The 72,089-nt window shown below is 41.0% G+C and overlaps 2 protein-coding genes across 2 annotated transcripts; both read right to left on the bottom strand.

Annotated features, from left to right (window-relative positions):
* Positions 1-19,869: 19,869 nt before the first annotated feature.
* LOC138379015 (testis-specific Y-encoded-like protein 1) lies at positions 19,870-21,340 on the bottom strand. The gene has a single exon (XM_069464295.1). The coding sequence runs from the start codon at positions 21,338-21,340 to the stop codon at positions 19,928-19,930; it is 1,413 nt and encodes a 470-aa protein (XP_069320396.1). The 3' UTR covers positions 19,870-19,927.
* A 19,927-nt stretch (positions 21,341-41,267) lies between these two features.
* Positions 41,268-66,213, bottom strand: NDP (norrin cystine knot growth factor NDP). Its single transcript, XM_069464080.1, has 3 exons — positions 66,126-66,213; positions 50,934-51,314; positions 41,268-42,495 (listed from the first exon to the last, which is right to left on the bottom strand). Exons 2-3 carry the CDS (start codon positions 51,105-51,107, stop codon positions 42,268-42,270), a joined length of 402 nt encoding a protein of 133 aa, XP_069320181.1. The 5' UTR covers positions 51,108-51,314; positions 66,126-66,213; the 3' UTR covers positions 41,268-42,267.
* Between the last annotated feature and the right edge of the window lie 5,876 nt (positions 66,214-72,089).

The following is a 72,089-nucleotide window of genomic DNA, read 5'->3' as shown; positions in this document are numbered from 1 at the left end:
TTGATATCAACGCATCATCCATTGGGTAAAACCGTCCAAATAGCTACTAATCCAACAATTTTGTTACAAAGATGTAACAGAATGTTTTGCCAAGTATCTTGCTGGATTTAAAATTCACTAGGCCTACGAAATCCCTTACCTACTGGTTTCATTAACACTATTAACAAAGGAAACAAAGTTTGGCTTGTTTTTTGGCGAACTTGTGAACTAAAATGAAATCTTAAGGCTCCCCGCCCCCCCCCCCCCCCACACAGGCGGACGGAAGGGACCCTCTCCTGGCCAAGGGGATACCCTAAAACTGATTTGCTGGCCATAAGAAGGGAGATCAAACAAGCCTCATCATGCCCCCTCCCTCCTAGTAGATATTCTTAGTAACTCATTAATAGGCCTAAGGCTATGCAAGACTAACTTGCAAGTCCTCAATTTACACAACAAATTTAAGGCCTGGTAGCCTGTCTCTAATTAACTGACTTCCTTATCTTAACTTAAAACTTTCCAAGCCTTCAGACAAAGCCACTTCATTTCTTTAACCAATTATAAGTCAAAGAGTCTTTAAACCCACCAGTAAGCTTCCCCCCTTTGAGATGTCCCATCTTTTCGGGCCAAACCAATGTATGCCTTCCATGTATTGATTTATGACTTTACCTGTGATTCCTGTCTCCCTAAAATGCATAAAACCAAACTGTAACCCAGCCACAGTGAGTCCACTCACTCAAGGCTACTTGGTTGTGGGTCCGGGCCATGGGCCTCAAATTTAGCTCAGAATAAACCTCTTTAAATTATTTGACAGAGTTTGGCTTCTTTTCCATTGACAAACTCATTCTATCACTCGATGGCCATGACTTCCTCTGCTATCTGTTTTAGAATTTTGCTGAGCAATTCCATCAAGTACATTCTTTCCTGGTTTCCAGAACTTACTTTTCTTCCCTTTTGGAAAATGGGAACATTAATCCAACTCCAAAATAGATTCATTTAGTTTAGTTTTGTTTTTTATCAGGATATTAAGGGGGTACGAACATTTTGGTTACATGTTATGACTTTGCCACACCAAAACCATGAATTGAGGTGTGCCTTTTCCCCCCTACAACGCTCACCACGTCCTTATATTTTGTTCCCACAGTGTCTGGTAAAGTGCATTGTTCAATTGACTTTTGTGGATTGTTTGATTTGGTGTTGAATTCTTATAATGTCTTTGGAATCAACTAGAATGTAATGAGAACTTTCGTGTTCAAATGATCCATTTGCCTGATAATATAACTAATATTTTTGTGTGCCAAGGAATGGATGAGCCCATTATAAGCATAATTTCCTTTACAATATTATTTTGGGTTTGTTATAGCAAGTGTTACAGCGGGTGGTCCCTAGGACAAACCGAGAGGCACACGGAGAGTCGGAGAATCAAGGTTTATTTGCCGGTGGGCTCAGAGGGGTTTCGCTACCAAATTCTGAGCCCCGTCTACCGGGTTTTCCCACTTTTATTAGGTTGGGGTGGTCCAAGAGGTGGGGTCTCAGGTGGCTGTTGCAATTGCAGAAGCCAAGTAATAGGTTAGTATTAGGTTGACAAGGGTCTTCCTTACCAGGTTGATTACTATTCTTATCCCATTTTATACCTGAAAGAGGATATTTCATGCTCCATGGTGACCAAAAAACAAACGAAGAAACAAACAAAAAGAGTGGTTGACAAAGAGGAAATAGGATAGATACAAAATAAGAAGTGTGAAGCTACCTGGATTCCTAGACACATTGCTGTTTTTTTCGTTCCTGTTTTCAGTCCCTTTCTGGACTTGTAAAAAACCTTTTTCCTTTCTCCCTTCCCCTAGCTCTACATAGTATCTATTACTTGAAAATTAAGCCCTAACTAGGAAGGCATTCTTGAAGATGTTACAAAGAAAAATTCATTTTGAGGAAGTAGGAGTTTAAGAGATGAGTAAAGAACTCAGCATCACATGAGAAGGGTATAGCAGCTCCTTGCAGCACGACATCCAGGATGTCTCAATGTCCCAGGTCCTGATAGGAAGTGAACCTGAAGAGTGTGATGGAGGGTGAGGTGGAGAAACAGAACATAATCATGTTGTGCCTTGCATATCAAGGGTAAAGAATTTTAAATGTATCCTGAAAAGGAAATAATTTTAATGTTTAGTAATAATAAGTATAATAATAAATATAAAATTAATGCAATGATTTAAATATTTAATAGCAATTAAGCTGAATAATTTCAAGCTGGAGAGAGAATTTGTATTTCAGACAGATCAGGCTGGCTGCAGCAACCTAGGGGGATTTGGGGGGACTCTCAACTGTCAAAAGACCATGGATTTCAGTAATCCGGGAAAAGGGTAGAGGGGGTCTGAACCAAGACAGGCACAGTCACACCATTAGCTACCTAAAAGGGGGAGGGTTGAAGACTATTTTCCTAGAGCAGATTTAGGTACACAGCAATATTGATGTGGTGTAGGGGAAAGTACGGATTTCCCCTATACCCCTGCCTCCCACACATGCACAGCTTCCCTCATTATCAATATCCCCCACCAGAGCAGTATATTTGTTACAATTGATGAACCTATATTGACACATCATAATCATTCAAAGTCCATAGTTTACATTACAGGTCACTTTTGGTGGTATACATTCTATGGGTTTGGACAAACGTATAATGACATGTATCCACCATTATAGTATCATACAGAGTAGTTGCACTGCCCCAACAATCCTCTGTGCTCAGCCTATTTATCCTTCCCTTCCATCTTAACCCCTGGCAATGACTGACCTTTTCATGTCTCCATAGCTTTGCTGTTTTCAGAATATCATACTGTTACAGCAAGTGTTACAGCGGGTGGTCCTTGGGTCTCTGACGCAGAGTCAGAGAATCAAGGTTTATTTGCCGGTGGGCTCAGCAGAGGGGTCTCAACACCAAATTCTGATCCCTTGTCTACCCTATTTTTCCCACTTTTATTAAGTTGGGGTGGTCCAAGGGATGGGGTCTCAGATGGCTAAGGAGCCAGGTAATCAGTTAGTTGATGTGTCAGGTAATAGGTTAGTGTTATGCTGATGTGCCAGGTAATAGGTTAGTTGATGGGCCAGGTAATAGGTTAGTATTATGCTGATCCAGGTCTTGCGCATGTTGAGGGGTGGGGGTCTCAGGTGGCTGCTGTGCCAAGTAATAGATGGGGTTTTCCTTATCGATATAGTTGGAATCATTAAAAGCGGAGTTTTAAATATCAGTTTGTTCATCCAGCTAAAATTTACTTAACATCTACTGTTTGGGATGGTCTAGAAACTATTAAAAGAAGCATACTAGAGAATTACATAAACAAAAAGGTAGATATGTTACCTGGGATGCCCAAAACTTGGGGTGGTTCAAATCATTGAAGAATTAGCTTTCAACTGTACATTTCAGACAAAAGCTAGTCTTTGGTCTCAAGTGTACGCATCTTTTTTCAGACCCTCAGTGCACGTGTTAGGTATAAAGACAAACCTAAATATCCCAGAAGGAAGCAGGTATATGTAGTTCCAAGTTCATCTGTGCACACAATCCAGATACACTGAAGTTTTATCTTAAAGACAAAGTCACATAATTAATATTTTGGGTTGTAAAGTCCCACATAGTTTGATTCTGCAGGCAAGCTATCCACTGCAGTACATTCAGAATTCAGAACAGAGAAATATAAACAATAAAGCTTGAGGTTAACTTTCTATGAAACTCTCATTGGTGAGATTCAAATATTATATGTTAGTTTCAAATACCAATAGATTTCCAAAGTTGTTCAATTAAAAAAATTGCCTGAATTGTATTTGTATCTTTCTTAGTCATGCTTTCCTCTCATTTCCACATGAAAATAATGGCAAATAGTCGCTCCATTTCTTTAACCACCCCAGAGAATATTGACCCTCCTGAACAAGACTTCTGGTTTTGTTTATTTATTCATTAGGGTTTTAGGGGTAAGGAGCAGCAGCTATGTACGTTGTTCCTGTGTGCTTCAGACTTACATAGCTCCTGTAATTTTCCTATGCTACTGAGCCAGCCTGTTGATTGTTGATTCAAGACACTGCCTTTCATTTAGGGTCTTGTGCCCTTTAAGTCATTCTGAATTACATCAGTGCCCAAGGTGCTTCATATCTAGGACGTCTTTATATTAAATAGCATATGATAGAACTTGTTCCAACTGTCCTGAGAAAAAGTAGGTGTTATTTAAATTCTAGGGGAAAAACATAACTTGTTTATTTGTTTTTTTCAAAGTAATTGCTCAAATCCAAACCATCCAAAGCAATGAATAATTTTATCTAAGTCAAATCTCATTATATTATCTTCTAGTTGCTTCAGTACCAACTGTAGAGTATCTAATTCTGATCATAACAACAACAAACATTTTTAAATAAGTTGGCCAGATGTCTATGCCTGAGACAAGGCAATGGAGAGAGGGTGTGTGTATGTGAACATAAAACAAAGGATGGATTTCATAGATTGAGGTTCTGATATTTTCTTGGCAATAAGATTAGAATTTATGAACTACATGATCCTGAAATCCTTCCTAGAGGAAAACAATGTTTCCTTTGTTTAGCTTGAGTCTCTCAAAACAAAAGGACATCTGTAAGAGTCAACTTTAAATTCCAAAGGTGCTTTACATATGGACATGAAGCATACAAAACTTTGTTAGTTATAAAATTGTTTAAAAATTTTTTTTAAGTTTTATGTGATTCGTATATGTCTTCATGTACATGTATTTTTAAAATGCAAACTTTTTGTTCTGTTTTCCATTTTTTGCTTGGCTCTTCCATCCACCTCATCACTCTACTGTCACCCACGATCACCCCTCCAACACACAGGTACACACACGTGCAATGCGCTCACACACACACCAGGCTGATTACTGTTGGGGCTCAGAGAACAATACCCCCAGTGAAGGCCTCAGAAGCAGCCTCAGAAACAAAAGTTTTTCTCTCACTTTCTTCTCTCTTCCTGCCTCTCAGCCCCATTCTTTCCTGAGGCTAGCCATAGAAACTAGAATCCGTCTTCCACAAGATGGGTCATAAAAGCTAGAACCCCTTTTCCTGAAAGCCAGCCATAACACCTAAAATTAGTCTGTAAAAAAAAGTGGCCATAAGGAAATTATCTGACCTACCTTGTTTGACTGTAGATCATAAGCCCCCCATTTCCCAGAGAGGGCCCTGCCCCACACCCAGAAGGAAGGAGTGCATGCTCAGAGTGGCCAAGAACAATCTAGACAGACAGGACTTTCTGGGTTTCCCCAATCAGTCTTTTAGCATTAGATCATATCCTTTTAGTCCAGTCATATTTCTTCTACACAGCTGTCTATACTTTATTGGACCTAAGCATAAAAATGGACACTTTCCCCTGTATTTTTGGGTCTTTTGATAAGGAAAAGCCCCATCTATTACTTGGCACAGCAGCCACCTGAGACCCCACCCCTCGGACCACCCCAACTTAATAAAAGTGGGAAAAATCGGGTAGACGGGGCTCCGAATTTGGTGGCGAGACCCCTCTGGGCCCACCGGCGAATTAACTTTGTTCTCCGACTCCGTGTGCCGCTTGGTTTGTCCTCGGGACCACCCGCTGTAACACTTGCTGTGACATTTATAACACTTTGTTCTGGGGGCTCTCATGTATACAAGTTAAAATAAATTTGTGTGCCTTTTCTCCTATTAATCACGTCAGCAATTTTTCAGTGAACCTTTAGAGGACCAAAGGCCTTGGTCCCTACACTACCTAGTGTGTATCCTTCCATATTTCTTACCAAGCTTATGTAATCATATATACACATACACACATATGAGTGTTTGTCATAGTTTATTCCATAAAAATGAATCATATTACACATTCATTTTGCATGGTCTTTTTCCTTAACATTCCTATAAAAATCCCTCCAAATCAAGTGGTACCTTATAAAATAGACAGAGAGAACAGAGATAACATTGTAATAAAATATGTGGAAATTACCATTATTGGGAGACTCCATATTTTCCTTAAAATTTCAAGGAAATCAATTGGAAAATTACTATAATTAACAAATAAATTTATTGCAAGGGCTCAATAAAAAACATACAAAGCATTGTCTTTTTTGTATACCTGTCATAGTAAGTGAACTTCATAATTCATTTCATTTTCTGCTTATTTGAATTTTCAGACTTTTATGCAATTACTTTTTATTACTTCAGTAATATAAAAAGAATAGCTGATGATGAGCAAAATGAAAAACATTTCAAACAATTTTATTATGTTGTAAATTCGTATAGTTTTGTTTCTTATGTTTGAAGTTCATTGAGTTTCTTTAATTTTTTTTTTTCTTTTTTTTTTTTGAGACGGGGTCTTGCTCTGTTACCCGGGCTAGAGTGCCATGGCGTCAGCCTAGCTCACAGCAACCTCAAACTCCTGGGCTCAAGCGATTCTCCTGCCTCAGTCTCCCGAGTAGCTGGGACTACAGGCATGCGCCACCATGCCCGGCTAATTTTTTCTATATAGATTTTTAGTTGTCCAGCTAATTTCTTTCTATTCTTTTTGGTAGAGATGGGGTCTCACTCTTACTCAGGCTGGTCTTGAACTCTTGAGCTCATATGATCCGCCTGCCTCGGCCTCCCAGAGTGCTAGGATTACAGGCGTGAGCCACCATGTCCGGCCTCTTTTTGAGTTTATAGTTTTCATCAAAATTATACTTTCTTTACTTCTAATTCTTTTTCCTGTCCCCTTCTCTCTCTTCTCCTTTGAAGATCCCAATTACATATATGTTAGTAATATGTCACTTGATGTTGTCCCACATCTCACTAATGCTCTGTTTATAGTCATGTATTGCTTAACAATGGGGATATGTTCTGAAAAATGTATCATTAGGCAATTTCATCATTGTGCCCATATCCTAGAGTGTACTTACACAAACCTAGATGGCATCGCCTACTATACACCTAGGCTGTGTGATGTGGCCTATTGCTGCTAGTGTTACTGTACTGAATACTGTAGGCAATTGTAACACAGTGATAAATATTTGTGTATCTAAACATAGCAAAGGTACAGTAAAAATACAGTATTATAATGTTATGGAGCCACTGTCATATATATGGTCTATCGTTGACCAAAACATTATAGAGTGTATGATTTTATATATTTTTAGTTTTTTTATCACTCTTATTTCATTTTGAATAGTTACTATTGCTATGTCTTCGACTTCACCAATCTTTTCTTCTGTAAAGTCAAATGGGCCACTAATCCCATCCAGAGTATTTTTCATCTCAAATATTGCAGTGCTTTTTATCTCCGACATTCCATGGGGGTCTTTTCTATTTCTTTCATGTCTCTACTTAATATGCTTAATCATCTTCTACCATATATAATATGTGGAATATAACTATAACTGTTTTAATATCCTTGTCTACTAATTGTATCTTCTCTATGATTTGGGTCACAATTCAGTGTATCTGCATCTTTGGTGGTTGGATGTTTTTGCATTCCTTAAAAAAAAAACTCTCGAGCTTTGTTATAGGATGTAGTTAAGTTACTTGGAAATAGAGGAGATCTGAGTAGCCTTCTGGGTAGGTCTGATTTTGCCTCACGACTCAGTCAATACCCATGTGATTATTCTCCCCAATGTCCTGTACATTACGGGTTTTTCTCTCTGGCTACTGGGAGCTCAAACTATTCTTAACTCTGTGTGAGTTCTGGAGATTTTTCCCGATACTATTTTTGGGTTTTTCCTTTTCTCAGCCTCTGGTAGTTCCATTATACACATGCATAGATCATGTCTCAGGTGAAGAGTCAAGGGGGCCCTATACAGATCTCTGGAAAAATCTCCTGGGGCACTCTCTTCTTTGGAACTCTGTCCTGCAAACTCAACACAAGGAGAGGACTAGGCTTTACCTGGGTTCCTCCTCCCTGCATTGCTGCCAGGAAATTGTCTCTGAGCAGCAAGCTGGAATAGTCATAGAGCTCACCTCATTTGTTTACCCTCTCTCAGGGATCACTATCCTATGCTGCTTATGTCCAGTGTTTGAAAATCACTGTTTCATATATTTTTTCCACTGAAAAAGTGGTTTCAGGTCCCTGTTATTCCATTTTGAATAGAAGCTGAAATCCAAAATAAATGTACTTTAATATGCATCATAAAGTTTCAATAACTAAAAGCTTTTTAAAACTGATGTAAGAATTCCTTGACAGATCATTAAATCTGTTAATATATATCATTGACAGTCATGTAATGTATCATAAAGGTGGCACCATAAATTAGTGGTCAAAAGGAGGAATTAATCAGTAAAATGAGTTGGAAAATTCTTTAGCTATTTGGGAATAAAATAATTTTATATCTTCACCACACACAATACTTGAAATACATTTTAATTGGAATAAAGAATGAACTGTGTAAAATGTGAATTAATCAAATCAGCGGAATTGGGGTATCCATTGCCTCTGGCATTTGGCATTTCTTTATGTTAAGAACATTCCAATTCCACTATTTTAGTTATTTTAAAGTATACCCTAACTTATTGTTACTTATAGTCACTTTGTTGTGCTATGAAATATTGTTCATTCTATCTATCTAACTATATTTTACCAAAAATGATCAAATACAAACAGTTGAAGAGTTATTTAATCCCTTCATCCACAGAGTTTCTAAGTTTAAATTTAAAACTATGTTAGAAAACACAGAATGAACAAATATGGTGGCTAGAAATAAAATGTTACATGTGAAGAATTATTAGTAAAATAAGTGAGAAAAGTTGAGAAAATATTTCAACAAGCATTTATAAACAAAGTGTTAACCTTTGTAAATTAAACAGACATAAAAATTAATACAAAAATGAATATGACCCCAAAGTATAAATGAACCCATGTTATGAGTATATACTCCTCAAAATTATAAATTAAATTACTAAATAAACTTGTGATAAGCTCCTGAATGTGTCAGTAATCAAATAACTGCAAACTAAAAGTAAGAGTGAAAATCTATTTTTATCTGTCAAATTAAAGAGTAAGAAAAGATAAAACCCAAAGTTGGCCAGGTAGGGGGAATGAAATGCGTGCTTATCTATATTGTCAGTGGAAATAAAAATAAGAATTCCTTTTCTGAAAGGAATTTGGCAATATTTATCAGCAGTCTTAAAAGTGCTCCTCTCTTCTGATTCTGTAATTCCACTTCGGGGAACATATCTTTTTTTTTTTTTTTTTTTTTTCCCATTTTGACACTCTGTTTAAAAGTTCTATAAGCTTTGAAAACATATATATATAATCTTGGAGCTTTGGTACATACAGTGGGACTGTGTGAGTTTTTTGTCATAGTATTTTCCCACCCACCTTAGAATTTTCAGTTAGGATATGCATTTATAGTCTACAAAACAAAACAAAATTTTCTAAAGTGGAAGTTTTCTAGGTAATTTGTAAGCCTGACTTTAAAAGGCACTGAGTTTTTACAGAAATAGAAGTTATACCTCATCTCCCCACGATAAGGGGCAATAGCATTTAAAGGCTGAACCAGAATTACTAACTCTGTTATTAAGAGGTTTGCTTTAAAAGGAAGAATCTAAGCCAGGGCGGGGGCTCACGCCTGTAATCCTAGAACTTGGGGAGGCCTAGGCAGGTGGATCACTCGAGGTCAGGAGTTCGAGACCAGCCTGAGCAAGAGCGAGACCCCGTCTCTACTAAAAATGGAAAGAAATTATCTGGCAAACTGAAAATATATATAGAAAAAATTAGCCGGGCATGGTGGCGCATGCCTGTAGTCCCAGCTACTCGGGAGGCTGAGGCAGGAGGATCGCTTGAGCCCAGGAGTTTGACGTTGCTGTGACCTAGGCTGACGCCACGGCACTCACTCTAGCCCGGCAACAAATCAAGACTCTGTCTCAAAAAAAAAAAAAAAAAAAAAGGAAGAATCTAAAGAAAGCTAAATGGAAAATGCTTTCTCTGATATAAATGACTCATATCTTAAGCAATAATAATTCTAAATGCAAATATTTATTTGTACATACACAAGTTCAAATTGTGAAAAGAATGGAAACATCTAATATTAATTAAATACATGATGATGTCTCTAAACAATGAAATAGTATACCACCATTAATAATGGTTACAAAGAATTTAGAGATAAAACATAGCTATTAATTTTATAAAACAGGAGCAAAATCGAATATATACTAAGTACTTAACCATGTTAAAATTTCATGGCAATAATGCCTACAACAATATTCCTGAGTACATCATTGCTTATTATCACTGGAAATAGAAATATAGAATACTAGATTCTTTTCCTCATACTTTCCTGTATTTTCCAAATTTTCAACAATGAACCCACATTATTTTTTACAATCGGAAAAAAGTTAACACTTTAAAAAATGCCAATCCCCAAGACAGAATTAAAATTTCTTATAACGTCTATTTTTAAAAATATCTCATGGTTGGAGCCCCCTGGATAGTCTCACAAATAAAGTATGAAGACCCCCTCCAACTTCTCTGGTCTAGGAATCATCATTATTGCTAAGGTTGTTAATGTTTTCATCATCTTCTGGAGCTGATAAAATCTCATTAGTGATAAAATGTCTGGGCAGTAATCTACTTCTAAGGAAGTAGATTTCTTCCCCAGGTTCCTTATCATGTCTTCATTTCTATTCTTGTACCGCATTTACTAAGTCTGCAGGGTCCCTAACAGTAAGATCTTTGTCAGAATCAGTTCTGAAGCGATACAGCATTAGAGATAGAAAAAGTGCTGCCAAGTAGACTAGTTCTACTTGGTCTACATCTGCAAAATCTAATAAATTCAGTCTCAGGATTTTTACCTGCAAAGATGGAGATAATAAAAGCCACTTCCTAGAACCGTTATGTGTTTCAAATAGTGGGTACAAATAAACCTATCACTTAGTAAGGATTCAGTAAATTGTAGCTGGTAGTGGTAGTAGTAATATTCCATGGAGTAAGTGCTAAATAGACATTTCTTGCTGGCTGATGGAAGGAATACACACTGAAATTATGTAGTCAGTGAAATTCTTCAGAAAAATAGCAAATCAATCTTGAGACACATTGTTGCATGTTATTATTTACATAGTTCTTCCTCCCCCAAGTAATATTTTTAACAAGATGCCTAGAAGAGCAATGTCTCCATCCAATGAATGAACTTCCAAGAGCACAACTGAGAGTGATTTGGGAGCAGCAGACATCTTTCAGGAATAACCTCCAATTTTCCTTATATTGCCTATGGGTAAGGTCATAAATATAATAACGGAATGGTAAAATTTCAGGCATAGATGAGATTTTGGATATCATCTTATCCACTAACACTTAATCAGCCACTTCACAGAGGAAGAAACCAAGACCCAATGAGCTGGAAGGAATGCCCCAAGATAGGCAATGTTGGAGGCAAGACTAGAAGCCAGATCAAGCCTCTTGGTTCCCAGTTTAACCTCCGTTGATGATATATTTCATGAAATAGAGATGAGGGAGGAGGAGGAGGAGGAGGAGGAGGAGGAAGAGGAGGAAGAGGAGGAAGAGGAGGAAGAGGAAGAGAAAAGGAGTGACAGTGGTGGTGATGCTGCTGCTTCAAAAGAAATGCTACCTGTATAAAGTCTTCTCTTCGCTCTGTTCTGGAGGGGGACACTGATTTACAGTAGCATGGTGGTGTGGGCTGAATTGTTTCCCCCACCTCAAATTCATATACAGAAATCCTAACCCCCAGGACCTCACAAGGTAACAGTATTTGGAGAGAAAGTCTTTAATGGGATAATTAAGTTCAAATGAGGTTTCTAGGGTGGGCCCTCATCCGATATGACTGGTGTCCTTATAAGAAGAGGAGGTTAGGACACATATACACACAGAGGGAATGACCATGTGAGGACACAGTGAGAAGATGGACTTCTGCGAGCCAAAGAGAGAGACCTCAGAAGAAACCAACCACGATGGACATTTTGATTTTGGACCTCCAGCCACCAGAATTGTGAAAAAGTGAATTCCTGTTGTTTAAGCCACCAAGTCTCTGGTATTTTGTTCTGGCAGTCTGAGCAGACTAATACACATGGCATTTAGTTCCTTTTATAAAAGCAATTAGCCAGTTATTTACACTGATCCTTCTTATTGGTCAAAACTGGTCCCAGCCACTCATGCCCTTCTCTTAGGGAGATTTTTTATGAGTAAAGAAATGGGAGGAAGGAAAGAAGTTGAAAGATGATTTAACAAAGGGATTAAACCCTCAAACAAGCAGAATAAAATAGGGAATAGAATGAAGTTGTTTAAAAAACGACAGAGAACATGGGGGAAATATCACCATTGTGAGCAAACTTTTTTTTGGGTTTTACAGAAATTTCCTTTTGTTCACTGAGATTTCGGTGCTGGGCTAAATGTTTTTCCCCCTCCCTTTAAGTTTTCCTGTCACCACCATCTTCTTAATCACTGTATTTAATTATGTAAGGATTATATGTTTTACGCTGATTTTGCAAGTAGAAGAAAAAGGCTGTCATGTCAATGAATATGAAATTACCAAAAATCCTCATTTTTTTACATAATATATCATGTCAACTGAAATATAGGGAGATATTAACATTTCTTTTGATCTAAAATGACATGCCATATCTAGAACAAAGAAGCCTGTGCTACCTTGGAACACATAGCTTTACCTTGCAAATAGGAGTGTGCAATTGTGAAAGCAGGCCGCCACGTGATGATTCCATTTCACTTTTGGCCAGCTTCCAATTAACTGGATGCTTGCCCATTTGTTATTTACCTAGAAAGGAAGATTTATCTCGCTGAATCAAATCAAGATATATTTGGTTTTAATATGTTGATGCACAGTTTAACTTATTTCTTTATTTAAAAGCAATTTTTTAGAGGTGGGCTCTTCCTCCGTCACCCAGGCTGGAGTGCAATGGTAAGATCATAGCTGACCGTAACCTTGAACTCCTGGGCTCAAGTGATCCTCCTGCCTCAGCCTCCCAAGTAGGTGGAACTACAGTCACATGCCACCACTCCCACCTGTTTTTTAATTTTTTTTTAGAGACAAGGTTTCACTATGTTACCCTGGCTGGACTTGAACTCCTGGGCTCACGTGATCCTCCTGTTTCAGCCTCCCAAAGTGCTAGGATTACAGGCGTGAGCCACCATGCCTGGCCTATTTCTTGCTTTATTGTTTGCTCTGTTTCACAAAGATAATTATAAACTGAGAAAGAAAGGGCAAATAGTTGTATACTCAAGTGGATATTTGTTTTGGCTTGAAAATATTTTACAAATAGGATTTTTTTTTTTTGAAAAATCGACCTGTGTCCAAACATATCTAAGACTCTGTAAAAATGCCTGTCCCTATCATTCTCTATTTATCAATATTCCAGTAAGAAACATCAGGGACCTATACAAGCAAGGTGGAACTGTGGGTGTTGTAGATAATTTTTTCATTTTTAAATTAGAATTACTAGTTTGTCAAAAATAATATCTTTCTAACTTTGGCACAATATATATCTCGTGGTAACTCTTCAGTGCCTGGTTATATAAGCCCTGATGGCAAATTTATAATTATGAAGGGTTGTTGTTTTTTTTCCTCTTTGCAGGCAAGAAGATACTTCTACGATAAGTCTCTTAAGGATAAGATGTTATATTTCTGGCTTTTTCTTGGAGATCATTTAAATTAAAATTGTGGCTGAAAAAAACAGTATGTGAAATATTGTCTTGTGATTTCAAATACCCTGAGTTCATTATAACAGCAAAACACTTGCTGATAATTTATCAGAAACTGAACAAGCTGGCACCTAGCAAATGAAGAAAAGTAAATTTAATCTGCAGTTTAATTAAAGTGTAGAAGGATGTGATGATCATATGAATCAAATATTTTCATGGGGAAAATGTCCATAGCAATCTAGGGCATAGTAACTGACAGCATAACATCTTTGCAATTTTAGCTTTTGGAATTTTCATGAGAGAGTGAAGACATAGTTCGAACAAGATCGAGGTGCCAGGAAATTGTGCACGCTGAGCTTAGATTTTATGGTGATCCATGAAATGCCTTTACGTAACTCTTGGCTTTAGATCCTTCATACATGGAGGTCATCACCATTCTTTATTTTCTCACATAACTCTTGATAAACATTGGTTTAATAAATCAATAGACCAACCAAAAATATTTAGTTATTTTGGGTCTTCTGGGCACATGTGGTCCACATGATTACATGGACATTTTCTAAACAGAAATAAATAATGATTAAGAATAAGCAACTTGCATGCAGACATGATGAAGTGGTCTTCTTGCCAAAAGGTATTCTATTTTCCAGAGTTTGGGGGTGTCTTAACCCATTTTATGTTGCTATACCAGAATATCTGAAACTGGGTAATTTATAAACAATAGTTTATTTGGCTCACAATGCTGGAAACTGGGAAGTCCAAGAGCATGGCACTGGCATCTGGTAAGGGCCTTCGTGCTGCATGATCCCATGGTGGAAGGAGGAAGGGCAAGAGAGCAAGAGAGGGCCAAATTTGCTTTTTAAACAACCCATTCTTCTGATAACAAAACCACTCCTGTGATAACTATGTTAATCCATTCATGAGGGCAAAACCCTCATGGCCAAATCACCTCTTAAGGATCCTGCCTCTTAATACCATCACAATGGCAATTAAATTTCAAAGTAAGTTTTGGAGTGGACATTCAAACCATAGTGAGGGGCTGGAATTATGGGACAGGAGAAGGACAGTTCTAATTGCTGAAATAGAATTAATGTATCTGCTCTTTGAGAGTTAAAAAATATCTTTCTTTTTCTTGCCTCACGAAGGATGTTTTCTTGACAGACTAAAAACACCAAATAGCTTTTACTTAATTATGGGCTAAGTGCATTCTGATGAGAGAGTGAGACAACTCGATAATACTATGTCAATATTCTCAGGTATCAAGAAAAGCAGGGTCTAACTGATTTTAACAAAAGTTTTGTCAAGATTTAATATCTGAGGGTCTTTATTTGCAAATTTTATTTGCTATCTCTTATGAATGTGCCATCCAGTTATTTAATGGGTCTAAAATCTCTACCAGCATATAAGACAGGAATAGACTGATAGATGTTGACAGATGGATAGCTGTGGAGCTGTATGTATGACTCTTGTGACAAGTTACTCTTTATTCAGTTCATAAATGTGTGCAGGAGGATTACTTGAGCCCAGGAGTTTCAGGGTGCTATGAGCTAGGCTGATGCTGCCACAGCACTCTAGCCTGGGCAACAGAATGAGACTCTGTCTCAAAAAAAAAAGAAGAATATAAAAAAAAAAAATAAAATCATACTTTAACCTGTTTGTTAAGTAGGTCATTGCCTATAACACTCTCTTTCAATAATCCCAAAAGTATGCAAGAGGGATCCTGAAGTCAGGGGTTATATGAGCAGAAGTCCAAAATCAAAGTAACAAGAGAATATGGCTAGTACTGTCTGTCCTGAGAAGCTATCTGGGTAGTGGGTCAGTATGACTCAATTCTCCAAGGCTCATTGTCTCTGTGCACTGAGAAAATTTATTTTGAGGCCCTATAAAGCTGTGGGTCAGATACTGCCACCCTTTCAGGAAGCAGGGTCTTATGAGGCTCCAGAAGTGGCCAAAACGTGGCCAGGCCAACAGGCAAATAGGATGTGGTAATCTCCCTGCTATATTCCATGGAAACAGGACTCATGACACCGAGAAGCCTATACCACTCTGAAAGCTTTATTTGAATAAATCCCCATTTGATAATAGCCTTTAACTTGGAAGAACTGAGGTCCTAACCTGGACTTTATGCTTCTGCTACTAGGCTGACAGAAGGCCAGTTCTCTCTGGGGCTGACTCAGCAGTTTAAAAAGCCAAACAATTATCAGAATGGCCCGCTCAGCAGAAAGGATGACAACTATGGGCTCTGAATAATAGGATTGAAAATCCATGCCAGAGTTTGTCAGCTCTATGTGCCTAGACACAGTTGTGGGAAAAAAAGTTTTTGGAGGAAAAGAGAAATAACAAACGGAGGAAAACAAATTAAAAAATTATACATACATATGTTTGTATTTGTGTATGTGTTAAAATGATAGCATTATTTTAACCAAGAATAAGATATTTTGTATTCAAAAGACTGTGGAGGAAGAGAGTGAACAAAAGAATATGACAAAGGAAGACAATCCAAGCTGGACCTAAGCAAAGACTCTAAATCTGCTGGTAATTGAGCAAGCCATTGAATGGATATCATAATGCCCATGGTGCACTCGAAAGGGTTTGGACTTGGGCAGATTTGGGTTTATACCACAACTCTACCACTTACCAGCCAAGTGCCAGGCAGTTATTTAACCTTTCCAATAATACTGCCTTGCGGAATTGTGAGCATTAAATGAAAAAATGTATAAAAGACACCCAGCTTAATTCTTTTTTTTAATTAATACATTTTATTTAACCCAATGTCATATTATCAACATGCAACGAGTAGGAAATAATTGAGATATTTTACATTCTTTTTTCCATAAGTCTTCAAAATCCAGTGTGAATTTTCCACTTACAGCAGATCTCAGTCTACACTGGCCACATTTCAAGATTTCAATAGCCACTGGTGGCTAAAGGCTACTGTATTGGACAGCACATGTCTAAAGTCTAACCCTATCTCCAACGTAATCATCACCTTAAAATATACAAAGTACATAAAAGGTTATCCTAAACTAAGTAATGCTCTGTTAAAACGGCAAGTGAAAGATTAAATGGTAAAGTATTTGGACCTTTTCTAATTACTAACTGAGAAACTTTGCTGTTACATAGAAATGGTTTTGCAAATCTTTTTGACATTTTTACAAATGCCTTGAAAACCATTTTCTTCTTTCTATTATCTCATTAAGATAATGAAATATCTTAATGAGCACTAGATTATTTGTTTTCCTCATCTGACTTGTTCATTCTGTCATTCAATAAATATTTATCTGCTAACTATGAGCAAAACTGTGCTACGCAACACTATGTGATGCAGTGAGGGATGTAAAGTACACTCCATCTCCACTTTCACTAAGTTTCCAAACTAGTTAAGAGAGGGAGTGAAAATGTGAAGAATATGTGAAAATATGCCTCTGTATTTTATTTTACTGTATCACTGTGTCAATTATTTGTTTGCATACCAGTCCTTCCCCAATTCTTTAACAATGAAGAGAGTGGACTTTATCATCTTCCCAAGGCCTAACAGAACACCTTAATAAACATTTATGGCGTTCACTATAATGAAAAATTATGTATCATTTTCTAGAACAGAGGACCCTACAAAGTACACAAAGAAACATCTTATCTTCCCTACGCTAGACTATAAAGCAGAGGAATTACCAAGGCAAGGCCTTGAAAGATTTGACAGAGGGTGATGAGAAGTTTGCAGAAAAGAATGACAAATTTTTACAGATGAAAAAGTATGGGAACAGAAGAGTACATCACATATGATAGGTATTCCCTGCATGTTTGCTTATTAAATGCACAAGTGACTAAAGGGAAGAGACTAAATGACTAAGAATATCACTTATAGAGATAGAAAAGGAGGATTTGAGGACGTGAAGGGGCGGTGATGCTACATAAGCTACGTGGGAAAAAGTGACATCTGAAGTAGGCAGCTGCAATTCTTAACATTGTAAAGCAAAATAACAGCAGTAACCACCTTCCCTACCTTGGAAGGTACAGTTCTGTATCCTATTTTCTTACCTTTGGGATAATGCCTATTGTGTCCATTTAACAACATTAATGATTCCATAACCTGTCATTAACTTGAACAATTTCATTCAAGCACATTTATGGGCAGGATGAGACATAAGAAATCTAGCAAAATTGCCATCATGCATATAAACGAAGACAAATATGTCAAGGGTACGCTTCCAGTATGTCAGAGCAAATTCATAGTAGTTATGCAATTTAGGAACAAAGACACATCAGTTAGTAAGTCATTATATTACCAGAGCAAATTACCAAGTAAGACAATCAAACCACACACTTTTCTGTTGCTTATTTTTCCACAATGACAAAATTTAACAAGCCTAACAAAGACGGAGTTATTCAAAATGTTTCTAAGAATATAGTTTAACAGAAAGAACAAGTTGAAAACTGGTATGAATATATATCTACATTCATGTCTCTATATTGTAAAGACTGTTATTCTTCTAAATGTTACCAACTGAAAGCAAGCTTGTACTGCTCAGGTTTTCCAATAAGCAGAAACAGAAAACAACAAGAGTTTCCTACATACTAGTGAAATAAGAGCACAGTATCAATCTTCCACATAAATTCGTTTACAGGTGTTCTCGAAGTCTGTCGCGATGGTCAGAGGAGGCAAGGGGTGAGTCTCAGCACCCTGAGCTGTGAGCCGTGAGTAGGGGTGGGAAGAATGTCCCGTGATGTCCGAACCTGTGAAGCCTGAGACAGCACCCTGCTGCCTGCCCTCCCCAGCCTGTGCGCACAGGATTCCTGCCCAGCCTCAGTAGAGCCCCCATCCCTTCCCCTGCAGGCACAGGAGGCTGGAGGATTCAGAGGCCAGGAGTACAACCGCCCAGGCTCCAACTGATACCTGCCATGTCACCACGGTCAGGCCAGCTCAGGAGGCTGAGCTGGGTCATCCCCACAGTTACTTCCTTTACTGAACCACGAGCTTGCGATTCCAGGCAACACGCACTAGACAATGCACCAAGGCTGGCTCAGTCGCTCTGTAGTTGTGATGACAACAATTGTAGTGACCATTTACTCAGCACCTACTAAACTCCCGGTGCTCTGCACATGTTATCTGCAGTCTGCATAACAAGAATTCTTACTTAGCCACATTTTACAGATGACAGTACTGAGGCTCAGAGAAGGTAAATGACAGCCCCTTCCAAAAAAAAAAAAAAAGAGAGAGAGAGAGAAAAAACACCCAAAGTTGCATTGTTTGCATTTCTTTTAAAGAACCCTTGTCTAGGTAATGTTTTTAATATTCAAACCCCCTTCAATTCTACAGCAATCCTGAGAAGTATTTCTCCTCCCATCACCATTGATGAGTAAGTACCCCTTTCTTGAAGATTCTCAGCCCAGTCTTCACTCTAGACCCAATGTTTACCTGGCTTATTTCTGCCTCTAGCCTTTAGTTTCCCCCCTCTTAGGGTACCCATCATAATCTCTTTAGTTCTTCCATCCATTATAAACTAGATCTCACCTTTTATTCCATCTAGATCTCTATCCCTTTAAACCCTCTAGGAGTTGCTAAAGAGGCTGGGGAGTTGGAAAGAGAGCAGAGGGGGACAAAAAGAGCTTTGAACAGTCTACCTTACAGGATAACCCCTCTGTCTCTGGAAATGATAGGGTCGAAATAAACCAAAAAGCTTGCTTTTGCAGATGTTACTAAGCTATCACTTTTTTTTTTTAAATGAGATAGGAGTAAAAGAGGATAAGAGGGAGAGAGGGACCTTGGCAGTAGCCAAGGAGGGTGGGCATAACCAGCAGCAGATAGCAAAAGGTGACCAGAGGTACAGGAACAGCAATGGAGTAACATACATCACGTAGAACAAGTGGCCCACTGCTGCTCTCCCTTGATGTCATTAATGCCTAGTAATGTCCACAGGCCACGTGCCTGTACTGCCAGAAGCCAGCAGAATGGATAGAATGGGCTCTTAGATAAAAGCCAGGCATCCAGGTGATAGTAACCAGAGCAGAGTCCCTGGGAACAAACAGAGTCCAAGCAGTGCAGTAAAGGCAGTACAATATACAGCATTATTTGCTTGACTTAGAAGTGTTGTGGACCCTGGCCACACGCATTGTGACAGTAATGCAGAACAGCATGAAGATCTTGTGAAGCGGAGAAGAATGTCCATGACTGTATATCTTGAGTTTGAGAGAACTGAAGATCCAGGAGAGAGGTTGCAGAAAGGTCAGCCAAAAAAAAAAAAAAAATCAAAAAGTAGAAGGCATACCCATTACTGTTGCCCAACACAAGTCCAGCAGGTGGTGACAGGGGACCTTGTGCAGGAGTATTCTCAAGGGCAGATGTTAACCAGACTGGAACCCAAAGGGCCGGGGGATCGCCACTGGCTCCCTTATTGGGCCACGTCTGGGTCTAGGGATTCCTTCACCCAACAGGTAGTATTGCAGTGGCATTTGCCACAGGTCCTCTTTGATAATCTCAGCAACTCTATCAAACTCGGGAAGGCTGTGGTCTGAAAACCAGGTGAAGAAGCTGTGGACGAGGTCTTGGTTTCTGCCAATGAAGAACTGGGGTTCATGTCCCCTGCGCCATATGATTGGGGTGGAAACACACACCACTCGGCCGGGGAATCTGACCTCATATTCTTTGACAATCAGGTTGTTTCTGAAGTAGGGGTTTCCTTGAAAGAAAAACTTGAACTTGCAGCCATTCCTAGGGCGTCTGAGTTCCTTCACCTCCAAATTGGTTAGGTACCTTAATATCTCTGCATCTTGGCCTGTAAACATGGGGGACAACTGGGGGTGGCTCCGAAGGGCAGTCCTCCAGAAGCCGGGGATATTCTGAATGATGCGGTTCCTCTGCTCCAGGTAGTGTCGACGCCTCTGCCCAAACCTGTCCCGCAGCTGTTGGAGGGCCCTTTCCCCCTCAGCATTCACAATGTCCATTTCCCGTTGGAGGGCCTGCAGAAACTGCATGGGGCGAGCCACATCCAGGCGCCGGGGCGCTGCCTCCTCCTGCACCTCTTCCACCACTCTATTCTCCTCCACCACCTCTATTTCTTCACCGACTGGATTCTCCTCCGCCACTTCTATTTCTTCACCGACTGGATTCTCCTCCGCCACTTCTATTTCTTCACCGACTGGATTCTCCTCCACCACCTCTATTTCTTCATCGACTGCTTTCTCCTCCACCTCCACTGGATCCTCCACCACCTCATTCTCCTTCACTCCTATCTCCACCACCTCGGCCCTCTCCTCGTCATCCATTGCTACCGAGAGGGTGGCGCACTTTTCAGACCTCACATCCTCCTCCTTCGCGCCCACCATCACCTCAGACCACAGCCTCTTTGCGCCACAGGTTTTTGGGGCCTTTCCTCCATCTTGAAAGCCATTTTTCATGCCGCTTTCAGCAGCCACCAACATAGAGGCTGCTTTCGGGCCCTTTGTGGGAGGCGGAGCCTGTTCCTGCCCAGCTCCTAGGGCTACACGACCGTGACCGCCACCGACTGGGATCTGAGGAGTATGGCCACTGTCTGCGGGATCCCGGGGTACGCCCCCCTCCCCTAAAAGCTGGGGCGGTGGGAGCGCGACGGTCTCCAAGCTTCCCTCACCCGCCTCCGCCATCACCTGTGTTGCCTCGGTTTCGTCGTGGAGGCTCAGGCACTGGTGTGGGTCCGGGTCTCCCGGGGCATGGTCAGAAACAGTGAGGCTGCGGGTTTGGGAGAGAGGGGGCTTCTCCGCCCCACCTAGGCCGCTCATGCTGGTACCTGGCCAACGGTGGGCAGGATAACGTGTCTTTTCCTCACAAAAGCCGCGCCCTGAGGTAATCGCCGCTCCTGCTGCTCACGCTGCTGGCGCTGGCGCCACCCACTTCCGCCCCTCGTGCTGCCCACTCTCCGCCCACTTCCGCTGCTGGCTCCGCCCACTTCCGCCCCTCGGGCGGCCCACTTCCGCCGCTGGCTCCACCCACTTCCGCCCCTCGGGCTGCCCGCTTACCGCCTCTCGCTCCGCCCACTTCTGCCGCTGGCTGCACCCACTTCCGCCCCACGGGCCGCCCAATCACCGCCTCTCGCTCCGCCCACTTCCACTGCTGGCAGGCTCTTGTTTTCTGCTTCCCCATATTTTCAGTTTGTATATGCTTTGGTATTTACTCTGTTTCCAGTACTGTATATGAAATTGCTTTGAAAATTCTCAAGCTGTGGTCTTCTTCTAGTCTACATTACCCCCACTCTAAAAATGATGGTTCACATGACAGGTGCTCTCCTATGCCATATCCATTCACCCATTTGTTCATTCTTTGAAAGTTCATTTGAATGTTTACTGAGTGCCTTCTCACACCAGAGATCAAGGGAAAATTGCCAAGGAATGGTAGATACTTCATTCACTGCAGTTGGCATTGGTGCTGGGCTAGGCTGGCATATCAGGAACTACAGACTGTTGGAAGCAGTAACTAGCAGGTGACTGCTTCCAAAGTCAAAGCTGAAAGTCACATCCTTTCAAGTTATATCTCAGCTCTAAGCATAGCGCCCGAGAGATGGGAGCATACACCAATCAATGTGCAGAGTGATTGAAAAATAATAGAGGAATCACTAGCCTGGTGCAAGAATCTGGGTCCACTAAGAGCAGGAACTCTGTGTCTCAGAAATTGTTCAGTGTTTCTGTACTCAGCAAACACTTACCATGTGTCTACTCTTAGAGAGGGGTAGAGACCCGCTGCCTGCTCTTAAGTGGTTTCACTCTTTGCAAAGGTGGCATAGGCAGTTGTTGATGGTTTCAATGGCTTCGTTTTCAGTGTTCCCGACTGTATCTTCTTTCCTCTGTATTTTCTTTAACATTGACGTGTACTGACTACTTCTATTCCATTTTGAAATAACAGGTTAATAATGTGCTACCTTTTCCAAGCCTGGTTTTCATTTTGTTCCTATTTATTTCACAATAAGGCATCACATGTGCATGTACATATCCATATTTTGATAGGGGTTGAGAAAGTACAGGGGCATTGTCTCTCTACATTTATCCACTCTGTTCTGTACAAATGTTTTGGGGTGGGGGTGAAGTTGTAGCCTGTTCCTTTACCACTTTTCCAGCTTCTGATTTTAAGTAGCAACCATAACCTGAAGTGTGCTACGTGAGTTGACTTTCAGAAAGAGAATTCCTTCCCTACATGTAAGGTGTTGTTCTGCATCCAATGTGTTGCTTTGGATTTTCAGAAGAATATTTGGACAAAAGCATGCCTTTCTGGAGTCACTCTCCCTGGGGCTCAGATACGACAATATTTATTTCACTCTAGACCAGGTTTCTTAAACTTGGAGGGCACATAGAACTGCCTGCAAACTTTGTTAGGAGTGTGGAAGTATAGACCATACCCCCAGGGACTGGGATCCAATAGATCACGGGTGTATTACTTTCCTACGGTTGCTCTAACAAATCACCATAAACTAGGCAGCTTAAACAACAGAAATTATTGTTTTCACAGTTGTGGAGGCTGGAAGCCTAAGATCAAGGTGTTGGCAGGGTCACTCTCCCTCTGAAAGTGCTAGAGAAAGATTTGTTCCAGATCTCCTTCCTAATTTGCGGTAGTTCCTTGGCTTGTGGCAGTGTAACTCCAGCATTCATGTGGTATTCTCCCTGTGTGCGTGCGTGTCCAAATTTCCCCTTTTTATAAGGATACTAGTCATATTGGATGAGGAGCCCACCCTACTCCAATTTAAGTAAGTTAAGAATTACTTAACTAATTCTATCTACAATGACCTTATTTCTAAATAGCATCACATTCTGAGGTACTGGGTGTTTAGGACTTCAACATATGAACTCTAAGGGGACACAATTCCACCCATAACAATGGATAATAACCAGGAACTGGCATTTTCAAATGCTGTATCAAAATCCCTGAAGCTTCTGCCTATAATTTTGGACCCATCTTGGGCTCTACTAGCCTTGATGTGAAACAGTTCTAAGTAGATTTTGGTCTGTTTCACATAGGTGCCCCTGGATAGCACCTCACTCCAAGTCAGCACCTCATATTTCTTGCTTCTTACCCCAGGTTTCTCTGACACAATAGCCTGGAATGCTGCTGGAGCCCCCTCAGCAGTGACAAGTGAGTAATTCAGAAGATGGAAAAGTTAACACTCCCTAAGTGACCCTTGACCAATAAAAGATGACATCCAATGGGTTAAAGCTTCTTTCTCTCATCTTCAGGTGAACAGGTCTGAGACCCCATTCCATTAAGGTCTTTAGAGATCTCTTCAAATTTAAACACCAGTCATCAGTAGAAGGGGCCAACTTGAGAATGCATCCTTGTGTGTTTTTGTCTGCCTTCTATTTTTTTAAGTGCTCACTGCTGCTCCCTGAGTTCACTTCTCTAAGAAACTATCTGTATCAAAACCTTTGTCTCGGCCGAGCACAGTGGCTCATGCCTGTAATCCTAGCACTCTAGGAGGCTGAGGCAGGAGGATCACTTGAGATTAGGAATTCGAGTACAGCCTGAGCAAGAGCGAGACCCCATCTCTACTAAAAATAGAAAAATTAGCCAGGTGTGGTGGCACATACCTGTAGTACCAGCTACTTGGGGGGCTGAGGCAGGAGGATCACTTGAGCCCAGGAATTTGAGGCTATGATGACACCACTGCACTCTAGCCAGGGTGACAGAGCAAGACTGTCTCAAAAACAAACAAACAAACAAGAACACCTTTGTATTAGGCTGTGCTTACGTGGAACCCTGACTTAAGATCCAAGTTTCCCACATTATCCTGATATAAGTGTCTCATGGACCAATCTTTGAGAAATTCTCCAAATTTTGGTGCTAAACAGAGTAGGTTAAAATCATACTTTAGGCCGGGCACGGTGGTTCCCGCCTGTAATCCTAGCACTCTGGGAGGCCGAGGAGGGCACATTGAGCTCAGGAGTTCTAGACCAGCCTGAGCAAGAGCGAGACCCCCATCTCTACTAAAAATAGAAAGAAATTAGCTGGACAAATAAAAATATATAGAAAAAATTAGCCGAGCATGGTTGTCCATGCCTGTAATCCTAGCTACTCGGGAGGCTGAGGCAGAAGGATTATGTGAGCCCAGGAGTTTGAGGTTGCTGTGAACTAGGGTGATGCCACGGCACTCTAGCCCGGGCAACAGAGTGAGACTCTGTCTCAAAAAAAATACAAATAAAATAAAAAAAATAAAGAAAAATGATCCAATTCATCCTCATGAAAATTCCATTATACAGTCATGTGGCACATAACGTTTCAGTCAACAAAGGACCATATGTACAATGGTGATCTCATAAAATTATAATGGAGCTGCCATATACTGGTGTACAATTTTTTATCTTTTATACTACATTTTTTCTGTAACTTTTCTATGTTTAGCTATATTTAAACACACAAATAAGGCCGGGCGCGGTGGCTCACGCCTGTAATCCTAGCACTCTGGGAGGCCGAGGTGGGTGGATTGCTCAAGATCAGGAGTTCGAGACCAGCCTGAGCAAGAGCGAGACCCCATCTCTACTAAAAATAGAAAGAAATTATCTGGCCAACTAAAATATATATAGGAAAAATTAGCCAGGCATGGTGGCGCATGCCTGTAGTCCCAGCTACTCGGGAGGCTGAGGCAGTAGGATTGCTTAAGCCCAGGAGTTTGAGGTTGCTGTGAGCTAGGCTGATGCCACAGCACTCACTCTAGCCTGGGCAACAAAGCGACACTCTGTCTCAAAAAAAATAAATAAATAAAATAAACACACAAATAGTTACCACTGTGTGTTACAATTGCCTACAGTATTCAGTACAGTAACATGCTGTGCAGGTTTGCAGACTGGGAGCAATAGGCCATGCCATATAGTCTAGGTGTGTAGTAGGCTATACCATCTAGGTTTCTGTGAGTACAATCTAGGATGTTTGCACAAAGACAAAAATCTCCTAATGACACATTGCTCAGAACATATCCCTGTTGTTAGGCAATGCATGAATGCATATTTGAAGGTAGTAATTATGCCTTCACCCTCTCTTAATCTCCTCTACCTTCCTCAACTGGTTTTTGGCACTATTTAGGAGGACAATCTTGATCATAATCATATCTCCATCTCTAGACACTCCTTAAAAGAATCAGACTAACAGTTGTACTTCCAATTCTTAAGATATCAGTTTTTGGACTTTGCCATGTTGTCTCTAGAGGCTGAAAAGACAAGGAAATGGAAGCTATACCTCCGGAAGCTTCTAGAGACCACTCCTTGGCTCATGGCCCCTCCTCTATCTTCAAAGCTAGCAAATGTGAATGTAGTCGTTTTCATATCACCTCACTCTGGCCTGGCTTCTGTTATCATATGTCTTTCTGACTCTGACATTTCTGCCTCCCTCTTCCACTTTTAAGGACCCTTGTGAATACATTAGGCCCACCTGAATAATCCAGACCATCTCCTTATCTTAAGGTCAGTTTATTAGCAGTCTTAATTCCATCCGCAACCTTGATTCTCCTTTGCCATGTCACCAGAGGCTCCCCCATTGTGCTGTCTAACCCCAGCTGAGCCCTCACACAGTCCCTGAGTGGTGATGCACTGCTGACTACCCTGTGTATCCTCTCCAACCTCCACTGGCTTTGCTCCTGTCTTTCCTGGTCCTGCTTCAGCATCTTTGGCTGAAACCTCTCAGATGTCTTCATTGGCTCCCCTTTTTTACCTGCTCTTGAAATATGGGTGTTCCCAGGGGCCCCCTTTAAGTTTGCTTAATCTCATGGCTTCCACTACCACTTATGGGCTTCAGACTGCCATGCCTGTGTCTTAGTTCTGTCGTCTATCTTGTCCAGCCCAGCACAGTACTTATAGGGGCATAGCTCCCCACCCTCTGCAGAAAGTGAAGGGTGACCCACAAATGGAGCACCCTAGCATCATCTTCCACATCTACACACCTTACCTCATTCACAAGTCACATGTATCTTCTGTCTCTACTACTCCTTCTCTTATTATGCCCTGACCTAACCCTTGGGGAATGACAGATGTAGCCAACAGAACCACAGCCTTGATCTTCAGATATGATCACATCACTCCATTAGTAAATGTCAAGCCTTTGCTCCAATACTCCCCTGTCCACCCTATTTAAGATTTTTTTCACACCCTGCCAACATTCCCAGTCCCCCTTGACCTGCCCTATTTTTTGTTTTCCATAATACTTACCACCTTCTAACTATACAATTATTTATTATGAACATTGCTTGTCATTTGTCCTTCCGTTAGAATGAAAGCTCCACAAAGGCAGGAATTTGCATTTGTTTTGTTGTCTGGCATATCCCCAGCATTTGGAACAGTACCTGGCACGGCACATAGTGAGCTCTCAATAATTATTTGTTGCATGAATAAGTGAATAAAACAATAATAGAATAGTGACTCATGAGGCATATGAGAATTAGAAATAGAGAAAAAAGACAATGGATGCAGTCAAGGCCAGAGGAAAGGGTTCAAAATTCCATCCATATATAATGTAACAGGTCCTAATGTAGGGCATTACCAGTGGTTATGCAAAAGGGAATTTCAATCAGAGGGCCTAGAAAGGGCCCCAGCTCAGGTATTAGAGAGATCATTTCAGATCAGAATTAGTATAGTATATTATATTATTAGAACCTGAAATTGTGTTCTTGGTTAAGTCCCAGATGACAGGTGACATGGTAGACAAAATCTGCACAAATAAGTCCTAACAGTTGCCTGCTTCATCTTGGGTGGGGCTCCCAGGGTGTATTAACCATATTTTTAAAAAATTGTCTGTACTTTATGATGCTTTGACATCTTCAGGTCATACAGACCCAGGGTGAGGGGGTACTACCCCTACCAGAGGTAGCTAATTCCTAGAGATAGAAAACAATTTACTATAAACCAGCCAAACCCAAGTCCATACCCTCCTCCACCTCCTTTTATCAGGCTCCTGCTGTCTGGGACAATATCCCCCTTCCCTAAACCACCCCAGGGCCAGGTACCAGGTAACCCTATAGCCCAGAGTCTGCTGAAAGTATTCAAACTACACAATCCTAAGGCTACTCAGCTTGCCTACCCTGCCTTGCCCATTTTTCCCATGAAAACCACAATAAAGGCTCTGGCTCTAGCTTTCTTCTCTCTCCTTCTGCCTCCTGACTGACCCTGGCGCTTCCCTGTGAGGCCCTGCAGGGAAGGTGTACTGTGATTCTGATTCTACAGATTTGTGAGGAAAAATTCCTTCTTCATGACACAATCATTTCTATGTCTATGTGTCTTACCATACCCAATTCCAACAAGACCCAGGTACATTTTAATCCACACTGCCTGTGAAACTTCTGGTCAAACTTTCACAGCCTAGAATTTTTGACTGAGAAAGCTCAGCTAAACTGAGATGATAAATTTCTTCACCTTGCTTAACTAAGTGGCCCAAGGAAGGTATTAACAATGAGAATACTTTGGGTACATTGTATTTATACAAGTGTATTGACAAGTGTTGAAGTTTTGTGTTGCTCCAAGCAGGCTTCTCTTTTCTTTTTCCAAGATGCTTGAAATGCTTAAGAGAATTTGGTCTACTAAATAAATTTATTAGATTTTCAGAAGTGGTAAGGAGGGTTTTTCCTGTTAGATTTGTGAGTTTGCCTTTGTAAAAGTGAGAGAATCGAATATATTAAATTTGTAATTGTAATTTGAAATAGCTAAGGTAATTTGATTAATTAAAGATGAAACTGGTGATAAATAGTAGAATTTGATCTCTGAAATTTATGAGTTAGTCAAACATTAATCAAATAACCAATTAAAGTGATCTTTCTTTTTCTTATACAAAACACTAAATTTATAAATATAACCTAAAAGATGGGCTCAAAAGCTTAAGAAAATATAAGGTTTTATAGTTCTCACCTTAAAAATTAAATAGTAAAAGCCAACCTATGGAATGGGAGAAAATATTTGCAACCCGTATATCTGATAAAAGGTTAATACCCAAGCTATGTAAGGAACTCATACAACTCAACAGAAAAAACAAATAGCCTGATTAAAAAGTGGGTAAAGGAACTGAATAGACATTTTCCCAAAGAAGTCATACAAATGGCCAACAGGCACATGAAAAAGTGCTCAACATCACCAATCATCAGGAAAATGCAAATCAAAACTACAATAAGATATCACTTCACACTTGTTGGAATGGCTATTATCAAAAAGACAAGAGATAAGTCTTGCCATGGATGAGGAAGAAAGGTAACCTTTATACAATGTTGGTAAGAATATAAATGGGTATAGCCGTTATGAAAAACACTATGGAGATGCCTCAAAAAACTAAAAATAGAACTACCATATGATCCAGCAATCCCACTTCTGGGTTTATATCAAAACCAAAACCAAAAATCAATAGCTTGAAGAGATATCTGCACTCCCAACTCCCATGTTCATTCACAATAGCCAAGACATGAAAGCAACCTTAGTGTTTGTTGGTGGATGAATAGATTTTAAATAAATGTGGTATACGTAATGGAATATTATTCAGCCTTTAAAAAGAAGGAAATCTTCCCATTTGTGACAACATGGATGGATTTCAAGGACATTATGCTAAGTGAAATAAGTCAGACACATAAAGACAAACAATGTATGATCTCACTTATATGTGGAATCTAAAAAAGTCAAACTCATAGAAACAGAGTGGAATGTTGGTTGTCAGAGGCTGGGGTGGGGGAGGTGAAGAAATGGGAAGGTGTTGGTCAAAATATATGAATTATCAATTATAAGATGAATAAGTTCTGGGGATCTAAGTTGACTATATTTAACAATACTCCATTGTTTACTTGAAATTTCCTAAGAGAATAGATCTTAAGTGTTCTCACCACCAGAAAGAAAGGTAACTAGATGAGGTGATAGATGTGTTAACTGACATGATTGTGGTAATCATTTCACAATATATACATATATTAAGTCATCATACAGGACACCTTAAATTTATAAAGTTTTATTTTTCAATTATGCCACAGTAAAACTGGAATAAAATTAAATAATAAAATCAAGTCTAAAATCCCTAGCACAGCCCGAAGTCCCTGGAGAGGCAAGTCAGCCCCTGCCTGCCTTCCCAAGTCATCTCCATGCTCCTCCGCCTCCTGCCTAGCTCCCCACACCCCATTCTGTGTGGCTGCCTGTTGCTGGATGCCAGCTCCCTCACCTCCTCCACATGCTGGTGCCATCTGCACCCTCCTGTCCGCATGGCTCTCTCCTGCTCATCCTGCAATTGTCAGCCTGAATGTCTCTTCCTTGGGAAGCCCATGCTCTGACTAAATTTGTCTCCTGAATCAAACTCTCACAGCATCCTGTACTTTTCAGGTTGAATTCAGGTTGGGATTCTGACCTATGTATTTATTGCCTTTGGGCACTGCTGGACCCTCAGGGACTGCTTCTTGGGCAGGAACAATCTCCCTTGAATGGTAAATTACCATTCAGTCAGGTCACTGATAGGTGTTTTCTGAAGCAGCAAGCAAATCTCTTGTGGTCTTCTGAAATTCAGCAGGAAGACCACAAATCAGACCACTTAGACCCCCAGGACTAATCCCCAGCTCCTGACATTCAGGCCAAAGGAAAGCAATCCCTCCCCTCTCATATGACCACAGCCTCCCTATGCAATGTCATCCCCACCCAGCTTTGTATTGTGACACAATCCTTTGGCCAAATCTCTTCATCTATGAAAGGTACCTGAAGATTAGCAGGACCCTAATGTTTTAAACAAATGCAACTGGAATTGGACAGAACCAAAAAAATAAAAATAAAAATAAAAATAAAAACCCCAATAAAGCAAAAAAAACCCAACAACAAAAACGCACCTCGACACTTCCTTATACCATTCACAAAAATTTATTCAGGATGGATCATAAACCTAAATGTAAAGCCTAGAACCATAAAGCATCCAGAAGAAGACATAGGAGGATATCATCATAACTTTGGGGAAGTCAAAGTTTCCTACATAGGACACAAAAAGCCCTAACCATAAAGGTTTTGGTTATTTATTCAGATCAGTTATTTATTCTGCCACACACCCCAAGCTGGTTTCTCCTATATATTTGCAGAACTGATATTTGAATTTTGATTTTTGACATAGCCTGTTTCATTTCTGAAAATCCTGAATCTTAAAAAAGTTCTCACTTATTAACATCACCAGTAATGTATCCTAGTGAATCCTGGATCAGAGGAAAAAATATTGTTATAAAGGGCATCATTGGGACAATTGCTGACATTTTAGTATAATTTTATCCTGGGTATGTAAGATAATGTCCTTATTCTTAGGAAATGCGTGATGAAATATCTAGGAATAAAGGGATATTATAATACTGTTTACCCTGAAATGGTTCAGAAATATATATATATATATATATATATATATATGTACATGTGTGTATATATACATGGGGGAGAGAGAGAGGGAGATAAAGTAAACATGGCAAAATACTAACAATTGAGCAATCTAGGTAAACCACATATGAATGTTCTTTGTACTTTTCTTGCAACTCTTCTGTAACTTAGAAATTATTTTTTTTATTTATTTTTTTTTTGAGACAGAGTCTCACTCTGTTGCCCAGGCTAGAGTGAGTGCCATGGCGTCAGCCTAGCTCACAGCAACCTCAAACTCCTGGGCTTAAGTGATCCTACTGCCTCAGCCTCCCGAGTAGCTGGGACTACAGGCATGCGCCACCATGCCCGGCTAATTTTTTGTATATATATATTTTAGTTGTCCATATACTTTCTTTCTATTTTTAGTAGAGACGGGGTCTCGCTCTTGCTCAGGCTGGTCTTGAACTCCTGACCTCCAGCGATCCACCCGCCTCGGCCTCCCAGAGTGCTAGGATTACAGGCGTGAGCCACCGCGCCCGGCCAGAAATTATTTTTTAATTTTTAAAAACTGAAAAAAAAATTCTTGCTGAAATTGAATTGAAATCTATCTCCTAAAGATATCTATCCCTTTATATCTTTAATAATTCTGCTCCTGAGATCTTTTTAGACAAATTGATTTTTTTACACTATAACAGAATTTCAGACATTAGAATAATGGTACCTTGACCCTCCCAAACACTTTTCTCACCAGATGATCTGGATGGGAGCTTCACCTTCATCCTGACCTTTGCCCTCTTCCTGCTCCCAAGTCCTTCTCTTCTAATCAGAGCTGATATACATATACACACAAACACATATCCCCACAAGCATCACATATGTATATAGTGTGACATCTGACTTCAGCAACCTATGTCAGCTACCACATGTGGAGAGCCATGCATGTGAATGGACAAGGAGTTATTTTCTTTGCTGCATAGAAAACCTTAACAATGTCCAGAGCTTCTCAATGTGACTGTGACACAGCCTGTTACCCACTTCATTGGCAAAGAAAAACTGGATAGCAAAGCATGGTCTCTTTTGGCAGGACTATGAGACTAATGGAGCCTCAAGAATTCACAATGTGTGGAAAAGAGAAGAAATAAGACAGAAAAGCCTGTTACAGAAAGGTTGCTGTAGTGTGATGTGTTCTTCTCTGCCCTTCTTTTCAGAGCCAGAAAAAAAATGAATGATGATAGATTTCACCAGTTCTTTTTTAAGTGAATGAATGAGGCTTTCCTGAAGAAAACTGCCTCACAAAATGAATGGCTCTATCACACAACCTAGCAACACAATCAGACATTATGAACCAAGATCGCCACAAGCTCCAGTCAATGCACAAAGACACAAGATAAATCTGAATTCAGAGGATGTATATTTATGTTTAAAGTATTGATTGATTGCATGAGACTTGCCAAGGATAGATTGATGCATTTTGCATTATCAAAACTTTGCTGTGGCAACCAAAGCCCCAGAAATTTATTTTTATCAAGATGCCTCCAAATCTGTTTGTGAATGTGTTTCCCTGGCCTGGCACAGGATATTTGAAATATAGCTAGCCTCTTGAGGTCTCATCCACCTCCTTGATTCTGAGCATAAAGAGTACGTGCAATCTCTGTGTTATAGTAGACCATTAGCACCATCTAAAGGCTACATACCAAATGTCTTGCCAGTATGCATGTTGCTCAAACTGCTGTTTGTTCTGATGATATAATTGTTCAGGGGACCGACACTCTGAAAAATTCTGCCTACCTGGAATGAAGCAGCAGGCCACTATTGCAAGCTATGAGTCTGTGATGGTTGTATTCCTGCGGAGGTGCATGTGGTTCTGTAACGCTTTCCTGTTAGAAAGAGGGAAAACAGTAGGCCATGTATATCAGAAGTTGTGTTGGACTGCTTTCTTGTGTAGGCAGAGTGAATTTCCCGAGCTGAAGAATGACAGCTCAGGAAATTCACTCTGCCAGTGGGACTAGTCTAAACTTGGCCATGAGTGTGGGGGTGAAGGGGTTGGGGGGAAGGATGGGGCAGATATCCCATTAGCTTGGGCCTGAGAGATAGGGGCTCCAGTCCTGCTTTGCTATGTGCTAGGTTTGTGACTTTAACCTCTTTGAACCTCTTATCTATAAAGCAAGGCTGTTCAACTGGATTATCTCTAGTGGCCCCTTCTGTTCTGACATCAGTGTGGCCCTGGGTCCCGGGAAGGTGTTGTAGATGGTCTGGTCCCTTACCTCTAATTCATATCAGTGCAGGGGGCAAAATAAAATTATCCAGGCAGGTCTCTGTTATGGAGTTCTTAAGCCTAGCCAAATTTCACCCAAATCCTTTGGATTCAAGGCCAAGGAAAATCTGACTTAAAATTTCTTTGGGAAATTTAAAGGGGCCCTAAGTGGTTAGCTGTAGTCCCCAGGGTCCCTAGAAGCTGGTGTGCTCCCAAGAACCTTTTAGAAATAGACATTGGTCTTGTAAAAGACATGAGTGGTAGGTGGTTTTTAGAATAAATTGACCTTTTTCTTTTTTTTAGAATAAACTGACCTTTGGTCCTGACCCAGGTTCTCTGATGTAGTCACCCAGTGGGAAAGGGCCTTGTCTAAAGGTCAAACCTAGGTAGATGCAGGGAGGGAGGGTGGGTGAATAGAAAGAACAAACAAACAACAAAAAAAAGAATCAAGCTTAGTAGACAACTTGGGGCAAATCATGCAACCTCTTTAGGCTTTGGTTTCCATGTCTGTAAAATGTGGGTAACAAAAAAGTTGTTGAGGGGATTACATTTGACAGTGTGCCCTTCTTATTTAGTGCCCCATACTTGATACAGAGTAAAGATTCTATGAGTGATGTCACTGGACTCTTATCTTAAAATCAGTCTCTCCTGTTGGAGGCAACAGAATTTGTAAAGGCTGAAGGCTCCTCCTTATGAGCACAGGCCCCAGCAATAGATTCCAAGTCTAGACTCAACAAAGGCTTGCCAGGGTCCTCTGACACACAGACCTGGGCCTTGTCTTTGTCTTTCAAAATGTCTTCTCAGCCCAGTATTTCCTGAGTATCTGCCTTTGCCCTGCAGGATCCTGCTTCTCTGCTTTCAGCACAGGTGGCTTTGGCTATCAGGGTATTTGAAGTTTTCCTTTGATGGCTCTGCAACTAAGCAATTTAATTATGAATCAACATTCTGCCTAAAAGCTTGTATCTCTCTTTCTTTTTGCCTCAAATATTCCTGGCATATATCCAAGGCCTCAATGCACAAAAGCAAAAGGAAGGCTGACCCACCCACTATTGAGCGGCCCCCAAATCCCTTCCCATCCATCTGCTGCCTGGGGCCTTTGTTAGAAGGAAAGAGAGAGGAAGAGTGAGCTAGGGAGAAAGGAAAAGGAGAAATGTAACACATTTCATAAAATATACCATATGTTTAAAACGTTCTCAAACTGAGTGATGCATTATCAGCAATTCTACCCTACGTAAAATAATAGAGTTAACTATGTTTGAGACTGGTCAAAACAATATTTTAATGGCATTACTAGATTACCCCCATTTTTAATCACATATGTAAAACATCACCCATGCCCAACCCTCAAAAAGAAGAAAAGGAAAAAGAGAGAAATCCAATAAGTAAAAACAGAAGATTTCTTAACAGTGAAAATAAAAAAAGAATAGATTTCTTTTAAACCCCCCTTACCTTGAGAACAGACGTTAGAAGGGGACTGTGTGTGTGCGTGTGTGTTTGTGTGTGTGTGTAGAAAGAATAATCATGGTACAGAAAGAGATCTTCACAGTCTAGTCTAAGAAACTGAGAAGTAGAAAGCCTAAGTGATTCACTCAGGATCACACGGTCGGTTAGTGGTGGAGTCAGAAGTGCAGTCAGGTTTCCTGACTCTGAAGGGATTGCTGTACAAAGCCACCTTGGCAATAAAGTCTCTGAAATGTCAAAGTAACTATTGCTTGCCAAGTGCTGAGCTGGTTCATTTATAATTTGCAGGCCCGTCCTCTTTGCTCTTATTCTTAGATTTGTCCACCACATTGGCCTTTGTTCCCCAGTGATTTCAGTATATCCATGAAATCTCAGAAAGAATATATAGTTCAAATTGATATGCCCTGTGAGCGTAAAATACACACCAGACTCCAAAGACTTGATATGAAAAAAAGAATGTAAAATAGTTCATTAATAACTTTTCATATTGATTACCTGTTGAAATGATAATATTTGAGATAATTGGGTTAAGTAAAATATTAACATTAATTTCACCTGTTTCTTTTTATTTTTTAAAATATGGCTACTAAGAAATTTAAAATGATATATATAGCTCATATTACATTTCTATTAAGCAGAACTGACTTAGGTAATATAGAATTGTAATTTTCCAATTTTAATTTGATATTCTACCCTTTGTTCAATTTGAAGGTTTGCTACAAAGGTTTCTGGCTCTGGATGAATGACTACTGTTGTGGGAAAATGGGAATTAATGTAAGAGACAAATGATTAAGATGAATTAAACTGTGTTAATCAATAAATGCACTGTTTGTAGAAATTATGTAAATTATGCTAATCAATAGTTGTTCTATTTTGGAAAAATAGAAATTAAGGAATCAAGGATTTAGATGTTTTAACTTGTACTATTTACTACAATCCTCCCTTCCATGGGGTGGAACATATAGTCCCTGACTCTCTGGTGTTCTTAAATTTAAAATTGACCAGAAGATTTACCTTCATGAGGGCCTTCCATCAGAACACCACCGGAACATACTTCAGAATGGGCTAATTAACTCACACCTTTAAGAGGAATTGTTAAGGTGTGTTTTTGAGAATAATTGAATGATGGGAGGAAGTGAAGGCTGTACAATTATGTAAGAGTAAAATAATTTCCCAGGAAGGGTGTTAAGAAACTTGCACATTTCATTGCTTTTGTTGTTCTAATCTAAGCCTGATTCAGAAGTGTAGGTGGGCACATAAAATGATCTCATAGGCATTTTTTGCCACTAGTATGAATGTAATTTGAAGGCAGATTGCACAAGCTAAACATTAAGCTATAAAACAACAACCAGCTCTAATTTTTTTCTATCAATTAGAACTTTAAAAGATGAAAACTTTTTACCGTAGAGTGATATAACAAGAAATCTCAAGAATGCATAATTTTTGCAGGGAAAAAAACTAGGGCAAAAATAATGTTCAGTTTAACCAAGCTGTAGTTGAGAAGTTACAATTTGTTCAAACTATGAATACATAAGGGGAATGACAGCTAATACTCATGAGTGCTTACCAGGTGCCAGGCATGGATCTAGGTCTCTACACATCATGTATTGACTCATTCAATCCTCAAAATATTAACATGAAGTACAATATATGTATATCATCCTCATTTCTGCCTGACAGATGTGGAATCTGAGGCATACAGAGGCCAATTTTTTCCTCAAAGTCACATGGCTAATAGACAGCAGAACAGGGCCTGTGAACCTAGGCAGTCTGGCCCAACAGTTCTGCTCTTAACATATAATGATGAACACTATGAATTGGCAGATAAGAGTAGACAAAGAGTCAGAGAAATTCACAGTGTGTTGGTTTCAACAACAACAGTAAAGCATTTTTTGTGTGTGTTGTCCATTAGAAATTGTCAGCAAAAAAAAAAAAAAAAATAAAGAACAGAGTATTGGCCAATGGAGTGAACACTGGTTGGGAAGTTAGGAGATAGAAGATCAAAAACTTCTATAAAATGAGAAAGTTGGGCTACATGCCCTCCATATTTCCCTTCAAACCAGTGATTCTGTTAGTGCTGTGGTTTCTCATGGCTTCGTCCAACAACGGCTACCTAAAGAGTCATGCATTGCAAGTGAAATTATGGAACATAATAAGGGAAAGAGAAGGAGACTGTCCCAATGCAAAAGGGGAAATATTTAGATATGTTAGGATTGTGGAGAATAACACACTGCTAGAGTAGACCAAAGATTGAGGAGAACACATTCTTAAGAATTTAGTTATTTAAAACCACAAGCAGGGTTTAGAATGACAGCTCTTACAAGGAGAGAATTTACCTCTTTAAATTTATTTTCAGAGCACATATGCATGCACAGATACCTTACCTACATTTTGTAATGAAGATGGGAATATTAGATTTGGTGATCATTTTGAAGATAATGAAGAACTCTGGGATACAAAAAAAAAAAGCTAGAATGATTTAGGAACCATATGCACTTATTCATACTGTCTGTAAAGTGGGGGTAATATTAACCTCAAGGGCTTTGGGGAAGATTAAATGAGAAAAAGCAGGGAAAGAACTAAGCACAATGTCTATTCCATTAATTGCTATTAATACAGGTTAACATTGATGACAATGATGACAGTGATGATGATGATTATATGCCACACAAATCAACCTGCTTCTAGGGACCCATGTCCAACTCTCAACAAATTTTACCTAAAACATTCACATTATACATGTTATAACACTAGGACATTGAAGCTATCCAAAAGATTACAGCCAAATATAGAGTTTGGGGTTTTTTTTTGAGACAGGGTCTTGCCATGTTGCCCAGGTTGGCCTTGAACTCCTGGGCTCAAGCTTTCCTCCCACCTAAGCCTCTCAAGTAGCTAGAACTACAGCACTGTGGCCGGCCTATGGTAGAGTTTTAAACGTATAAGCACAGTGTTGTTTCATATATAATTTGGAATGTATTTATTCTCTCCAGAAATTCATATTAGAATAGTTTATTCTATAAAGTTCTATTGGGTTAAGGCCCTATGTGCTTTGTATCAACAAGCTCCTCACATTCTGGGATCACAGTTTGCTAATGAGAACCGACAGATCACAACACAGGATGGTTTGATGGTCCTTTGCTTCCGTCCACATGCTTTTGAAAAAACGAAAAGAAGGTTTTTGGAACAGCAAAGAAAACATAGACTTTGAAGTCAGAAGATGACCTCTGGTTTCTTATCTGTGAAACTTCTGTAATAATTAACTTACCCCATAAGGATATTTTGAGAACCGAATGAGATATTATCTGTGCAAGTGCTATACAAAAGCTAATGTTTAAACAGTGGCTTTAAAACCAAGCACATCAGATTATCTCTTTGTGGATTATCTCTATATGTCATTCGTGCACTTATTATAGTGATCTCTCACCCTCTCTAGCCTATGCATATATTAAAAGCAAGGCTATGACTTTTTCATCTCAATATCTCTAGCATTTAGTATTCTAGCTGACACACAGTAGGTGCTATCACATATTTTTAAAAACTATGCATTTAAAGGAAGCAGAAACATTGATCTGAACCCTTAAATATTATGGATCATACAAGGAAACTAGATGGCTTAGATCCAAAAATAATGTAATTCTTTCCTTTTATAGGCCAATATAGGCCAGCAGTAAAAGTTACTGTTGCAGGCTCGGATGTCAAGAGTCAGATGCTGAGGTGGAGTTTGTGGTGGCAGGATATTTATTAGGGACCAGCACCCATGGAAGAAAAGGGGAGAAGCTCAAGTAGAAAGAGGAGTGCTCATTAGAGTTGCTCTACATGAGGCCAAGATAGCCAGGCCTTTATACACTGTCCTCCCTCAGTCACTGGATATGAGCCACCCTGGAAGAGCATGTCCTTGGGCAAGGTGACTCTCTGCAGCCGAGGCAATCCCTGAAGGGGTTGGCAACAGAGGCAACAAATCCTCCCTTGAAGGAAGACCTGGTTGATACATCTCTATATTCACCATAGTCATCAAATCTAAAATGTTCTGTCTACCACATGAGAAGATGGCATTGATATTTGAGGGCACAGAATAACTTTAATCAATGAGACATTTCAAATCACATTCACAATCGAATAAAAGAAAAGGCCTATGTGCTCATAGATTTACAGTAGACTATACCAAAACATGTATTATAATTCATATAGTGAAGACTTACAGGAAAACAAAGAGTTCTAACAGTGATTTGTTGGCACGTGATGTCAATTTCTCATGAAATGCGATCATTCGGCAAGTGTTGCTGAGTACCTGTTTGCGCGTTGAAACAGGCATTACTAAGTAAAGAGCTCCTCCTGGGGTGTAATGATACAGCTACAGGCAGAACTTTTCCCAGATCCAAGCCTCTCCACTGTTCTAATTCCTGAAAGGAACAGGCATGTTTGTCCACCAGGATGTGTCTGTACCCTGGAGTCACGAAGAGGGCACCAGCAGCAGGATCTGACTTCCCTTTCTGTTCTAAGCCTTCCTACCCCCACCGCCTGGGCCCCATGCATTTCAGGTTTCATCTGGGGCAGCTCTCTTGCTCAACTGTGTATGTTTCAACAGTGCCCAAAGAAGTGATTGAAAGCAAACCTGTCACTTCTTCAAGGTCACTATGAAGAAATCAATTTACTCAAACATTTCCCCAGTCATAATGTGTATGCAGCCTGCTCTACCTAGTACAAAATAATGTGTTGGGCGGATTAGCAAACATTTGAGTTTAGAAAAAAATCAACCACTATTTCCTCAGAACCAAGAAGGATTGATTTGTCCTTCACTTTAAGCTTCTGGAGAAAGTTCAGGGGTTTATGTGTAGAAGACTTAATGGATTGGTCTGGAAAGCTGGGATCTCAAGAAAATCAATTAAGTTCATAAACCCCTCTATCTTTCAGTGCACTATTAACTCATTATTATTAAATGCTTATAAATGATGAGGGTAAGATCAGTTTACAAGAGGCTTGCCTCGACCATTCTGGTTTATCATATAGATTTCTAAGATGTAAACTACTAAGATCATAATATTTTAATTTTTCTTTTTTTCATGCATAATAAATGAAGAAGGCAAGGGAACATTCCTTAGGCATTCCAAGAGTAGTGTTTTAAACCGATCAATGTTTTCATTTAGTTCTCTCTCAATCCTTAGGGGTAGGCACCAAAATAAGGCTAAATATGTTTACATTTTTAGAAGCTATAATACAAATTCCATAGTAACTTAATATCCAATGATGTCTGAATTCTTTCAGTTCCCAGGGCTATTTTTAGCTCTTTAGGGAAAATATTAGTCTTTTTCTCCTTTCTCAGCCTTGGTATGCCACCATTAAACTTTTCCCTGTCTCACCACACTCTTTTCCAGTCCATTCACTGTATTCAACATCCAAGATCCAGAAAGGAATGCTTTCTAATTGTTCTCCCAGTGCCACTGTCCTGTGATTATCTAATGCTCCAAGCATATTATGCTCATTTTTATGGGGAAGCTTTGACAATAGACCAAGTAATAGGATTTGAAGGGGCTATTTTCTATGGCTTCCAGAGAATTTGGAAAATATGAGTCATAGAACTCCCCTCTCCAGTCCCGAAGTGGTAGGAAGGAAATAAAGACTGGAGTTTGGGGCATGTATTCTAGATTCTCAAAGCAAATTGAGTTTTCAAAGCCAAGAAAAGACATTTTAAGGGTAGAAGTATTGTTTTCACTTTGTGATTAGCAACATGAAAGAATAGCCATAAATGTGACCAGCAGTTAATATTTTTATTATCAGTTAAGAATTATAACCATTTAACTTTCAGTATTAAATTTAATTCATTTTATGACAAAATTTCTCTTTGTATAACGGTCCAAATTACCATTTCACATTTGCCTTCAGAATGGAAAGAACCTTCAATTTAGTGGACTGGTTGGCTCTGTCACCATGAAGGTTAAGATCAAGGTCAAGATTTAATAGTATTAGTTTCACTCTGTTTCAAAGCCATGGATACAAATTTAACCCTGCTGGCTTTCTAAAAAATGTGTGAAAGCTGTGCAAAAGAGTGTACAAAATCACCGTCTCTACAGTAAAAGTAATTCACAGGTTGGCTGTACTTACAGTGGGGGGTACTGTCAACTCTTGTTAACCAGGACAGCGTGGTGTCCAGGTTGCCCTGGAAACTCAGTTGCCAAGTCTGGGTTAATATTTAGATGCTTACAGTGGACATAGCACTATGCTAACATCTGAGTATTCTCGTAATGCTCAGTAGTATCATTGGATCTGGAGCACTAGACAGTCAATGGTACAGACACCATTGTTTGTGAACTATTTGTCCTCCTGCTGGTTCTTCAGACTTCACTTATGAGTATTTATTTTCTTCTGAGAAAAGTGAAGAGATTAAAAAGGAGATGATTTCTCTGTTTCATTCCATAGCATCTCAGGAAGCCAGAAGGTATTAGATTTTGTGTTCCTTCAGTAGGCTAAATCCTGAGATTAATAGCCAAATTTCATAAGCCCCCACCACCTTAGTACATTGATTTCAAAAAATACCCCCACTGTGCATTCTGGAACCCTATCTCCCTCTTTTCCTTGGACACTTCCTTACATCATAGGAGATGGTCAAGCACTAGCTACACGTATCTTATAGTCCACATCATAGTAGGATATTGAAGGGGAAAAAAACAATACTTGCACAGTCAAAAGTTTGAAGATCCTCTCTTTTTATTTCAAAACATGGGAATAACTCAAAATTTGAGCCTCAAGGACCGAAACGTATTTGAACCAAATGTTCAGAAGATGAGCCAGGCCATCATTTTGGCAACAAGCTTCACATGGACACTTATTAGAGAATGATGCCCGCGACACAGCTAAAGCTATAGCACACTCACAAATAGGTTCATACTTGGCTGTCTAATTTGCATGCATGAGTATGTTGCATTCTCCATGCCACTAGTACATATATGCCTTTCCCAAAGTCAGTGCAGGATCCGTATTTGTGCAAGTCTTTAAAAGTCTGCTCCCTTACAAAATTTTACCATAATTTAACTGAGACAGTCTTCTGGTGACAAATTCTTTCTGCCACCTTTACTTCCCAAAAGTCATTTTTGAATAATAATTATGGCTGTCAAGAGTTCCAGCATCACTTAAGAGAATCCGTTTGTTAGTTATTTTAATGTCAGTTAGCTGACTGTGAGTAAACCTGGCTAAACATATCCACATGCTTGGTGTCTGGAATTTGAAATTGGTAACCTTTAGTAGCGATGGCAACCTTAGACCAAAATGACAAGAGAACAAAAACCAACAACAGAAGATGTCCCGGAAAGAGTGGGGCTTTCCTGCTTTCCAAAGCAAATTCTTAACAGTGACAGCCTGACACGCTCTTGCATGGGGGCCCACTTTTTCCCACTAATGCTGAATTGTTGGAAACCCAGACAGCATTCAGAGCCAAGGGGGGAAATGCCTGAATCTGAAAAGGAACCAAAAGAAATTGTACCAGGGAAAGGAGATGGGAACTGAAAACAAGTTCCCAGAGTGTCTCTCTCTGTCAACAAGCATGTAGAATCTTTATTACTAGAATATTCAGAGTCCCACGGGAATTGCTGCATCTTTTTTTTGCCTTAACTCTTTTCTTGCCAGTCCTTCCCTGGCTGGTTGAACTGCCCCTGCGGTTGTCCCATCCTGAAGCCAGGCTCAGCAGCAGGCCTCAGGAGCTGCATTCCTCGCAGTGACAGGAGAGGATGTACCGGTAGGTGGCAGTGAGTCGCATGCCTCCTGAGCATCGCAGCCGCAATGCCTTCAGCTTGGAGGTCTGGGGCCGGCAGCAGTGACAGGAGGAACGGAAGGGTTGCTTGAGGACAGTGCTGAAGGACACCAAGGGCTCGGAGCGTGACGCCTGGCTGCAGTGCCCCTCGCACCTGGCCAGGAGCACCATCTGGGGAGAGAAGAGGAGGTAGTTACCCTGCAGGGATATCAAAACCTCAGCCAGGTACCACAGCATCCTTTGAAAGACCCTAACACTCCTTGCCAATTCCTGCTGGATTAGACCAATGGCTCTCAGCCCTGGTTGCATATTGGAATTACCTGGCAAACTTTTTAAAAAAATGTCAACACCAAAGCCCCATTTCAGGCCAATTGAATTAAAATCCTTGGGGGTAGGGCCAGGCTTTTGTGGTTTTTCAAAGCTTCTTAGGTGATTTCAAAGTGTACTGAGGGTTTAGAACCACTGGACGTGGCCCATCACCGTTCTGTGCAGGTAAAAATCAAAGAACAGCAAAAAAATATTTCTCCTGATAGGTGTTGGTCTACCATGGGTCCAATGCATTTCAATTTTACCAGTAGCAAAATGCAGAAAGTCATTTCAAATTGAAATCAAAGAGTAAATAAAGAATGACTACAGAAAAAGGGAAATGGCTTGTACAGGGTATCGCTAAAGAAAAGTAATAATGTTTCTGAAGAAGAAGGGATAATTATCCTCAGTGAAATGTTCTGGAGGCTGCAACTTGGGACAAAAGAATCACATTTCTTTTGTATACAGTGAAGGAGCCTGAGATTTGTGCAATCACATCTGCGTCTTCAGAGTCATTTAGGGCAAATATTAGGATGCACTCATCCTGATCATTCTCCATTTCCAAAGGTTTGGGCTAGGGTAACAGAGGTGGTGTGTGCTTTATAGTGGCTCCTAATCTGGCTATAGTAAACAGATACCTTTCAGAATCTGATGAATACTACCAAAGTTATCCTCAGAAAAATGTACATAAGCACACATTCAATATTTTGCATACAGCTTACGGGAATGTACAAAAGGCTTATTTATGTATCCCATACAGAAATCCTAGTATCCTGGGAGTGGAAGTCATGGGTGGGGTAGGGTGTAGCAGCTTGATTCATTAAGCTACATAACTCTATATACTGGGGTGGAGAGTGGGTACAGAACCTGAGATTATTGGTCCATGTTTATGTGGGAGGGTTTTGCTTGGTGAATTTCACGTTAAATGATAGAGAAAAAGTTGCCCTATAATTCCAGAGTCAACAAGATCATACAAAGTGGAACTGTTCAAATGAAAGATTAAAAGATACATATATATGCATGAAACCTTTTGACATTTGCCTTATGATATTTTGGGAATTAGCAGTTATTATTAAAGACCCATCAGCTATTATCTCTGACATCATCCTATAGGGCAGAATTAAACACCCAAGGATTAAAAGAAGGAAATAGCCAGTCCATCTTTCCAAAAGGGGGAAAAGATGACTTCTGGTCCTTATAGATCATTAACATCATTATCTGAGAAGATGCTGGGGGTAAGTCCAACAATCACTTAGCAACCACCAGGGCAATATGAGATACTAGAGTAAAAACAGCACGGCTTGGGGAAGAATAAGTAAGTTGGACTAGACCAACTGATTAATTTTCTCTGAAAGATCACAGAGGCAAAGAGCAAATGACAGCTGTAAGCTGTTTTGATTTTATTAAAGCTTTTGATTCTATCCTGCCTGCTCTTCACATCATCAGGCAAAATTAAACATGATCTAAAACAGGTTTTTTGTTTTGTTTGTTTGTTTTGTTTTTAGAGAGGGGATCTTGCTATGTTGCCCAGGCAGGAATGCAGTGGCTATTCACAAGCATGATCACAGCTTTCTGTAGCCTCAAACTCCTGGGCTCAAGGGATCCTCCTAATTCAGCCTTCCGAGTAGCTGGGAATACAGGCATGTGCACTGCAGCCAGCTCTGGAACAAGCTTTGAGAGATTATGTTATAGGTCTCTGGTGCCCAACCCCATCTCTCTAATGAGAAGGAGAGAGTCCAAGATCTTCCCTAGTCCTTTCTCCCCAAACCTGCCAGTACATGGGAAGAGCTGCTTGACACCTCACCTTGGAGTAGTGTTAAATTTGCTGATCTCTAATTTAAATTATCTGTTAGGTTGATTAAGCAGTTATTCAAAGAGTCACCTTCCAAAATAGAGTCTTTAGAGGTCGAATTTTGGTCTGTATGGATTTAGCAAACCTGCACCAACAGACTTAATTGAGAAGGGCCGAAGACAATATGGGCATTAAATCCAAATGATACACATGCAGGTGAACCAAACACAGACCTAACTAACCAGGCCATTAGCGCTGGCCATAAAATGACCAAGTCAGCAGTGTAGGGCCATTTGTAGAGGAGCTAACCTGATTGTTATTTCACCAGAAGTTTTCAGGATGTCAAGCTCCACCCCAGCCCACTCTAAAGGACAAGAACTCTAGGCACTGAAGGACCTGGGGCCACCTCCAATGGAAGAGGACCAGGCTCCTCTTCCTCAAGAGCTGGATTTCCTGCACAAAGAGAATGCACAGACATGTACAATGAACACCTTCAGTGGCTGCCCCTGGTCATCAGAATAAAATCCATCATTTTGAACAGGTGTCGAGGCCCTCCATGACCCGAGTTTCACATATCTTTCCAGTCTTATTTGCCACTGTTCTCATCACCCACTCCCTACTCCGATCAAGCTTAACTACTTAGGAGTTGATGGAACTGCCCCGAATTCCCCTGCCTCTTGCTTTTGCTGTGTCTTCCCTCTCCCAGGAATGTCCTTTCCACCTAGCTCTGCTTAATGAAATCCCATCTATCTGCTCTGTGGCCAAATTCAATTTCCCCCTCCTTGAGGAAGAGACTATGAAACAATTATTGGACTCTTGATATTACACACACACACACACACACACACAAACACACAAATCCCCTCTTTAGGAGACCTAAGTATATAGACCCTAGCTCGAAGTTGGAAACTATATGGAAATCTACCTCTGCTTTGTGTATGTGTGTTGGAGGGGTGAAGCAGAAGTTTGGAAGATAAGATCCATAAATGGGTGCCTTTAAGAAATGAAGAGATAACCATTTGCTTTCCAGGTTTACTCTCAATAGTCCACATTTTAGCCTGTGTCACGCCTTATCTGTATTTTAGCACTTAATGAACATTTCCTGACCTCTTCCAGACCAGAGCTTCTCAAACAGGAATGAGCAATTGAATCAGCTGGGATCTTGTTAAAAGGCAGGTTCTGAGTAGTTCTAGGGTAGGGCCCGAGATTCTGCATTTCTTTCTTTCTTTCTTTCTTTCTTTTTTTAGACAGAGTCTCACTCTGTTGCCCAGGCTAGAGTGCTGTGGCATCGGCCTAGCTCACAGCAACCTCAAACTCCTGGGCTCAAGCGATCCTACTGCCTCAGCCTCCCGAGTAGCTGGGACTATAGGCATGCGCCACCAGGCCCGGCTAATTTTTCTATATATGTTTTTAGCTGTCCATGTAATTTCTTTCTATTTTTAGTAGAGACGGGGTCTCGCCCTTGCTCAGGCTGGTCTCGAACTCCTGAGCTCAAACGATCCTCCCGCCTCGGCCTCCCAGAGTGCTAGGATTATAGGCGTGAGCCACTGCGCCCGGCCTGCATTTCTTATAAGATTCTATTAATAGTTGATATTGGTACTGCTGGGTAGCCACACTTTGAGTAGCAAGGCTCTGGACCCATTAAAGTTTCAGGGCTCTGCTAAAGTTCGAGGATCACTAGATAGCAATCATTTCGCTAACAGGAACATTTATCGAGTGCTTGCGAGTTATCTCATTTAATCCTCAGCAACACTACAAGAAAGGTATTATTATGATCTGTACTATTACAACAGATGAAGAAACTCAGGCTTTAGAGCGTTTCAGTAATTTGCCCAAATTTTCACATTTCTGGTAAAAGGCAGAGTTAGAATCAAACCCAGATCTGTCTGAAACCAAACCCCTGACCAAAACCACTATAATTGCCTCCTAATACTAAGATGTTTTCATAAGGCATTAGCCAATTCATACCTTTCTCTAATCTATATTGACCCACCTCTGGGATCCCTGACCATGTCATTTTTATAGACATACTAGTCTAACTTTTGTCTTATGGGCTTCTTGGGACATAGCTTCACCACCCCCAAGCTCACACTGAATGGAATCTTCCAAGAGCCTGACTGACCAGGTGTCTCCATTAGCATCAGAATAGAGAGCCATCTGTCCTGTCCTACAACAGTGTTTTGGCTATTTTACCCCAACCAAGTGGGAAACATATTTTGCCCTTTTCACAGCACTGAACACTGTGCGTCTCTATTTCTGTGGCCCTGGAAGCGCCCCTTTTCTCCTCAGGAGCAAGACTCACCCATGCTGCCTCTCCCATTCCTTTCCTCACCAGCAACCTCAATAAACATCTCCAGGGACCCAGGTCAACCTCCAAAGGGTCTGTGCCAGGCAGAGGGCACCAACAAAATTGCAATCAGGGAAACAGAGCAGCATGGGGGTAGTGAGGGCTTTGAAGAGGTGGGTGGGAACTCAGCTCACTCCAACCAGAATCTGGTCTCATCACTCAGGTCACAAATCAAAGTAACACAAAGTGGCCTTTGCACACGGAACACCTCTCTTCCCTCTCTCTCTCCCCTATTTACATGTAAGCATTACGAGGGCAAAAACTTTGTCTCTTTTTTCTTTCTTTCCATTTTAATGTCTCCAGAACCTTCCACAGCACCTGCACATAGTAGGCATTCAGTATAAGTGTGCTTCTTTATAAAAATCAAGTTATATGTCTAAGTAGTCAATTGTGTTATAAATATGACATTTCTGGCTCCGTCACTGCTCCTATCACACTATGAGCTTGGTGAGCAGCTGTAGGAGATGGCCTGGGGTCCTGACAGCTGCCTCCGAACACCAAGAGTCAGCCCTTAGTGTGCCAGGTCCCTTTTCCTCTAGGAATTTCCCCAGGCTTTAACCCTGAACCCTCCTCCTTCTCTTTTGTTGCTGCCCCTTGGGCTCCCCATCTGCTCCTGTGCCTTTCAGAGTTCAGACAATGGTGCCCTAGTTCCATGCTGGGGCCTGGGGCCACCATCTCACACTCCTCATTCAACTCAGGCTTCACAGGCCTGCCCTGCCAGCCCCATTCCTGAAGACCCTTCCCTGGCCTGGAGTCCAGAACTCACGCCTCTCCAGCCCCTCCCTCCTCCCCTCACCTGGGAAGGGAGGTCAGCCCAGACAGCAAGGGCTGTTTCTCTTTTGCTTTTATCCTCTCTCTTAGCACCCAGCACAGTGGCTTACATTTTCTTTGCTCTTCTGCCCCACCCTGTGGTTTAACAAGACCCACAATGCAGTTCATTTTCCTAATCCTTTAAGACTATAGGACATCCCAACAGTTATTGAGGTCTCAGTAGTGACTGAAATAGAAAAATGAGTCTAAACACCTGTCCAGTTTATAACTTCATCATCAAGATCATAATATCATTTATTAAATGTCTTATTATATGCTGGACACTGTTCTGGATGCTTTACAAATATTATCACCAACACCCATACTCGCACCCTCAGGTGGACAGCTCCATTTTGTGTGAGAAGAAATTGAGGCACCAAATGTGGAGCTGGAATTAAAAACCAAGTCTCTCTCACTTCAAAGCCTCAGTTCCCTTAAAGATTCCCCAGGCAGCCTGTTCCCACTAACCACTAACCTTTTGCCCATTTGCTATATAGTCTTTACTTACTCAGAATTTCAGAGAAACAGGGTCTCCCATCAAGATTATAAATGAACCTGCCATTCCTAGGATCCTTTGCACCCAGGAGGTACCACCACCTAAAGCCACCAGGCACATCCTAATCTGTGGCCACGCTGTCCTCCTTGGTGGGTCACTGTGGCTAGTCTTTTCCACCTGACTTCATCTCAGTCCTTTCCTGAATTGCTAGGAGATGAGTGACAGGACCTTGGAACAGTCCAGCTGCAAGTTCAGGGCTAGGATGAACAGGCAGTCTGATTGGAGGCTCCCAGAAAAGCTTTCACTACTATTTCTTTTTTCTAGAAAAAATTGCTGAGTATAAATCATTATTGCTAGCAGATGAAAAGTTGAGCCTGGACTTCCAAATAATGGCTCTTGCTTTCTACTTGTGTTCGTCCAAGTAGCAGAAAGATGTATGCTCTGAGGCAGACATTGCCCCTCCCTGGTTATATTATATGACAACAAGCAACCTACTTCTTTCAGGTTTCAGTTTTCCTTACTGGTAGAATGGGCCTGATAACAGCTGCCATCACAGGTTCAGAACATATAGTATGAGGTGCCTGACACATGTTAGGTGTTCAAGCAGGTGCCCCCCCCCCCCTGAGCTTGGGTCACATGCTCCCCTTCATCTGTCTTCATAAGGCCAGATACTGAATAAATGCAAATCAGGAAGCACTAACAATTGACAGGCAAACAGTAGGCATGTGTCTAATAAATAATGGCCCTTAAAGATGATAGTGAGGGAATATTTATGTGGAGAGGAAAAATCTACTGTTAAGTGTCTTCTTTGTAAAAGAGACTAAGGTGGATTATTGTTGGCCTTTTTCTAGACACAGGCTGAATGTTCTAGCCCAAGTTTCTAAAGGCAAACAATTTCATTAAATAAGACCCATTGGAGAGAAGGTCAGCCTGAGTCTGTGAGAGTTAAGAATTATAGAATATTTCAAAACGAAAAACAGTTTTGTTCCTGGGTACATAGAGAAAATCGAATCCAGAAAAGGTCTGGGTAGTTGAGATTTTGCCAGACATATTTTATGGCCAAGGAAGAAAGGTTTATAATTACAAGCACCATTTACATAAAACTACTGCTATATTTGGGATGTTTGAAAACAGATTGTTCCCATGAAATTACAAACATTTCTCCTACTATCACAATCTTGTGCTGTTATTTACCATGGCTTTCTGGAAGAAGCAAAGGTGAACAATAGTAGACTGGAGTCTGTTTCTAAGATTCATGTCCAAGCACCGTGAGTTTGTTGGGTTTCAGATAACGACATCTCTTCTTTGATCCTTCCTAGGTTAATGTGATAGTCGCTAAGGCATTCCTCCATCATTTCATCCAATCTTTCCAGATTGTTCTCTAGTTTTTATAGACGCTACTATTTATTTGTTCCTTTCTATCATCACAGTGACCGACACTTTCTTTGAAATAATTTTAATTCCTCTTTTTAAAATAATCTTGATTATGGAGGACAATCCAACAAAGGGAGAAATTATCCATGGTCTAAGAAACACTAAATATTAATGCCGTCTGTTTCTGCAGAGGGAGCGAAGGAGAAACTAGTAATTGCTATAGTCTGCCTTACTTGGGCCTACAGTTTCTGAGCAATCACGGTTGTAAAAACAGTTCTCATTTTTTTTTCTCAATTTGTTTTAGTTTTCTTTTCCCAAGAAGGGATTGTAGGCCTGCAAAAATTTACGTTCATCTATTTACTCCTTTTTTTTTTTTTTTTTTTGGTTCTGCAAGTACAAGTAAGAGACAGAAAGTTTTTCTTAAGTGGAAAATCTCTATTTTTTCCCACAGTCATAGGTCTTGTTAATATAATGGTTAAAGTGATTTAACTCAAATTCTGATCCCCCCCAACCAAAACAAGTCATCATCATTGAGCTATAATCGGAGAAGTTAATGGAAATTTTAAAGGCAGACAGAAGTCATAATGTTTTTAAATGGAGAGTGGAGAGATTGACTTATATGGTCTTAATTCTAGTGGTTGATGTTACAAAAAGTCTTAATTATACTGGTAATTAAAAAAATACTTGTCACATGAGAATGTTTAAATGGTTTTAGTCTCAGGAAAATCTCTGAGGTTGGGCTAAAAAAATTCTTATTTACCAAATGTGGACAAATTTCATTTATGTGCCTGTTTGGGTCAGTGACAGTCATGAGAATTCATTCAGAGTATGTCCCTTCCTACAATGTACCTCCCTTCTGGGTGGTCCATGCGGCTGGCCACTCTTGGTGGCCTTTTAAGCATGATATTCCTTTGCACACTACTGGGCCGTGGGTTGCCTATTCTAAGTGAGAATAATTTGGATAACCAATGTAAAAATGATAAATGATCAAATTTCCATCTTATCTTTTGAGATCATTTTAACATAAACATGGCACATAGAGAAAGGCTCAGAACACAAAGCCAGTTACCAACTATTTCACTAGAAAACTCTTTGAAAAGCCCTCCAAGAAGTATGTTCCAGTGCTCCATCATATTTTTTTTGCATTTCTTTCCTCTTTATTGCTGGCGGAGGTAGAAGGAATTAAGATAACATTTTTCGTTCTTGAAAAAGAATGCTACCACTCATAAATTTCACAGCCAGGAACAAAAGACACCCCTTTCACTGGATGAGTGTGCGCATAGTCAATGAGGCAGTTTTACTGACAAAAATACAAAGTCTGGTGGGAAACCCTGAAGGCATGATTCTCCCACAAGCCCTGTGGGCCAGCCACATAACTCAAGTTTGGGCTATGATCATAGTTCTCCATCCCCTGACAAAGAAATATGGTTTCTCTCCTGTTTTGAGGGGGTGGAGATGTTCCCCTACAGAGACCTTGGTCTTACCTTTGAGCTACACTTGTACAATGGGTGACTGATAGAATCCACATAGTGGTGCCTCATGCAGCGTCGAGGGTCCGAGTCCATCATGAATGAGCTGTCCCTTTTGCTGTCTGTATCTCCCATTATCACCAGCAGGGAGAGCATAGAAAAGGATGCAGCTAGTACATGATTTCTCATTGTTGTAAGGAAAAACTTCTCCAGAAGAACAGCAGAGGGAGGCAGAGGACAAAAATTTGGAAATGCCTTCACCTCCTAGGATCCAGTCCCTTTCAAGCAAAGGGCAGGATCTGGCTGAAGCTTTCTGGTTGTCATTGTCCTTTGTATGCCTGAGTTTTGTCTTACTCTTTTCACTTGCAATCCATCATCACAGTATCTGCAGCACAGCTGGAATGAAAACAGAAATTATTTTCCCCAGAAATATTTACCCAGAACCACTAATAGAACCCAGGAGGTATTGAGTAGAATTTTTCCATGTCATTTTGAATGGAGAATATTGGTTTCTAGAGAGTCATTAGCATAAGCTATCATTCATTCCCCCCTACCCCCTGCTTAGCTTGTGCTACATATTTATAACCATTTGGAAATGGACACAATGGTTTAATGGAAGCACATGTTGACTTTAATTGCTGGAGTCTGTGTTCCTAGGGGCAAGAATAGTTTGAACCCATAGTAAAGATTAAACATGGTTCTGGCGACAACATAACTGAATTGGGTGGTCTCATCTTTATCCTTGGTGGGTGGAGGCAGAAGGGTCTATTCCGTTTCTCAGTAAGCTGTGGTGTGAATGTCAGCTTACAGGGCTAGAGAGCAGGCAGGTCACTGATAATGAACACAGGCCATGTCCCATGGGGAAGCACATTTTCCATTTCCAACTCCATACCCAACCACCCACCTAGTTTTCCACTTCTGTGCTCTGAGCTTATCCTGTTTTTGTTTTAAGCCCTGTGCCACCTAGCATCAGTGACAAGCTGCATCTGAAATACACGTTATGCTAACTGGCCTTCAGCATGGTTAAGGCAGCACATGTGTATTTGCCAACAGAGTCACACATTTCTGTAGAGCCTTTGTAGCCTGGGCACATGGTGTAATCTGAAAAAGCAAGCAGCCATTGGAGCACAGACTGACCATTAAAATGGGATCACATTATACAGGTTTTACTGAAATTTGCTTTGTTCTTTTAACCATACCTCTTGAACAAGGGACTGGAGTCCAGAGATCTTCCCCAGTCATCTCACTAACACCCCAGGCATGGCCAACCTCAATGCTTTTTATCATAGCAGAAGGCAGAGAGTATTCAAAATATTTTCAAACATTTAGGAAAATTGGGGGAGCTGACATTACATCCAAAACAAAAGGAACATGATAATTCAAGCTTCAGAAAAACTTTCAAAGGTATTTCAGATAAAAGTTTGATCATTTTGTTCACAGGACAACGTCTTTTTAACTTCCTACTCATGAACAGTCTGAATAAACAGGGCAAAGTGTTGATAAAATCAAGATTAGAAATTCAAGTCGGTATAAGCCAATTTGTTTTGCCCGAATAGAATAGCCTCAGACCCACTTAGCCTCAGTCAACTGTCTTGCAAGTGTGGGGCAGGGCATCCTAAGCAGAGAGGGGTGTGTGAGGTAGGGCTGTTTCAGAGCAGGGCATCCTTGACAACAACAAAGCCTCAGCGCATGTGTTTCAGGAAAGTCCTAGAAATTTCAGGAAGGGCAGGGACCAGTAATGAGGGGACCTACCTGGACTTGAGTCCTGCCATTTATTAGCTGGGGGACCTTACACAGGTCATTTAAACTCTTTCAGCCCCAGTTTCCTCATCTATAGAGGAGTTGGCAGAGATAGCATCTGTTGTCTTTTTTTGTTCTAAAATGCCACCGTGTGATAGCTGTGGATTCAGCTACCACCATCTCCACATGCAGAAGGTAATCCTAAATTGAGGGGACCATATTTCCACCCACTCTGTACCACTTTCCCTTATGTGCATGCTAATGGCAGTATCTTGTTAAAATGGATCAAACCTGCGCCCAAAGTCCCAGAACAGCAAAGGATGGAGAAGAGCATGTTTTGCTTTCTTTTCAGCTGCATATTCTAGGTTTTCCTTACGCACATTACCCTGAAACTTACCAAGACTTCAGCTCAAAGAGCCAGAAATTTCTTAGGGTCTATGTTCAGAGGATGCAATATTACTGACCATTTCCTGAGTTTTAATGTGACTAAATTATCCCAAGTGGTTATCTGTCTCTTTGAAGCCTTAATTAGCGTCAGAAAGAGAATTGACTAGATATCTCCTTTCACTGTTCCAGTCTACAGATATTTTCCTCAGGAGTCAATGGCAAAAGGATGAAGGGAAAAGCAGACATTCCAGTCCTGGCCCTCCTTCTTCACTGCCAGCAACTTCTCTTCAAAGCCATGGACAGCAGGTATGGTTAAATGAGCAAAGCAAATTAAAAAAAAAATGTATAGCATGATGGCAAAAACAAGCCATAGCATCAATAAAAAAATCCTACATATATGTATGTATGGTTGTATTTATTGGCGTTTCCTCTTTCTCCACAGAGAAGGAAATATAAAGCCCCCTTAAACATGGGAGATAGACACCCTCACTCATTTAAGGGAAATAAAAATTAAAGTACATTGAGATACTTTGCTCAACCAATCAGATTGATAAAGATTCCAAAGTCTGATCATGCACCCTATTGGCAAGGCTGTGGGAAGACAGGCCCATTTTGGAGACAGTTCAGTATAAATTGGTCCAAACTCTGTAGAGGCCAATTTGGCAATATCTTTTAAAAATGAAAATGTATATAATTTAGACCCAGTAATTTCACTTCTGTGAATTATACTATATGTGAAATCACATGAGCACATGGTTACAATAGCGTAAAATTGGAAACAGCACAAAATATCCATCAATGGGAACTGATTAATCATATTATACAACATTCATACAATGAAATGCTGGGCAACTATATAAAGAAGGATGCAGAAACTCTACGTACTGATTTGTCTTAAAATGGGGAGGGATAAGAATATATATTTGTATTTGCATAGAGAAGTCATGGAAGGATATCCAAGAAACTAATAAAATTAGTTACCTGTGGAAGTTGGGGGGAGAGGCATGGCAGAAAGACTTTTTACTGTGTACCTTTTCGTAGTTTTAGATTTTTGAACCTGTGAGTGTATTACCTATTTAAAATTTAATTAAAAAATAATGCTTTCTCTTTTAAAAGCTCATCTTAAAACTGGTAACTTGCTGGGCGTGGTGGCTCATGCCTATAATCCAAGGGACTTGGGAGGCTGAGGCAGGAAGCTTACTTGAGGCCAGGAGTTTGAGACCAGCCTGGGCAACATAGTGAGACCCCATCTCTGAAAAAAAAAAAAAAAAAACTAGCTGGGCATGATAGCACACACATGTAGTCCCAGCTACTCAGGAGGATCACTTGAGCCCAGGAGTTCGAGGCTGCAGTGAGCTATGATTATGCCACTGCACTCCAGCCTGGGCAACAGAGCGCGACCTTGTTTCTAAAAAAAAAAAAAAAAAAAAAAGCGTCCTTATAATGGTCCACAAGGCCCTATGTGATCTGATCTCCCATTCCCTCTCTCAACTAAAAAAAAAAAAATACTAGTAACTAAGTTAATGGATGTTTAATGTTTATGCCATTTTGAGTATTTTAATGATATTATAGTTTTATCTCTTATGAATATGGGAAGAAATGTTAGTCTTTCTTTAGTCAAATATTCTTCCGGTGAATCATTTAGTTCTTGTAAGCTACTGCCACCTAGTAGCAACATCCTGAATTGCAAGCACAGTCAAATTTTGTTTTCCTGAAAAGTGAATAAAACACTTTGCAAGCAATTATTGTGAAGTTTACACAGATAAAGAGATAGTTAATCTCAGATACAATGTAACTTTATCATACATTTTTCTCTTTAGAGATGATACACTGAACCTAGAAGTAGTAATAAAGAATAAAAGAGTAAGAAGAAATGTTGCTTCACCACTAATTCTCAGAAACAGGTTTCTCATTTTAACACACTCACAAAGCATGATACTTTTTGTCCAGCTTTTATCTTAAACTCTGAAATAATAATGCAAATAACAATGTGAATAGGCCACAGAACTCACAGAACCTTCAAAACCAAAAGGTAAGTTTCTGGTAACATAACGCCAGGATTTTTTTGCCTTAAGTGTTCAAATTGAATGAACCAACACCGTTGTTTTGAAGAAGAAATAAAAATAAAGCTCAAGAAAAAAGCAATGTTATGTCGAGGTGTCTTAACACTGTGCTGGTCAGGGTGTACATAGCTGAAAATGTGCAGAGTGTGGTTGTAGAGCAGGGGTGAGACCTCACAAAGAGGAAAATCAGGAATTAAGGAAATTTACACCACCAACATCCCCACTTTCTGGCAGCCTAGGGGCATCTCTGCCTTGTAGGAGCTTTTGTCATTTTCTCAAAAGTAAATTAATTCCAGTTTGCCTTAATTTTTTCAAGCTGTGTGTCATAAAATCAAACGCTGCCGATCAAGACTTAGAACCTTAGCTCAGGCAATAATGAACTGAATGAGAGAATGACTCTTTTACTGAACTCACTAGCCCTGTGGCCACTCTGTGCTCCGGGTATAGTCTCTGAAACATGGACTTGGCTGATGTACAGGGCCCACATTCTAATAGCTTCAGTGTGGAGCCTCTGCCGGCAGGAGAGGCACGTAGGCTGGCATGCCCGACTTTGGAGCTACCCTCCAAACGATACCAGTGGAAAAGAACAACTGGTGCCCAGATTTCCCCACCTGTCATCCTCAGCGAAATAATATAGCAGAGCTTACAGTGGGCCCAGCCTCCTGGGTGTGAGATGGTGTTGTGCCCACAGAGCAGCTCACTCCTGGGCTGACCTTCTGCCTGGCAGAGGGTAAAGTACTGGTTTCATGCAAGTTATTCCAGCCACAGGCTAAGACAAGTGGCATGTGCCAAGAATGGCCTTATCCTTGCCTTGCTTGCCAGGCACAGGAGGGCAGCGCTTTGGTATCCATGTTCTCCCCACCTCCACCTTGGCTGTTTTTAATATTAATATATGCAGGTATTCCCTCCTGTGGGTTCTTTCGACAAGTTTTTTTTTTAAACACATATTCGTTGAGCACCCACTATGTGTCTCCTTTTGCTCTAACAAATAAGAGATAAGGGTCAAGGAAAAAAATAGGTTCTATCCTAGATTTCTCTTCTAGCTCACCTCTCTGCAGAGTCTCGGCCTTTTGTTTTCCTGGGTGATTTTTTGGACACATTGATAAATTTCCTTAACATATCATTTGTACCCAACATGCACTGCATCATTTCTGAGAAGATCAAGTTAAGCAGTCATCTGCTTTATAAAATGACTTTGGAATTGAGTGAGGGTATCAGCCAGAATTATTTGTTATTTATCGTAATTTTTAAAAATTATGATATGAGACATGAACAAGGTAAAGATGGCAGAACATACAGCCTCTCTCAAAGGAATTACCAAAAAAAAAAAAAAATCAAAGATTTATAACTGTGGAAGAAAGCTTGCTAGATAACACTTCATGTGGCACTAGGATTAGAAAAACAAGAAACTCTAGGTCTAATTCTGAGGGTGTGAAGTGCTAAGTAGCCCCTTCCCAAGAACCCAAAAGAATTCCGATTGGGTCTAGTCAACTAGAAGCCTTGGAGAATAAATCAGATGCCTCTTCCCAAGGCACTTAATTTATAAACTGTAAACAGCATGTTGGATTTTATAAAGCATCCCATGTGCTCAATGAATGATTTTTCATATTATTCCTATCTGGAAGCACATCAGTAGTAGCCAAGAAGTCAGGCCTGGGCTGACCCAGAGGCAGCAGTACTGACCGCAAACACTACCAGGCCTCCAGCCTGCCAGCCCCAGGTATCTCCAAGGATGAGCAGCCACAAGGTCAGTGGGGAGGGAGCGGCTATTCTACAGTGTGGGATTGGTGGGGGGTGAGAGTGCGTGGGAGGGAATGACTGCCCCCATAGTGTTACTGCAGGAGAGAGAAGACAACATCCTTGGGGTTAAACAACAGTCCTCCAGTCTCTGATAGGACTCTGTGTTCTCTCAACCTGCACTACTAGCCAAGTGTGGCCAAACTCAGCAGTAGGGGTGATGGAGGAAGAAAAGAGATTGGAGAAGCAAAAGGAAAGAAGGAGTATAGCCGGGGAAAGAGGCAATAAATCACAATTCTGGGATAAACAGGAGTGATAAAATGAATGATTGGGAATAGAAACGGTTTGGGGGGATGAGCCAACTGTCAAGCGGCCCCGCCTGTGTGTGTGTCCTTGGCTTGAATAGTTTTACTGTCTAGGGAAGGACTGGAGTGGGAGGACTCGGCCTTGAGCCTGACTGGAACTTAAAAATCTTGATTTTGAGGCATTATCAGGAAATCCAGAAAAACCTCTCGTTGTCCAGGCTCCCAGTTACCTACAGCTTTCATCTTTTCTTTCCCAGACCCATTACCAGCCTATGTTGTTAGTGTCCTGTGTCCTGGTATTTTGCACTGATTTTTCAGAAATATTGGATAACAATTTCTCTGCATTCTGAAAACTAAAGAGGATTCTACTGTTGCCTGATCTGGTGGAAGGCAGGCTGCTATGAACGATCTTCAATCCATCAGTCCTGCCCTCCCATCATTGGCTGTGTGATTTTGAGCAAGTCACTTGCCTTCTCTGGGACTCAGTTTCCTCATCTACAAAATGAATAGATTGGGCTAGATGTTTCTATGGCCCTATCCATTTTTAACAGTCTCTAACTCTACCCAAGCTTTTCAGAGTACAGCACCTGCTTTGGGGCTACATAGACCCCAAAGCAATCCTACAAAAAGAGTTCCTTCCTTACTCAAGGAGTTAATGATTGCAGAAGAATCCAAACAAGGTCTAATGTGGTACCTGAGCTAACACTGAAGGTCAAGCTGTAAGAGCTTGCCCCTTGATGAGGCCATATTGGTGGTCTGGAATAAAAATAGCCCTTAATAACCGATTGATTTGGTGCTTGCAATGTACTAAATGTAGTTTATAAATTTATAATGTCCTGTTAATAATAGGAAGTGGTTAGCAAGAATATTTAACCAGTTCCTGTTTCTCTTAAAGCTGTCTTAAAATTTGTGGTGTTGGGCCGGGCGCGGTGGCTCACGCCTGTAATCCTAGCACTCTGGGAGGCCGCGGTGGGCGGATCGTTTGAGCTCAGGAGTTCGAGACCAGCCTGAGCAAGAGCGAGACCCCATCTCTACTAAAAATAGAAAGAAATTATATAGACAGCTAAATATATATATAGAAAAAATTAGCTGGGCATGGTGGCACATGCCTGTAGTCCCAGCTACTCGGGAGGCTGAGGCAGTAGGATCGCTTGAGCCCAGGAGTTTGAGGTTGCTGTGAGCTAAGGCTAACGCCACGGCACTCACTCTAGCCAGGGCAACAGAGTGAGACTCTGTCTCAAAAAAAAAAAAAAAAAAATTTGTGGTGTTTCTGTCCAGCCTCCACCAAAGCTTAAATGGGAAAAGTAGAAAGGTTAATAGTAGTCAATGCTAGAATTAGAGTTCTTTTATTTAATGATGACAACATAGGCTGAGTTTAACTCTCCTGCACCTTTCTTAGGAATGGCCCTTATTTTTAAACTAAGCTTAAGCTACAGATCCTCATGCCCTAGGGGAGTCATCTGTGATGCTCTAGTTCAGGACAGGAGAGGACGATTGGTTAGAAGAGTTGTCTTCTCTACAGATGTAGAATTAATAATGTCCTAGTGGTCAAGAGAAAGGCACTCTGCTTGGTAAAGTCTCCATAGAACCTCTGTGCTAGAAGAGGTACATTCCTGAAGCCCTGAGCTGGGACTTGGCTCTAAAAGAGTTTACCACTGGGTATGGTTCTTGGATCCTGTGCTGGGCATCTGTGGGCTTCTATAATTTCTGTGGAACCACTCATTCTGAGTTCTTAACAGTTGACATAACTAATAGACTTTAGAATACAAACCTTGCATAAATTGGAAATGACCAAGTCTGCTTACTTGAGTGTCAGGGAGCACTTTTCTGTTGAAGTCTTTTCCTCCAGGGGTTTGGATCATTTCTGTAAATCTAGCCACCTGACTAAAAGCTGTGACTGATATGGTGATGAGCTGTCAGGAAGTACTTAGGGGTGGCCTTTCTAGGGTGCCACAAATCAATGGTAGCCCTAAGCAAAGAGTCCCCTTGCATCCTTTCATCAATAGGGAATAAAAGTAGGGAGAGAGTAAGCCACAGAAGAAGTATAAAAAGAAAAGAAGGAAGGATTATTTTTGATATTCAAATCTGCCGCTGCCCTTTCAATTTTTTCAAGTAGCACAACTTCAGAAAGAGAAGGATCCCTTCATTTCACCCATTCCGCCCCAGGAAGGGAGGTTTTGCATGAGGAATGAGACACACTCTACTGCACACCTTGCATAAGACCCTTTGGAAAGAAAGCAAGAGTGTTCTGAGATACCCAATCCAGAGGATTCAGTCCTGTCAAAACACATAAAGATACACTCTCCCTGTGGTAAAGAAAAGGTGGCCAGGTATTCTGAGGACGCTTATGCTGAAATAACTCAACACTTGCTCTGCCATTAGACTGCTGGCTGTGGCATGGCCTTAGAAGAAGAGAGGTGACCAATGTCAGCTCAGGGTACAGGCTCCCTTTTACTCTAGAGCCGAATGAGTATGTTGGCTTTTCTTCAAAGTGTCCAGCAAAGTATTTCCAAAGCTGCATTTGAATCTCCTTACCCGCAATGTTTTGGAATGGTGGGCAGTGATCTAACCTAACAGCTGTAGAGCCCTTTGTTAAGAAAGGGGTATAAACAATAGGAGCTACTTGGTCTTTCCATTTCCTATTCAATCTGCCTTTTCTGCACAGTGGTGGGATTTGAATACTGAATTCCATCCTGTTGCAATCTGGTATACTCCTGGATGCAGACCTATGTCAAAGGAGCAAGGTTAATTTAAAAATCACACAAAAATACATTTCATTATATTGGTAATAACCCCAAACTTGTTGGGCTGGTGGTTCCCTGTTTGTATTTTGCTTTGCTTAAATTCTGCATACTACATCTTTTCCTTGTCAGCTCTCCCATAACAATCCTATTCTGCTACCTTTAGATTCCAAATATCAAAAGAAAAATTTAAATTCTGAAAAAGGAGCAATTTTTCATAATTGGGGGGGATTTATAGGAGTATATTGAGATGTAACGTATCTCCTTGAGTTTTAAAGACAAATTGGACTTTGATTAAGGATTGAATTAATTTTTTTTCTTTTCTTTTCATATCCACGTTAGCAATGTGTGTACCTACATTGTACTTAGAGTTGAGGATAGGGAATGTTTTTTCACTTGAGGAATTGACCTGCTTTTCGGGTAAAGAAGGCAACTTCAAACCCCTTCCTGGGAGAGAGTGGGTGAAATGAAGGGATCCTTCCCTTTCTGAAATTGTACTATTTGAAAAAATTGAAAGGGCAGTGGCAGATTTTGAACATCAAAAATAAAATAATCCTTCCTCCTTCTCTTTTGTTATTTCTCCCATGACCTGCTCTCTTCCTATTTTTAATTCCCTATTGATGAAAGATGGAACAAGACTCCACGTTTAGGGCTGTTGTGGGTTTGTGGCACCACGTAGAAAGGCCACCCCTGAGCATTTTCTGACAGCTCATCAACTTTTGTAAATGTCTTAACCTGTAACCCTTTCATTTTTAAAAGATACTGCAATTGGTTGGATCATGGCTTAAAAGAGGAAATTGGGATTGAGCCAGGTCTTGGAAGAGAGCAAATTGTCTGAAAAATTCTTAGCTTTTGTGGAAAAAAAAAAAGAGAAAAGAGAAAAATATATCTATTGCAAATCTTATACCCGTTGTAAAGTTGCTAGTCAAATGTTCATGTCCAGATTTTGCCATGAGGGTGAAATGGACCCCAACTGGATGAATTCCTGATTATGAGCACTGGGGGATATGTCACCAACTGAAGTTACCCATTCTTTGACTCTTCTGAGTCAGCACTCTTTCTAACAAGAAAGTAGTTGTTCCAGACTGTGAACCCCATCCAAGGTGTTACATTCTGACTATTGAAAATGGGTCTGGGGGTGTGACTCTTAGAGGATATATGCTCAACCATCAGGCTCTGAGAACCACCGAGGAAGGGGACAGTAAGCATAAATAGTGCCAAGCAAATGACTGCCAGAGATACGGGGAGAAAAGCTTTGCAGATGCGGGGGAAGCTGGCATCAGAAATAATGCCATCAGCACAATCTTCCTCAAAAACTCAACTGTGTGGGTGTGTGAATTTGCAGCATGCAACCTGCACAGTCAAACGAGCACTCATTTCAGTACCAGCCTCCCCTTCCCCGCTGCACACATGGGGGTTTTGGAAGGATTCCCCACCCTATGTTTTCTCCTGAAATCAAACACAGAAGTTCATGGTCGCTGACCTGATGGGCGAGGAGTGGGTACTACCAGCTGGAATGTTGCCACTGGCAGGGGCAGACGAGAAAACAGGAATGCTCTTAATGTCCTCCCAAAGAAAACCTTTGATGGACAAAAGAGTGGTTGTATTTTTACCCTCTCTCTTCATGCTGCCAGGCGTCTTTAAATAGATCCTCTAGCCTAGGGACTTGTATGGAATAATTCATATTAAAACTCAAGAAGTAGCAGTGGAGGGGAGTTGGTTCTTTCTTCTCTTTCATTTCTTTGTTTTCTTCCTTTCTTTTTTCCTTCTTGTCAAGCTAACAGGGAAAGGCTCATTTTAATTCAGCTGTGTTAAATTTTTCCTTTTGGGTCTTTTAGTGAACTTCTAATTCAGAAAAGACAACCAAAGCCCCCAGGAAATGAAAAGGAATAGGAAGCCGCCTTGTGGCTTGCTCTCTGATACCTTTTGGTCCCAAGGACATCAGCAGCATCTTTTAAGGATGCTGCACAGGGAGGTTTATATGAGTCACTTAAATGGGAATCTCTAATTGAGAGGTCCACTTCCTTCCATTTGCCACTCATCAACCAAACTGTTGTTCAGCTGTTAAGAGAAAGAATGAAAGAAAGAAAAAAAATCCCTCCGCATTTCTAAAGTCTCATGCATTTTTAGTTCGGCTCAACCCACGATCTATTTCTCCCCTTTCCTTTTCACCAAGCGGGTTTCATGAAGACATTCAGGCCTGTGCTAGCCAAATTAAAAGTCCTGTCTCTCCTTCTTTCTGTTTGAGGAGGGAGGGATGTGGGAAGGACAGAGGAGGAAAGGGGGTAGGGCAGGGCCCAAGGATCCAGGGAGCTTTGTTTCAAGTCACTTGTCTCCCCCACCCCTCCCCCAAACAGAGAATAACCACATTTCTCTTAATGTAGGCCGAAGTGCATCCAGCCATCCCCATAGCTCTCCTGCCCCCAGGCCTTTGCCCCCGCCCCCAGGCCTTTGCCGGGGATATTCGGGTCACTGTGATGGTATGCTTGTCCCTGCCAACCCGGTCACTCCAGCCCTGCTCTTGGCAGCCTAAAGGGCAGCCGCTATTCCTCTCTGCAAGTGGGTTCAGGCTCGGGGCTACGAAAAGCCCCCCAGTCCTATCAGCCCAGCCCCGGCAGAGCTGGTGCCAAGAATGACATCCTGGGAATACTATGAAGATGGGGAGACCTCATGGGCCGTTCTCCCTGGATGGAACAGGACCCAGGCTGTCTGGAAAACAGGCAGAGCCAAGAGCCAGCTCACAATGGAAGGAGCTCAGGCGAAGGGAAAAGGGGGCAGGCTGGGAGCGGTGGCGAGCAAAAGAAAAGAAAAGCCACATGCCACCCAGGAAGATTCCAAGGCAGGCGGGAGGAGGCGGTGGAGGAAGGACTTGCAGGAAGCAAGTACCCAGACATGGCACTGCCAGTCTAGCTGGATTCTTTTCTGAATTAGATTATGCGAAAGCGGGGAAATATATAGCCGGCCAGCTGTTCAAAGGCTTACAACCTTGCTTTTATTGTCCGGGTAAGTTGGTGAGGTGGGGCATCAGAGGAATTCCAAACATACCATCCCAGAGAAATTTTAATATGTTCCACAGTGTCATACACGAAGAGGAAATGACAGCTGATCACAGCCAGGGCAGGGGGCCACAGCAATCCGGGCCCTGGAGCTCACCCACCCTCCCATGGCCCTGCCACCCCCTCTGTGTTAGCACTTCTCAGTCCTTCCACCTGCCTCCCCATCCCGTCTGCACCCGCTGGCTGCTGGCCTAGCCAAGAGGGCCTGGACAAAGTAGCACTGACCAACTGTCATGGGAAGAGGTGAGGATGGGCTCCAAGGTCACCGGCCAAGAAGCTGAGGGCTGGCTAGGGTGAGTCAGGCACCCCAGGGAGTCAGAGGTATTTTAATCCCACCATGGGGGATTATCTACTGATAAGGACTAAGTCAAGGACCCTGGTGATGCTGTCTTCAGGGTTCTTTCCCAGTAACCTAACGGCATGATAAAACACAATACTGAATTATTTGAAAGCAACACTGTGTGTGGCTCTGACCGAGACTCGGGTTTGGGGAACAGCTTCCAGCAGCTTCTTCCCAGGGGCCTCTTGAATATAGGCCAGGCCCAAAGGTCATTAGTTTTGATCCTGGGGATGGAACAAGTAAGTGGTGGGAGATAGTGACTGCATCTTCCTCTGTGCATATTTCTAATTCAATGATTCATCAAGTAGCCCTGATATCAGCTGCTGAGTAGGTGACTCACGCCCAGCCCTGATAGAGACAGCACATGGTCCTTTTCAAAGGGTGCTCCAGAGAGCAGAGAAAGGATCAACTGCTCTTTTTCCAGGCGTCTTCTACCCAGGCTGGAAAGATCCAGGCTAGGTAAGCTGTGCAAGTGACATGTGCCCAGGATCCCAGGATCTGGTGAAAAAAGCCTCAGGGGAACCCCTTAATCATAAATGGAAAGAAAACCTATTGATGAATGAGAATCATTTCAAGTAAATCTGGAAACCAGCAGCTATTTTAAATGGTTCTTTATAGCAAGAAAGTTATTGTCCAGTTTACCCAATGGCAAAGTCCATTTCAGTCCTGAAGATAGCATATAGACTGAGAATTAGGGTGTGGGACAATGTCTCATTCATCTTTGCATCCATCAGGAGTAGCATAGCACTGGGCACATAGAAAATGCTTAATAAATATTTATTAAAATAGCGATGAAATGAATAACCAGTAAGAATAATAGTACTTGAATTGCAAGTTCTTAAAATAGAGTACAAATTGCCAGCCACCATTGGTGGTTATAATTCCAAGAAACTCACCGCATTTTTCAAGGGCCCAAGAAAATAAATGAGTTGGAAATTGTTAAATGTATTGAAAAATGATTTATTTTTCCCTTGACAGTGTCATTGGAACTCGAATTAAGATTGAAAACTCCACAGGCACATTTCCATCTGTGGGTGTCAGCTGCTTGGTACACAGTCGTAAGAAGGCCTCAGCCAGTTCTCCCATTACCTGAACCAAATGTATTTTAAAATAAATGATGCAAAACATTGCATTTTGTGTTCAAACACTCTCAAGTAATGATCTGAATAATATTTTAATAAAATTGTTTTGACTCAGCTAAATGCTTTGCTAACAGCAGTTAAAAAAAAAATCACAGTAAAATTTTATAGCGATAGAATCCATATAGGATTTCTTGAATAGCAACTATTCCAAAGTTGTAAATTAACTCATTCAAATGTCAGATTTTCATTCAACAATGCTTGTTAGGCTAGTTATTAGTGAAAATCAGAAAAGTTCCCCATAAACTATGTCCTGCTCTGCAATGAAAACTGGTCAATAGGACCCTAAAGTTTACTTGCAGAAACAAGACTGGCAAGAAGAAAATGAATAGATATTTGCATGGTCTAAATGCTCAGCTGAGAAGCATTCTGCAGTCCTGGCTGTATTTATTTGGTTGACACCCACAGCCGACATCGCATTTTAGGCATCTCTATGCTTTCAAATGCACCTGGTATTTAATGTTATGTGTTAAAGCAATTTGCAGATGCCAGCTTCTTGTAATTAAAATATATTAATATTAGAAAAGAAAAGAGGCATGTTTTGCAGCAGCCATATCTGTTATTAATGACAATTACAAAGAACTGCGAATGGGACTCCTATCTTGCTAAATAGCTTCCTTTCCCCCGCACCTGAATCTCAATAGAGACGGGCGTCTGCCTCTTTCATGGAGGCTTATCTAGGCTTGTCCATTACAATGAGCCTCAGTTACTGGGCGTTCTGAGTCATTAACATTCTGTACACAATCAAACTTCCCGTCCCCCAAGAAAGAGTTATGCCCAGGCCTCCTACAGCTCGATTGTTCATTTAAAGAGCGAACTTGTATTCAAGAGTTTGAAAGAACCTTCTGAATATTCCTCAGGTATCTGTAGGAGCCATTCCTACAGGTCCTGGTCCCTGTGCTGGTGGGAGCATCCTTTCCCGGTCACTCCTTGGACATCGTGCTGCAGGGACGAGCTGACGACTAAAAATAACCCCCTGCAATAAGTCCAAGGCAAACAGCACGCATTTCCTCGGACTTTTTGCCCAATCAAAATCATACAGTAAACCCATCCTCAGCTCTCCCCAGTGCTACCGCAGGCATCTATGGAAGCGAAGTCCTGCGCGTTGGGAGACGAGTGCAAAGGAGCAGGATTCCTGCAAAGCGTGACACAGAAAGCTAGAAATAAATGTTGCCTATTGTTTGAAGTCATTCTGAGCACTCCGGCAGAGCACTGGCAGGAGATCAGCAGCATACCTAAGTAGCAATAAAAGTAAACAGTGCGTTTTCAAACTCGCAGGCTTGCCTGTGTTAATAGTACCCCCATTGTGAGTGGGATGAGGGCGGTGGGGAAGATACTGGGCTCCACGAATCCATGTTGGCGAGTTGCTGCTTCTCAGCCCCCTTTCACGGGGTCAACTATAAGAACCATCACAAAGTTACATCTAACTACGCAGAGAGTTTGAAAAGAAAATCTCTTTAAGTCAAACCAAAAGATATTTTCGAGCTTCTCTGAGAGGCTCCCTGCTCTGTCACAGACTTCAAAGACCCGTTCATTTAAAAAACACAATGCTAGCATGCTACAGATTAATGCAAATTAAAGTAATGCAAATTTAAGTGGTATTTAAAGGTTGTCTCTTTGTCTGAGAGGAGGATGAAATGCTCGGTTTGGAAAGAAGCGATTTCCTAGGCAAGCCGGCAGCGCTTGTTTTCCTGCTTACCTTGGGGGAAACGCAGGGCTCCTTTCTTCTCAGACTTTTCTGAGAGCTAGAAAGAGGTCCTGTTACTTCCAAATGCTTTTGTTCTTCTGTCCCTCTGTCACATGGCTTGCCTTTTATATTTGCAACACACAAAAGTTAGGACTGTTGTTTAAGCGACACAGGGAGAGAGAGAGAGAGAGAGAGGGAGAGAGAGAGGGAGAGAGAGAGAGAGAGACGGAGAGAGAGAGAATGTCAAATGGAAAAGTGCCATTGCAGTCATATATCAATCAGGCGTGCGGCCGCAGCAGCGCACTAGCAAATGGGAATGCCACGGAAATGTGAGGCGCTCGTTATCGGGGACTCAGCCGCTGCCCACCGCTCGGCTCCCTTCCACCGAGCATCTTGCGATGGGAGCAGCGTAGAAGAACAAGGGCGAGGAAGTTTCTTTCTTTCTCTCTCTCTCTCTCTTTGGTATTATGGAAATAATAAGAGGCCAAATGAATATTCTGAATTTAATTCTTTTGCGAGCATGTGGCTGCCATAAAGATGTGCAGTCCGCAATAGAGACGCATAGTTTTGGAAATAACAAAGATAGAGTGGCATTCTGTTGAAAGATTCGGCAGCTGACTGGGATGAAGTTGAAATTCTAAGCAAGAGAGGAGAAAAATGGGAATCAGAAATCTTTCTCAGGCGATGCTGCTGAAGCAAGTGCAAAAAGCTGCCCTATTTTATCACGATGTGTGTGGGTGGTGAGAATTCTTTTTTTTTTCCCCCCGGAGTTGTTCATCCATTAAATGATTTTTAGCAGCATATACATGATTAAATTTACAGTGGCACTTTAATAAGCACCTTCATCTGCATCATTTAGAATAAAACTTTAGCTCTGATTTAGAAACAATGAGAACTTGACTAACAGGTAAGGCCAACTCACCATGCCACAACTAGTAGAAAAGTGACAAAGATAACTATGTGTGTGGATTAAGTACCTGCAGCTAAATAACGAACGCTGTGTTGTGAGCTGTGGGACTACAAAGGGAAATATTTCATAATCCCTGCCCTTAAAAAGCTGAAAATTAAGACAGAAAACTGTCAGCAATTTTAGTGGAAAATACAAAGAATCCTTTATATTTTTTTTACACCAGGTAGACTCAGCCCCAGAATAATTTATTTTATTAATACTGATGAAGAATTAAACTGAGGATTTTTTTTTAGAAAAACAATATTTCGCAGAAAGTAAATATATCATAAAACTTAAGAAGAAATTTTTCTTGGGAGCTTCTTATAATTATTCATGCTGAAACTGTCGTGTTCTGCTGTACCAAACCATTTATTATTCATTAATAAATTGATAATCACATTAATACTTTTCCACAGAACCTTTACTCCAGTCACTGATGTTTACAAGAGATGTCTTAAAATGTTTAGTTTTACTGCCACCCTTTATTAAAAAGCCCCTTTTCTTTTGTTCTACCTGGGAAAAACCCCTGTCTACCTTGGACCAGCCAGTCACAAACAGAATCCACCTGCAAAGATAAAGGATAAGTGACAAATTCAAAGCCATGAAGGGAAACCTGGCACTTGGCTGATGATGATATTGGCTAAATATCTTAAAAGCAGAAGATCAAAATGCAAATGGAAATTGGACCTTAAAACTGGAAATAATCTGAAAGGGGAAATGACTTGTAGCTGAGTAAGAGCCGTGGAAACAGTCAGGAATACATTTTCTGGCTCAATTTTGTGGGTCAGATTGGGAGGGAGAATGAACTCTTTGGCCGTGAACATTTTCAAATAGCAGAGCTTGACATCCATCCACCTTTTCATTTCTCCTAAGAAACAATTTGTGGCTTTCTCAACATATGCTCTCTACTCCACCCTGCCATCTTTCACCTTCGGGTTGTCAGGGTCACCCTATCTGCTGTGAAACAACATGAAAAGGTGCAGTTCTTCCTGGGCGGAATTTTCCAGAAAGTATAAAGATTGCAAACACATTGACTACTTGGCTGCAGAAGACAGGCTTTCTCCCAGATGGAGCCCCACTGCTTCCTCCAACCATTATTCTGTCAGGGGTGGCGAAGAATACCATCTGCTGCCCCATTCAAGAGGGAGGCTTTGCCTCCGCCCACTGGGATGCAGAGGACCGGTTTCTAAGGCTATCAATAGGTATCTGGCAACAGCAACTCTTTTCATCACATCACCATGCTTTTTAGAAAGGTCACTGTGCCATGCATGGTTTCTTTACTGGCCATCATTAAAGTTGCTGAGAAAGAAGGGCTCCCTTTAACTTTCCGTTTATGCAAAAGGGATGAAAAGACCCCTGCTGTTATTTCATATGCACTCAGGGAAGGAAGAATTTGCAGAAAAAGATGTCTATCAGCTGGATGGGAAATCCTTTAAGGGACCACTTCCTAGCCTTTTATTTCTGGTCCTGTTTTCAGGTTGCCTCTCTCTTTCTTGGTAGCCCTAGTGGACATTTAATACGAGTCACCTAGCATCCAAATACCCTTGGGGGAATGAGTAGTCCCAAAGCAGGTGGGAAACAGGACCGGTCTCCTTGTTGCAGAACCTGAAGGAGCAGGTTGTTTCCTCTCCTTTCCTCAGGGCAGCTGGAGGAGCCAGGCATGATCAAGCCTGGTTCCCCAGATGAACCATCCTGGAGGAGTGGTCAAGTCATACCTACATTCAGAGGTTACTCTCTCTGTGGTCCCACTGGAATTGAGAGCCCAGAGGCTGCAACAGCTAGTGTCAAGGGCAACAGAGCCCAGCAATATGATGGTGGTGTCCTGAAGACACAGGGCCCACGGTGGCAGCATCCTTAGCAGTCTGGTCTCTTTGGCTACATTCGTGTTCGCCACCATTTTATGAGCCTGGAGCTCCAGCTCTCCTGGTGATTTTGTGAATTGCACCCAATCCTCACCCCTGCCAAGATTCTGCCAATAAATTCCTTTCTGCTTTAATTAGCTAGAGACAGTTTTTGAGGTTGGCAACCAGGAGTCCTGACCTAAACATCACATTTTCCAAATTTAGGCAAACTAACATCATTAACATACAAATGGAAATACAGCCTCCACTTCCTCCTAGTTACTTTCCCGACAGATATGTGGTTTTAGATTCATTGTCAGTCTGCTATAGTATCTGTTATAACATTTCAAAAGTAGAAAATTCTTGTGTTGGTATATAATAAGATCCACAGTGTACATGTGTGCGTTTAATCCCAACATACTGGCATAGCCAACTAGGCACAGTTTACAATTATCTGTGAGAACGCTGTTTTTTTTTTTTTTTTTTTTTTTTTTACTATTTCAGAGTATTACAGGGGTACAAATGCTTTGGTTGCATAAATTGCTTTTGGGCAGTTTGAGTCAAAGTTGTAAGTGTGTCCATTACCCAGATAGTGTACATTGTTAGGGTGTGAATTTACTCATCTCCTCCTCCCCACCCTCACCTGCTTGATTTCCAATGGGTTTTATTTCCATATGTGCACATAAGCATTGTTCGATTAGTTTCAATTTAATGGTGAGTACATGTGGTGATTGTTTTTCCATTCTTATGATACTTCACTTGAAAGAATGGTCTCCAGTTCCATCCAGGTTAACACAAGAGATATTAGTTCACCATGTTTTTATGGCTGAGTAGTATTTCATGGTATACATATACCACATTATATTAATCCATTCATGTATCGATGGGCACTTGGGTTGTTTCCACATCTTTGCAGTTGTGAATTGTGCTGCTACAAACATTCAGGTACAGGTGTCTTTTTTATAAAATGTCCTTTTTTCCTTTGGGCAAACACCCAGTAGTGGGATTGCTGGATCAAATGATAGGTCTACTTTTAGTTCTTTGCAGTATCTCCATGTTACTTTCCACAGAGGTTGTATATACTAGTCTGTAGTCCTACCAACAGTGCATAAGTGTTCTCATCTCTCAGCATCCATGCCAGCATTTGTTGTTTTGGGATTTTTTGATAAAAGCCATTCTCACTGGAGTTAGTGATAGCTCATTTTGGTTTTGATTTGCATTTCACCTTTGATTAGAGATGTTGAGCATTTTTTTTTTCATTTGTTGACCGTTAGTCTATCTTCTTTTGAAAAGTATCTGTTCATGTCTTTTGCTCACTTTTTAATATGGGGTTGTTTGATTTTTTTCTTGCTGTTTTGCTTGAGTTCTTTGTAGATTCTGATTATTAGCCCTTTATTGGATGTGTAGCATGTGAATATTTTGTCCCCGTTCAACAAAAATTCCCTGAGCAGCGTCTACATAGTAATGCTCTTGTCAGGGAGACAAATAAAGGTAGGACATGGATCTGGTTTTTAAAGGCATTTGTGATACTACAGGAAAGAGAGAAATGTTCACTTATGAAGACACTGCAAGGTAGAACTTGATCAGTGTCACAAGAAAAGCAAAAAATACAGTAAGAGGAAGTGGTGATTCCAGGAGAACTCCATTGAGTCTGGGCTTTGAAGGCACAGAGTGGGAACCAGAGGATGAAGGTGAGTTTGTGGAGTGACATGCAGCCAGACATTTTGGCCGGGCCTAAACTCATGCTATGATGAGCCAGGATGATGTGGTGAGCAGAGTGGAGCCAGGCTAGGAAGCTGGGACCAGAAGAGGTTAAAAAGGAGAGGATAGGGTGGAAAGCCAGACTGAGACAAAAGAGAGCTTATGTAAGTGGAGAAAGAAGACTGAGGCAGAGGAGCAAAGACAAGTTGCATGGCAGGTGTGCAACGGGTACTTTCATTCATCCATTCATTCATTCGACAAATACTTCTCTATGAAAAGAACTGTCTTTCAAAAAGCATGATCATTCAAAACTCATTGTCACAAAGCCATAGTAAATAACTGGAAATAAACTTTGAAATGCAGAAAAAAAATGTCTTCAGTGCCTCCTAACTGCCCAGTGCTTTTCTTACCCCAGGGGCCCTGGAGTTGGATCAGACAAAGTTTCTATGATTATGGTGGAGGAGTATGTCAGTAAGGACACATTAAAGACAAATCGCAAAAACCTCATGTTTCAATGGCTCAAAATATAAGGCTATTTATGATGCCCAATCAGGAAGTGGACAGTTCTAGGGTTTGTATAGTGGCTCCACGATATCATCAAAAACCCAAGCTCCTTCTACTTCCATCATGCTCAGTATTACTGGCTTCTATTCTCCTCTGGCAGGCCAATTCATGGACACAAGGTAGCTGGTGGAACTCTAGAAAACATATTGAAATTCAGGAGTCAGGAGGGAAAGAGAGAAGAGTTTGTTCTTTGCTTCTTCAATCACGAGGAAAATCTTTTCAGAAACCTCAAAGTCTTCCCCTTCTATCTCATTGACTAGAACCTGATCACATACCCAGCCCAATAGCAATCTCTGCAAAGGGAAATACAAATGCCGTCACTGGCCTGGCCCAATCACTATTAATTTCTTGGGGCTGAGTGCACAGCAGACTAAACAGTCAGACCTCTCTTAGCAGTGAGAGGATGAATGGTAGTTGGGTAGAGAACCAGTAGCATCTGCCACAGTGACAGACACAATATATACACAGGATAACTTCAAAGTGTGACAAATGCTAATGGGGAAAATAAAACAGTGATGAAACAGAGAGTAACTAAGGTAGTGCAGGAAGAGGAGTGAGTTAATAGGGTGGTCAGAATTGGTCTTCTGTGGAGGTGACATTTGCATTTAAATGGCAAGAGCAAGATTGGTGAGCAGAAATGCCAGAGTGGCTGGAACAGAGTGAGAGGGGCAAGTGGTAAGAGATGTGGTCAGAGGTGGAAGCAGGGGCTGTATATAGCATACAAAATAGTATATAGACCAGTGTAGGGACTTGAGGTATTTGTTATGGGTTGAATTGTGTACCCTTCCCCACCCAAAGATATATTGGAGTCCTAATCTCTTAGTACCTCAGAATGTGACCTTATTTGGAAGTAGGGTCTCTGCAGAGATAATCAAGTTAAAATAAAGTCATTAGGATGGAGCCTACTCCAATATGACTGGT

This window comes from Eulemur rufifrons, chromosome 30 (genome assembly GCF_041146395.1).
Source record: "Eulemur rufifrons isolate Redbay chromosome 30, OSU_ERuf_1, whole genome shotgun sequence".
NCBI classification, from domain to species: domain Eukaryota; kingdom Metazoa; phylum Chordata; class Mammalia; order Primates; family Lemuridae; genus Eulemur; species Eulemur rufifrons.
This window is presented reverse-complemented; position numbering and strand designations above follow the sequence as displayed.

Bases quoted from the DNA above. Each gene is read 5' to 3' on its own strand.
- LOC138379015 (XM_069464295.1), bottom strand. From the start codon at position 21,340: ATGAGCGGCCTAGGTGGGGCGGAGAAGCCCCCTCTCTCCCAAACCCGC.
- NDP (XM_069464080.1), bottom strand. From the start codon at position 51,107: ATGAGAAATCATGTACTAGCTGCATCCTTTTCTATGCTCTCCCTGCTG. The intron at 42,496-50,933 runs GTAAGACCAAGG...TTCTCTCCCCAG, and splicing joins TGTACAAGTGTAGCTCAAAG to ATGGTGCTCCTGGCCAGGTG.